Source organism: Moschus berezovskii, chromosome X, assembly GCF_049115385.1.
Source record: "Moschus berezovskii isolate FMDL1 chromosome X, NW_MosBer_1.0, whole genome shotgun sequence".
In the NCBI taxonomy this organism is placed as follows: domain Eukaryota; kingdom Metazoa; phylum Chordata; class Mammalia; order Artiodactyla; family Moschidae; genus Moschus; species Moschus berezovskii.
In genome coordinates this window covers 137,706,364-137,778,452 of record NC_142488.1, presented here as the reverse complement: position 1 = coordinate 137,778,452, position 72,089 = coordinate 137,706,364, and positions in this window count along the sequence as shown.

Below are 72,089 nucleotides of genomic sequence, written 5' to 3'. Positions count from 1 at the left end.
TGTGTGTGTATACACATACAAACTCATTCCATTTTGTACAATATTTTCAAGAAAGTATAAATAAACTAGTTCAGGAAATGATGTATGAGACATACACCATTCCTAGTATGGAAATTAATAAGAGGGGCTGTCAGCTAATAGCATTTACATGATAATCTTATTTCTAGTTCTCTTAAAGCAGAAATTCCACTCTTCCTAGTCAAAGGAGTGAGAAATAGTATTGATTTACTGTTATCAACTTGTATAAAGCAGAGGTGAGCCTCCAGGGATCAAATTGTGAGGTGACTGTAGAGTTGCTGGAAATCTGATTACCATGGTTAAGTTCCCTTCTTTTCACTGGCTTCAAAATTATGCAACATTTTATAGCTGAGACTTCTATGAAGTCTGTCCCCTCACAGACCCCCACAACAGGCTTGGCAGCAATTCTCATTTTCCTACTGGTCCCTTCAGTTCTGGATCTGCCACTGCTGGTGAAGCACTCTGAGGTGAAGGTCTCCCAAATATGCAGTGGCAAATTCAGAAATAAAGGCCAGGGCTTCTGACGACTGCAAGTATTTTTTTCCTCTATAAACCCTACCTCCTCATGTTGGCCAAGCTTACTTATTTCTGACAAAAAGGAAACCCAATGAAAGGAACTCAATAGAAAATACTTACATATATATGGATATCTATGTCTATATCATCTATGTTTCTATTCAGTCCCAAATTTAAGAGGGATAGAGAAGGCACAGAAACAAAAATGTATGCAAGACAGAAGCAAAGAATATTAAATGTTGGAAGATATATGTTCAAATATAGTTAATTAAACTTGATTATAACTGCAAATTATCAGAGAATGGAAGTGAGGGAAGCATGTGAACATAAGCCAAGCATAATCACAAGGGTGGGGGCTGGGCTTTTGGGTATAGTGCTGGGCAAATTGAACTTTGGGCTAAATTAAAGTGAGCACTATGAAGTTGAGGGTCATAGTTGTTCTTGTCCACATGGAAGTTGAACTGGTATCAATATTTGAGGCAGTATAGTATACTATATTGCTTAAAAGGCTCTGCTTTGGAATTAGATATTATTATTTTTTATTATTATCACCACACACAGTAGTAGTGTAGTGTTAGTTGCTCAGTCATGTCTGATTCTTTGCAAACCCACAGACTGTAGCCCACCAGGCTCCTCTTTCCATGGGAGTCTCCAGGCAAGAATACTGGAGTGGGTTGCTATTCCCTTCTCCAGAGGATCTTCCTGACCCAGGGATCAAACCCACATCTCCTGCATTGCAGGCAGATTCTTTACCATATGAGCTACAGGGAACACACTTGGAATTAGATAGACTGAGTTCAAACCAAACGGATTTCAAGAATAATTCTTTTTCAACCACTTGCCCGGTGTGTGACACTGAGCAGATTGTTTAACCTCTATGAGCCTCATTGGTATTACAAGAAAATGCAATGGTCCTCATAAGGTTGTTTGGAAGGTTCGATTAAATAACGATATATAGCTAATGTCTCATATAAATATCAGCTATGTTTATTATTAATAATGAATAACAATAATAGTATTAATATCCCACCCCCATATATAATACTGCCTGGCATATATTAGGTGTTAAATAATATTTGGGAGTTTAAATAAATATTTTCTTTCTGTCAATATCAAAAGATTAGGTGTGATTAGGATAGGTAGAGGATCTGCTTTTCTCAAAGTGCTATTTCTTCCAAATTCCCACCACTTAGTGCTTCTGAGAAAGGCATCTCTCATCTGCTAACGACTAAGCATATGCGCACTAACCACACAGGATTTTCCCTCAAAGAAGATTCAGACACCTCTTCTGAAACAGACACAGTGCATAGTGCCAGACAATCAACTTTCCTCCATTTCCATCATCTCACCATGCCTCCAAAGACCAACAACTGTGGGAATGTCGTGCTACCTTTTCAACATAATAGCTTCTTAAATATTTTACAAAGTATACAATATTCAAGACATAAAAAATAAAATGAAAAGTAAATAGCATGGAGAACTGACCTAGTTACTGCAACAAGTCAATAGCATGAAAACATAAATGGCGGGGAAGATCATCCTGGATTAAGACAGACGAGTGATCTTACAGTTAAGTATTATGGCTGGACCTTCAGTACATCTTGATTTGAATTAATACCTGTAAAAGCGATAGATTTTTGAGAAAATTAGGGGAAATATTTTTGTGCCCTTTTGATATACTTGATACTAAGCAGAGTCAGACACGACTGAGCGACTGAACTGAAGGAATTATCACTTTGGTTAAAAATTCCAATGACGTTGTTATATATTTTAAATTCTCCTATTTTGTAGATAGGATATTTTGGAATTTGCTTTAAAATCCAATATAGCAAAGAAGAACAAAGATAGGTAAAGAAAATATGGTGACATTTTGATAATTGCTCAATATACAAGTACACGGGAGTTCACTTTATTAGCACCTCTTTGTGTACATTTGAAAATAACACATATTATCAACATATTTGATGATATGAAGCCCTGAATACAATAAGCACCCATGTATCCAAACTCAGTTTAGGAAACAAAAGGCAATTCAGTTAAACTCCCTGCATCAATTACCTCCACCCCCTACAAAAATGACCACTAGATGGATTCAGTTCAGTTCAGTCGCTCAGTCGTGTCCGACTCTCCGCGACCCCATGAATCACAGCACGCCAGGCCTCCCTGTCCATCACCAACTCCCGGAGTACACTCAAACTCATGTCCACAGAGTCGGTGATGCCATCCAGCCATCTCATTCTCCGTCGTCCCCTTCTCCTCCCGCCCCCAACCTTTCCCAGCATCAGAGTCTTTTCCAGTGAGTCAACTCGTCGCATGAGGTGGCCAAAGTATTGCAGTTTCAGCAGGGTGTTTATTATTATCTTTTTTTTTTAACTGGAGACTAATTATTTTACAATATTATATTGGTTGGTTTTGCCATAATTGACATGAATCCGCCCCGGGTGTACATGTGTTCCCCCTCCCGAACCCCCCTCCCACCTCCCTCCTCCCTCCTCCCTCTGGGTCATCCCGGCATATCAGCCCCGAACATCCTGTAACATGCATCAACCCTGAACTGGCGACTCATTTCACACATGATAATATACATGTTTCAATGACATTCTCCCAAACCATCCTCCCAAACCATCCTACCCTGACCCTCTCCGACAGAGTCCGAAAGATTGTTTTATACATCTGTGTCTCTTTTGCTTTCTCGGATATAGGGTTATCATTTGCATCCTTCTAAATTCCATATATATGCGTTAGTATACTGTATTGGTGTTTTTCTTTTCATTTTTTTTTTTACTTTTTGTTGTGTTTAATTTTTAATTTATATTGGGGTGCAGTTGATTAACAATGTTGTGTTATTTCAGTGGTGTCATTATACATACATATATCTATTCTTTTTTGAAGTTCCTTTCTTGGGGAGTTTGTTTTATTTATTTATTTTTCTTCTTTTTCAAAAATTTCTTTTATTGGAGGCAAATTACCTTACATTAATATATTAGTTGGTTTTGCCATACATTTACACGAGTCTGCCCCGGGTGTACATGTGTTCCCTTTCTTGAACCCCCCTCCCACCTCCCTCTTCCCCATATCCTCCCTCCAGGTCATCCCCGTACACCAGCCCCAAGCATCCTGTATCATGCATCGAACCTGGACTGGTGATTCATTACACATATGATAATATACATGCTAAAATGCTGTTCTCCCCAATCATCCCACCTTCACCCTCTCCCACAGAGTCCCAAAGACTGTTCTATATACCTATGTCTCTTTTGCAGTCTCGTATACAGGGTTAAGGTTACCATCTTTCTAAAGTCCATATATATGCATTAGTATACTGTATTGATATTTTTCTTTCTGGCTTACTTCATTCTGTATAATAGGCTCCAACTTCATGCACCTCATTAGAACTGACTCAAAACCATTCTTTTTGATAGCTGAAAAATACTCCATTGTGTATATGTACCAAAGCTTTCTTATCCATTCATCTGCAGATGGACATCTAGGTTGCTTCCATGTCCTGGCTATTATAAACAGTGCTACAATGAACATTGGAGTACATGTGTCTCTTTTAATTCTGGTTTCTTCGGTGTGTATGCCCAGGAGTGCGATTGCTGGATCATATCGAAGTTCTATTTCCAGTTTTTAGAGGAATCTCCACACTGTTCTCCATAGTGGCTGTACTAGTTTGCATTCCCACCAACAGTGTAAGAGGCTTCCCTTCTCTCCACACCCTCTCCAGCATTTATTGGTTGTAGACCTTTGGATTGCAGCCATTCTGACTGGTGCGAAATGGTATTTCATTTTGGTTTTGATTTGCATTTCTCTGATTATGAGGGATGTTGAGCATTTTTTCATGTGTTTGTTAGACATCTTTATGTCTTCTTTGGAGAAATGTCTGTTTAGTTCTTTGGCCCATTTTTTGATTGGGTCATTTATTTTTCTGGAATTGAGCTTCAGGAGTTGCTTGTATATTTTGGAGATTAATCCTTTATCAGTTGTTTCATTTGCTATTATTTTCTCCCATTCTGAAGGCTGTCTTTTCACCTTACTTATAGTTTCCTTTGCTGTGGAGAAGCTTTTGATTTTAATTAGGTCCCATTTGTTTATTTTTGCTTTAATTTCCAATATTCTGGGAGGTGGGTCTTGGAGGATCCTGCTGTCATTTATTTCGGAGAGTGTTTTGCCTACGTTCTCCTCTAGGAGTTTTATAGAATCTGGTCTTACATTTAGCTCTCTAATCCATTTTGAGTTTATTTTGATGTATGGTGTTAGGAAGTGTTCTAGTTTCATTCTTTTAGAAGTGGCTGACCAGTTGTCCCAGCACCACTTGTTGGGACTCTGTGGGAGAGGGTGAAAGTGGAATGATTGGAGAGAATGGAATTGTAGCATGTATATTATCATAAGTGACCAGTCCAGGTTCGACGCATAAATTTTCCTCTGTTCATTTCTTTGCATTTGTGCTTTTTTAATAAAATTCTTTTTTAGAAATAAAAAAAAAAGAGAGACTGTCTTTTCTCCATTTTAAATTCTTGCCTCCTTTGTCTAGATAAGGTGTCCCTATGTGCGTGGATTTATCTCTGGGCTTTCTATTTTGTACCATTGATCTATATTTCTGTCTTTATGCCAGTACAATACTGTCTTGATGACTGTGGCTTTGTAGTAGAAGCTGAAGTCTGGCAGGTTAATTCCTCCAGTTCCATTCTTCTTCTTCAAGATTGCTTTGGCTATTCGAGGTTTTTTGTATTTCCATAGAAATTGTGAGATTATTTGTTGTAGTTCTGTGAAAAATATCGTTGGTAGCTTGATAGGGATTGCATTGTATGTATAAATTACTTTGGGTAGTATAAACATTTTCATAATATCTATTTTTCCAATCCATGAACACGATATATTTCTTCATCTATTATTGTCCTCTTTGATTACTTTCACTAGTGTTTTATAGTTTTCTATGTACAAGTCTTTTGTTTTCTTCAGTTCAGTTCAGTTCAGTCGCTCAGTCGTGTCCGACTCTCCGCGACCCCATGAATCACAGCACGCCAGGCCTCCCTGTCCATCACCAACTCCCGGAGTACACTCAAACTCATGTCCACAGAGTCGGTGATGCCATCCAGCCATCTCATTCTCCATCGTCCCCTTCTCCTCCCGCCCCCAACCTTTCCCAGCATCAGAGTCTTTTCCAGTGAGTCAACTCGTCACATGAGGTGGCCAAAGTATTGCAGTTTCAGCTTTAGCATCAGTCCCTCCAATGAACATCCAGGATTGATCTCCTTTAGAATGAACTGGTTGGATCTCCTTGCAGTCCATGGGACTCTCAAGAGTCTTCTCCAACACCACAGTTCAAAAGCATCGATTCTTCGGCGATCAGCCTTCTTCACAGTCCAACTCTCACATCCATACATGACCACGGGAAAAACCATTGCCTTGACTAGACGGACCTTGGTTGGCAAAGTAATGTCTCTGCTTTTTAATATACTATCAAGGTTGGTCATAACTTTCCTTCCAAGGAGCAAGCGTCTTTTAATTTCATGGCTGCAATCAGCATCTGCAGTGATTTTGGAGCCCAAAAAAACAAAGTCTGACACTGTTTCCACTGTTTTTCCATCTATTTCCCATGAAGTGATGGGACCAGATGCCATGATCTTCGTTTTCTGAATGTTGAGCTTCAAGCCAACCTTTTCACTCTCCTCATTCACTTTCATCAAGAGGCTTTTGAGTTCCTCTTCACTTTCTGCCATAAGGGTAGTGTCATCTGCATATCTGAGGTTATTGATATTTCTCCCGGCAATCCTGATTCCAGCTTGTGCTTCTTCCAGCCCAGCGTTCCTCATGATGTACTCTGCATATAAGTTAAATAAGCAAGGTGACAATATACAACCTTGACGTACACATTTTCCTATTTGGAACCAGTCTGTTGTTCCATGTCCAGTTCTGACTGTTGCTTCCTGACCTGCATACAGGTTTCTCAAGAGGCAGGTCAGGTGGTCTGGGATTCCCATCTCTTTCAGAATGTTCCACAGTTTATTGTGATCCACACAGTCAAAGGCTTTGGCATAGTCAATGAAGCAGAAATAGATGTTTTTCTGGAACTCTCTTGCTTTCTCCATGATCCAGCGGATGTTGGCATTTTGATCTCTGGTGCCTCTGCCTTTGCTAAAACCTGCTTGAACATCTGGGAGTTCACGGTTTACATACTGCTGAAGCCTGGCTTGGAGAATTTTGAGCATGACTTTACTAGCGTGTCAGATGAGTGCAATTGTCTGGTAGACGCGAGAGACGCCGGCCCCGGCGGCGGCGCAGACGCGACGCGAGATACGCCGTCCCCGGCGACACAGATGCGACGTGAGAGACGCCGGCCCGGGCGCAATGAGCGACGCAAAGAGGTGTGGCCGTGAGGAGCTACCCCACGCCTGAGGCCAGGGCCAGCGGCCGAGAGGAGCTACCCCACGTCCAACAGGCGGTGGCTGCGTGGGCGCAGGAGGGCCGAGAGGAGCTACTCCGCATTCAAGTTCAGGAGGGGCGGCCTTGAGGAGATACCCCTCACCCAAGGTAAGGTACAGCAGCTGCACTTTGCTGGAGCGGCTGTGAAGTGATTTTCCACGACCAAGGTAAGAGAAACCCAAATAAGACGGTAGGTATTGTTTTATTAGGTAGATATATTCCTAAGTATTTAATTCTTTTCATGGAAACAGTGAATGCAATCGTTTCCTTAATTTCTCTTTCTATTTTCACATTATTAGTGTATAGGAACGCAAGGGATTTCTGTGTATTGATTTTATATCCTGCAACTTTACTGTATTCATTGATTAGCTCTAGTAGTTTTCTGGTGGAGTCTTTAGGGTTTTCTGTGTAGAGGATCATGTCATCAGGGAACAGTGAAAGTTTTACTTCTTCTTTTCCAATTTGTATTCCTTTTATGTCTTTTTCTGCTCTGATTGCTGTAGCGAAATCTTCCAAAACTATGTTGAATAGTAATGGTGAGAGTGGGCACCCTTGTATTGTTCCTGACTTTAGGGGAAATGCTTTCAGTTTTTCACCATTGAGGATAATGTTTGCTGTGTGTTTGTCATAAATAGCTTTTATTATGTTGAGATATGTCCCTTCTATTCCCACTTTCTGGAGGGTTTTTATCATAAATGGAAGTTGTATTTTGTCAAAGGCTTTCTTTGCATCTATTGAGGTAATCATATGATTTTTATTTTTCAGTTTGTTAATGTGGTGTATTACGTTGATTGATTTGTCGATATTGAAGAATCCTTGCATTCCTGGGATAAAGCCCACTTGGTCATGATGAATGATCTTCTTAATGTGTTGTTGGATTCTGATTGCTAGAGTTTTGTTAAGGATTTTTGCATCTATGTTCATCAGTGATATTGGCCTGTAGTTTTCCTTTTTTGTGGGATCTTTAACAGGTTTTGGGATTAGGAAGATGGTGGTCTCATAGAATGAGTTTGGAAGTGTCCCTTCCTCAGCAATTTTCTGGAAGAGTTTGAGTAGAACAGGTGTTAGCTCTTCTCTAAATTTCTGATAGAATTCAGCCGTGAAGCCGTCTGGACCTGGGCTTTTGTTTGCTGGAAGATTTCTGATTACTTCCTCTAGTTCCGTGCTTGTGATGGGTCTGTTCAGATTTTCTATTTCTTCCTGGTTCAGTTTTGGCAAGGTGTACTTTTCTAGGAATTTGTCCATTTCTTCCAAGTTATTCATTTTATTGCCATATAATTGCTGATAGTATTCTCTAATAATCCTTTGTATTTCTGTGTTGTCGGTTGTGATCTCTCCATTTTCATTTCTAATTTTATTGATTTGGTTCTTCTCCCTTTGTTTCTTGATGAGTCTGGCTAGTGGTTTGTCGATTTTATTTACCTTCTCAAAGAACCAGCTTTTGGCTTTGTTGATTTTTGCTATGGTCTCTTTTGTTTCTTTTGCATTTATCTCTGCCCTAATTTTTACGATTTCTTTCCTTCTACCGACCCTGGGGTTCTTCATTTCTCCCTTTTCTAGTTTCTTTAGATGTAGAGTTATGTTATTTAGTTGACTTTTTTCTTGTATCTTGAGGTGTGCCTGTATTGCTATCAACTTCCCCCTTAGCACTGCTTTTACAGTGTCCCAGAGGTTTTGGGTTGTTGTGTTTTCATTTTCATTCATTTCTATGCATACTTTGATTTCTCTTTTGATTTCTTCTATGATTTGTTCATTATTCAGCAGCGTGTTGTTCAGCCTCCATATGCTGTCATTTTAAATGGTTTTTCTCCTGTAATTGAGATCTAATCTTACTGCATTGTGGTCAGAAAAGATGCTTGGAATGATTTCAATTTTTTTGAATTTACCAAGGCTAGATTTATGGCCCAGGATGTAATCTATCCTGGAAACGGTTCCGTGTGCGCTTGAGAAAAAGGTGAAATTCATTGTTTCGGGATGAAATGTCCTATAGAAATCTATTAGGTATGATCGGTCTATTGCATCATTTCAAGTTTGTGTTTCCTTGTTAATTTTCTGTTTAGTTTATCTATCCATAGGTGTGAGTGAGGTATTATAGTCTCCCACTATTATTGTGTTATTGTTAATTTCCCCGTTCATACTTGTTAGTAATTTCTTACATATTGCGGTGCTCCTATGTTGTGTGCATAAATATTTATAATTGTTATATCTTCTTCTTGGATTGATCCTTTGATCATTATGTAGTTTCTTTTTTTGTCTCTTTTCACAGCCTTTGTTTTAAAATCTATTTTATCTGATATGAGTATTGCTACTCCTGCTTTCTTTTGGTCTCTATTTGCGTGGAATATCTTTTTCCAGCCCTTCACTTTCAGTCTGTATGTGTCCCTTGATTTGATGTGGGTCTCTTTTAGACAACATATATGGGGGTCTTGTTTTTGTATCCATTCAGCCAGCCTTTGTCTTTTTGTTGGGGCATTCAAACCATTTACGTTTAAGGTGATTATTGATAAGTATGATCATGTTGCCATTTTCTTTATTGTTTTGGGTTCGAGTTTATATACCGTTGCTGTGTTTCCTGTCTAGAGAATATCCTTTAGTATTTGTTGGAGAGCTGGTTTGGTGATGCTGAATTCTCTCAGCTTCTGCTTGTCTGTAAAGCTTTTGATTTCTCCTTCATATTTGAATGAGATCCTTGCTGGGTATATTAATCTGGGCTGTAGGTTACCTTCTTTCATCACTTTAAGTATGTCTTGCCATTCCCTCCTGGCCTGAAGAGTTTCTGCTGAAAGATCAGCTGTTTTCCTTATGGGGATCCCTTTGTGTGTTAAATGTTATTTTTCCCTTGCTGCTTTTAATATTTGTTCTTTGTGTTTGATCTTTGTTAATTTGATTAATATATTCCTTGGAGTATTTCACCTTAGGTTTATCCTGTTAAGGACTCTCTGTGTTTCTTGGACTTGGGTAATTATTTCCTTCCCCATATTAGGGAAATTTTCATCTATTATCTCCTCAAGTATTCTCTCATGGTCTTTCTTTTTGTCTTCTTCTTCTGGGATGCGTATGATTCGAATGTTGGGGTGTTTAATATTGTCCCATATGTCTCTAATATTGTCCTCATTTCTTTTAATTCGTTTTTCTTTTTCCGTCTCTGTTTCATTTATTTCTACAATTCTATCTTCTAGCTCACTTATCCTGTCTTCTGCCTCCGTTATTCTACTGTTTCTTCTCTCCAGAGTGTTTCTGATCTCATCTATTGCATTATTCATTGTATTTTGACTACTTTTTATTTCCTCTAATTCCTTATTGAATATTTCTTGCATCTTCTCAATCCTTTTCTCCAGTTTATCTATCTGTAACTCCATTTTGCTTTCCAGATTTTGAATCATTTTCAAAATTAAAATTCGAAATTCTTTATCGGGTAGGTTCCCTATATCTTCCACTTTTCTTTGTGTTGGTGGGCATTTATCCTGTTCCTTTACTTGTTGGGTATTTTTCTGACTCTTCATCTTGCTTATATTGCTGTGTTCTGGGTGGCCTTTCCTTCTTCTGGCAGTTTGTGGAGTTCTCTTTATTATGTAGTTACCTCGTTGTGTGTGGGGTTGGTTGGGTGACCTGTCAAGTTTCCCTGGTTAGGGAAGCTTGTGTCGATGTTCTGGTGGGTGGAGCTGGATTTCTTCTCTCTGGAGTGCAGTGAAGTGTCCAGTAATGAGTTTGAGATGTCAGTGGGTTTGGAGTGGCTTTGGGCAGCCTGTATATTGAAGCTCAGTGCTATTCTCCTGTGTTGCTGGATAGTTTGCGTAGTATGTCTTTCACTGAAACTTGTTGACCCTTGGGTGGTGCCTGTTTTCAGTGTATGTATGGAGGCATTTGATGAGTACCTATCAATTAATGTTCTCTGGAACAGGAGATCTCTGGTGTTCTCAGGATTTGGCCTTAAGCCTCTGCCTCTGGTTTTCAGTCTTATTCTTACAGTAGGCTCAAGGCTTCTCCCTCTGTTACTTCCAAGGCAGTTCCTTCTGTTGAAAAAGCTCTTCTGTTTTCTGGTCTCCTCAGTGTCTAATTCCCATCCTGACACCAGGATGCTGTAGTGGACACTTTTTTTTCTTTCCCCGGCTCACCTGTTCAGTCCTGCTGTGGAGAGTGAGGAAGGCAGGTAACAAATATCCCTGGCTTCTGTGGGGAGTGCTCGCAGTGTCTCGGCTACACTGGGAATGCTCCTGCTTGAGGCGTGTGTGCTTTCCCTGTTTATGCTGCTTAGGCTCTAGTTTGCTCTGCTGGGAGCTATCCGTGGCTGTTGCTGGGTTGCATGCACTTCCCAGGTCTGAGCGGCTCAGGTTCAGGTCCTTGGGTATTCCACAAAGGAACAGACTTGGCTGGGCCTGCATTTTGTGTCTTTCTCGGTCCTAGCAGCTCAGGTGACCAGGCATTTGGTGAGAGCGGTCGCTGCTACTTATCGCCTTCCTGGTCCCTGTCCCTCGGTTTTCTGGGAGTACAACCGGCACAGTTTCTCAGGCAGATATCGACCAGCCCGAACCCAAGAAGTCCTGGCCAGCAAGGAAGCCTGCCTGCAGCTTGGCATGGAAAGCTTCTCCGGGGCCGTGGCTGCCCCCGCCCACATCAGCGGGGGCTGGGGGATGGGCCGCCCGCTGCTGGCTCCACCCTCAGCACCCTGTTGTGTGGGCGGGGCTGGCGAAGTCCTGGGTTGGGGCTTTTCACAGGCTTTTCCTAGCCTTTTCGCCTTTTAGCTGCAGCTTCTGCTTTGGTATCTTAAGTTCGTCCCCTCAGTTTGCCCTGGGGCATTCAAGCCAGGTTCTCCCTCTATGCGCCGCTGCCTGTGCCTCCCTGCCCAGACCCCCTGCTAGTGGGGGGCGCAGTCGTCTGTGCCACTTCTCCGCTGAGAGTTTCCTCTGGGCACTTAGTCTGTGAGTTTTAATTATTTATGTCTTTTGTTTCCCAGTTATGCGTCCCTCTGTGGTTCCACTCGCCAGTGTTTCCAGGCGTTTGGAAACTTCTCTCTTTTTTTTTAAGCCTTCCTTTCCAGGATGGAGCTCCTTCCCTCCATCTTTTGTCTCTTTTTTCTCTTTTATACTATTTCCTAGCTCCTTTCGACGACTATGGGCTTCTTTTCTGAGTGCCTGATGTCCTCTGCCGGTATTCAGAAGTTGTTTTGTGGGATTTATTCAGCGTTCAAATATTTTTTTGCTGATTTTGTGGGGGAGAAATTTGTCACCCCGTCCTATTCCTCTGCCATCTTCCCGTTCTCCTCCTGGTGTTTTTCTTTCTGCCTTACTTCACTCTGTATAATAGGCTCTAGTTTCATCCACCTCATTAGAACTGGTTCAAATGCATTCTTTTTAATGGCTGAGTAATACTCCATTGTGTATATGTACCAAAGCTTTCTTATCCATTCGTCTGCAGATGGACATCTAGGTTGCTTCCATGTCCTGGCTATTATAAACAGTGAAGCAATGGACATTGGAGTACACGTGTCTCTTTCACTTCTGGTTTCCTCGGTGTGTATGCCCAGGAGTGGGATTGCTGGATCATATGGCAGTTCTATTTCCAATGCTATAGTTTTACTACAGATTTACTTATTCCTAAGAAATACATCACCTTGTTTTGTATGTTTTTAAACTCCATATAAGCAGTATCCAATTGTATGTGATCTGCAATTTGCCCTTTTTTAGTAAATATGATGTGTGTGTGATTCATCTCTGTAGGTCCAAAATAGAGCCTTCCAAAAATATCTTCCATATTATTTTCCTAATCAGACTAACATTTCTGCCAGCACTGTAGGTCCCAAGTATGCCACTCCTGGAATTCCTGCTATGCTTTCTTTATTGGTAAGAAGTTGCAGAAGTTCGCTGAATTGCAATATTTTCTGACTGAGGAGCTCTGTGTCAAATAAATTTGTCCTTAATTAATGGTTAACAGAATTTCATTTCCTCCCAAATCTGTATTTCTAAAATTTTGTAGAATACATTAATTAAGTTTCAGCTGTTAGCAAATTCATGTTTAACTCCCTCAACAAGTAAGTAAAATAAGGCTTTGCTGTTGTTCAGCTGCCCAGTCATGTCTGACTCTTGTGTCCCCATGGACTGTAAAAAAAAAGGCATAATGACTATTCATTAATTTAGCTATTGTTATTGTAAGAGTTGACACCATTTGGCCAAATCTAAAGATCTTGTAATACCTGTATTGCCTGACTCTGAACATAAAGACAAAGATTCACAATCTATCCATGACTCGCTTCACTTGAATGTTGAGAAAGGCTCCAAAACATTCCCTGTTGTGAGCTGTCTCATTCAAGATTTCCATGCCCATTTCCTCTAAGGACAACAATCACCATGTGTAGAGCTTTAGTAAAGGTGGAAGATTATTATAGAATAATGTTTTATGTCTATCCCCAAATAGTCTCGGTCACATAGTAGGTGCTCCATAAATGCTTATAGTTTTTCCCGTGATTGGAGATGCAGTAAGGACAGAGTCTCTTGAACACATTCATTGGTCATCATTGGAAGCACATTCTCAAAAAGAAAAAATACACAAGTGAAAGGTATCTGAATGCCTCTTCATCTCTAGGTAGCTCGTGCAGAACTGACTTTAGGATGGTAAAGGGAATATAAAAGGGAAAGGCCCTTATCTTTGCTTGCACTCTGAGGCTCAGTAACAAATCTACACCAAAATGTTGTGACTCTTGGATATACAGAAAAAGGTGGCAGGAGCTTTTTCCACACCTGCCTAACAAATCCCCTTCTAAACTCCCACAGTGGCCTCAAAGAATCTCTTCCTGCTTTCTTCATCCAGAGCTTAGGCCTAACTGCATTCAGATTTTTTTTCTCTTTTATAAGCCAGAAACCCACCATTATTCTTTGCATTTGTTGCATTTTAGAATGATCAAACTGTCTTTACCTCACTGACAATCATTTAATTCTTGATGTTGTTGGCCTGTTATTAATCATCGTTTCTGTGGTCAGGAAAGACAAGCTTATTAAGTACTGCTACTTTTGTTCCATAATTTCTAATCAGAGATTTATTCTTATTGTGGTTGGCCAGCCATCTTAAAAAGACAGTTTTCAAAGTCCACACATTCTCCATTAGAAGTACTCCTGTTAGGCATAACTGAGAGAGGCTTTTTATTATTTTTTAAATTCATTTATTTTAATTGGAGGTTAATTACTTTAAATTATTATACTGGCTTTGCCATACATTGACATGAATCTGCCGTGGGTATACATGTGTTCCCCATCTTGAACCCCCCTCCCACCTCCCTCCCCATATCATCCCTCTGGGTCATCCCAGTACACCAGCTACGAGCATCCTGTATCATGCTTCCTGAATCCTGGACTGGCAATTCATTTCACATATGATAATACACAAGTTTCAATGCCATTCTCCCAAATCATCCCACCCTCACCCTCTTCCACAAAGTCCAAAAGACTGTTCTATACATCTGTGCCTCTTTTGCTGTCTTGTATACAGGGTTATCATTACCATCATTCTAAATTCAATATATATGTGTTAGTATACTGTATTGGTGTTTTTCTTTCTGGCTTACTTCATTCTGTATAATAAGCTCCAGTTTCATGCACCTCATGAGAACTGATTCAAATGTATTCTTTTTAATGGCTGAGTAATACTCCATTATGTATATGTACCACAGCTTTCTTATCCATTCGTCTGCAGATGGACATCTAGGTTGCTTCCATGTCCTGGCTATTATAAACAGTGCTGCAATGAACATTGGAGTGCATGTTTCTCTTTCAATTCTGGTTTCCTCGGTGTGTATGCCCAGGACTGAGAGAGACTTTTTAAAGTGCACTTAGTTTGCATTCCTACCAACAGTGTAAGAGGGTTCGCTTTCTCCACAACCTTTCAAACATTTATTGCTTGTAGACTTCAACCACTATGGAGAACAGTATGGAGATTCCTTAAAAAACTGGAAATAGAGCTGCCATACGACCCAGCAATTGCACTCTTGGGCATACACACCGAGGAAACCAGAATTGAAAGAGACACATGTACTCCAATGTTTATCGTAGCACTGTTTATAATAGCCAATACATGGAAGCAACCTAGATGTCCATCAGCAGACGAATGGATAAGAAAGCTGTGATACATATACACAATGGAGTATTACTCAGCCATTAAAAAGAATACATTTGAATCAGTTCTAATGAGGTGCATGAAACTGGAGCCTATTATACAGAATGAAGTAAGCCAGAAAGAAAAACATCTATACAGTATACTAATGCATATATATGGAATTTAGAAAGATGATAAAGATAACCCTGTATACGAGACAGCAAAAGAGACACAGATGTATAGAACAGTATTTTGGACTCTGTGGGAGAGGGCGAGGGTGGGATGATTTGGGAGAATGGCATTGAAACGTGTATATTATCATATGTGAAACGAATCACCAGTCCAGGTTCAATGCATAATACAGGATGTTTGGAGCTGGTGTACTGGGATGAACCAGATGCATGGGATGCGGAGGGAGGTGGGAGGGGGGTCCAAGATGGGGAACACGTGTACACCCGGGGCAGATTCATGTCAATGTATGGCAAAACCAATACAATAATGTAAAGTAATTGCCTCCAATTAAAATAAATAAATTTAAATAAACAAATAAAATCAGATAACAAATGGGAAAAAAAAAGTGCACTTAGATTTCACATAGCCAGTTTTCTCCATAACCAAGGTTCCATACATTCTCTGTGGTTAAAAACTTTCTTCAAAAATATGTTATTATGATCTAGTCTGTTTTGAAGTAAGAAGCCTTATGTTTATCCCACATTCCACCTCGGTGCATTTAAATGACTCATTTTGTCTGTGCCACACACAGGAGCATTCAGATATAAAACAGTTTGGCCTTTTGTTCCTGGAATCTGTTCAGGTTCGTTCTCTTTTTGGGCTTCCCTTGTGACGCTAGTAGTAAAGAATCTGCCTACCAATACAGGAGACATAAGAGACACAGGTTTGATCCCTCAGTCAGGAAGATCCCCTGGAGTAGGAAATGGCAACTCCCTCCAGTATTCTTGCTTTGGAAATCCCAAGGGCAGAGGAGCCTGGTGGGCTACAGTCCATGGGGCTGCAAAGAGTTGGATACGATTGAGCACATTCTCTTTTCCTTTGCTCTATTTTTGACTCTTCAATCTCACAAGACTGTATTTTCTTCTTAAATTGGATTTTATGTACTGTTTCTTCACAGTTCTCTTGTTCAGCATGGAATACCTGTACCAAGATTCATTTAGTAGGCTCTGAGAAAGCCCAAATTTTCACAGAAGTTTGTAAAATGGGCTTTGACTTTGTCAGTTGCCTTGCTTCATGACCTTGTTTGATTGACTTCCTGGTATATGTCAAAGAGAGAAGGTAGCTTAATCACAAGTCTCATCTTGCCCTTATAAGATAGGCTGGCTAGTCGCCCTTAGCAGGGATGGGTGGTTTAATATAGCAATGCTCTCTGCTGTTCACAATAGCCAAGATAGAAACAGCCTACATGTCCATTGACAGATGGGTAAAGAAGACATGATACATATATATGATGGAATATTACTCATCCATTAAAAGCATGAAATCATGCCCTGTAAAGCAACAGCTATGGACCTAGAGATGCTCATATAAAATAAGTCAGAAAGACAAATACCATATGATATCACTCATATTTGGAATCTAAATACGATACAAGTGAACTTATCTATAAAACAGAAAGAGATTCATAGACACAGAGAACAGATTTCTGATTGCTGAGGGGTGGGGTGGTGGGGAGGGAAGGATTGGGAGTTTGGGATCAGCAGATATAAACTATTATATATAGGACAGATAAACAACAAGGTCCTACTGTATAGCACAGGGAACTACATTCAATATCCTCTGATAAACCATAGTGGAAAATAATATGAAAAACTATGTGTGTGTGTGTATATATATATATATATATATATATATATATATATATGTATATGTATAACTGAATCATTTTGCTGTATAGCAGAAACTAACACATATTGAAAATCAACTGTACTTCCATAAAATTAATTTGTAAAAAATAAAGTAACTGCTCTCTTCCTTTTATCTTGTCAATGAGCTGTACACACTACAGAAACTTTGGGACACTCATTGGGCACTTTAAAATTTTGAGGCCTTAATGAGTTCAATTTTATAAAACATTGTTTCTATCTCTGTGTGTATCAATACATTTATTCACCAAGCATTCACTAATACCTCAGGATATTTCAGGTACTATACTGAGTGATGGGAATGCAGCTCTCTCAATAAACTTATTTTTCCCCTAAATTTTATTTGAAAGTGAAAGTGTTAGTCACTCAGTCATGTCCAACTCTTTGCGATCTCCCAGACTGTAGTTCGCCATGCTCCTCTATCTATGGAATTCTCCAGGCAAGACTACTGCAGTATTCTAGGAGATGTTAATAGGCATTATGTAAAAATAAACTAACAACATTTCTGTGATTAAATAAGTTCAGAAAAAGGTTTAACCGAGGTAATTAATTTTGTTGGCTATAGAATATCTCAGACTATGCTTTGGGAAATGATAGTCTGGAAGAAATCATATCATGGTTAGTTTATGCCATTATATTTTGTTGCTTCTTTTCTTCCTGGGAATACTTTTTTCCTTGAAACATGATACTAATATAGCCACTGAAGCCTTCACGGGTTTACTGTTTGCATGCATATCTTTCTATATCGATTTATTTTCAAGTTTCCTGTATCTTTCTATTTAAAATATGCCTTTTGTAGATAGCTCATAGTTGTGTTCTGCTGTTTTATTGATTTTGATGATCTCTGCCTTTTAATTTGAGGGTTTACTCCATTAAAATTTAATATAGTAATTGACGTAATTGTGCTGGGAATACCATGTTACTGTTTTCTATTTTTCCTTTGTTTTCAGTTCCTCTCTGAATCATCTTTGTATTACTACATCTCTCTGCTTTGTTCATATTAGGTATTCAATAAACATTTGTTGAATTGATTAATGAACAGTCCTGTCTTCTGTGAACACACCAGATTCCTCCACGCAGTGTGAAATTTTTCTCCCTTCTATACTCATACAAAATTGACAAAATGCCCAAACATTTCTCATAGACCCTGGGGTTTACTTCCAAGATATTTCTAAGCTTGGCAAGACTCCTGGGATGCCTGGGACATTTGGATATTGTATGACTATTTGAGCATACACAAAAGGAACACAGTCATCTTTTTTTCAGTGTTTCAATTGCTTATAAGGAGATAGGAGCTGACATTATATTTATTGTTAAAACTGGTTTAGAAGGAAAAGGTTATATGAAATATTGGAGTGGCTTAGCCTATCACTGTAAATTCTCAAATGGCACCACCCTTTTATTCATCCAATAGAACATTCCCTTTGTCTGTAAATCAGACTAGTATTTGCACTCAACACAATATTTTTATGATTCCCAAGGCTGTCAGGAGTTTTGAGGGGACAGCACAGTGTGTGTTAGTGGTCATCAATTCCTTCTCCAGGGGATCTTCCCAACCCAGGGATTGAACCCAGGTCTCCTGCAATGCAGGCAGATTTTTACCATCTGAGCCAACAGGAAAGCCACAGTGGTGATGTTTAAGTGTCACATTGTAGGGCAGCTGTTTGCTTCTGTGTCTTCCTTCTTCACTAGATTGTTTTCTCCATAAAGGAAGGGCCAGCATCTTATTAGTGTATTGCTACAAGATTCACAGTGCCTGGAAAGTAATAGATACTCAACTATTTGGATTTGTGAATAATTAACAGATAGAAATTCAACAAAATCTGCTGAAATATAAAACTTCCAGACATATTTGTTTCTAAAATAGGAGAAATATAGCAGGGATGTTCCCACTGAAAGACCTCAAGCCAGTACAGTTCACTCTATGGGGTATTTGAGAGCACACAAAAAGAACACTGAATCACTTTTCCACCTTAGTGAAATATAGACCATGCTTTTGTTCTGAAGCATAGAGATATAGATGACATTTTTCAGTAAAGGCCCCAGTGCACCCAAGTCAAACATCTGTGGGTAATTTTGAAAATGTCTGACAGCTAATCTTAACATCTGATTCTTCCAAGTGGCCATAAATATGTGTGTGTTTGGGTGTGAGAGAAAGAGAGGGAGGGATGGAGGAAAGGAAGGTTGGGGAAGGGAGAAGAAGCAAGCATAAAGGGCTTATTATGGAAAACTTTATAGATTTTCTTCCTGACATCAGTGGCATTACTTATGAAAGAGAAAGAAAAAATAATAACTGGCACCAAGAGGAGATCCAAAAATGAAAATATGAACGTCCTAGTTTTGTCAAAAACAGTGGTTGGGTCTTCCTTAAACAATGGCCTGAAAAAAGAGAACAATTCAAAGTCAAACTTGACACAGATACTCTGTCTTCTCAAAAGCTAGCAGGGGATTTTTGTATGCTTAAGAAAACAACATTTCCTTGCCCTTAGATGAAGTGATATGTGTCTTTATTTGCAAGAATGATAATTCCAGTTCTCATGCTTTACTTGTGGATATAAGAGGATAACATTTTAAAGTATAAAAGATTTATACAATTCAACTCTTTAAAGACATGGTTTTGTATTCATCTCTTACCATAATTTTTAAAAATTAAAGTCTTTGCGGTCCTACGATGGTGGAGGAATAAGATGGGGTGACCACTTTCTTCCCCACAAATTCATCGAAAGAACATTTGAATGCTGAGCAAATTCCACAAAACAACTTCTGAATGCTGGCAGAGGACATCAGGCACCCAGAAAGGCAGCCCATTATCCTCTAAAGGAGTTAGGAAAAAATATAAAAGATAAAAAGAGAGACAAAAGAGGGAAAGATGGAGATCCATCCCAGGAAGGGAGTCTTATAAAAGAGAGAAGTTTCCAAACACCAGAAATCACTCTTACAGGTGAATCTGTGGAGAACCTTGGCACCTCAGAGGGCAACATAACCAGGAGGAAAAATAAATAAATAATTAAAACCCACAGATTAGGTGCCTAAGGCAACTCCCAGAGGAGAAGCAGCACAGACGCTTGCATCTGCCTCTAGCAAGCGGGAACTACACAGGGAGGCACGGACTACATTGCTAAGAGTAAGGAACGGACCTGATTGCCCTGAGGGCAATCTGAGGGAACAAACTAGAGATAGCAAAGCAGACTGTGGGATAGCTACCCTGCAAAAAGGCGAAAAGCCCTAACCTAAGACACCGCCAGGCCCGCTCACAGAACAAAGACTGAGCAGAGCTAGCTAGCTGGCTGCGGACCGGCCGATCCCCCGCTGGAGACAGGCAGGTGAGGGCAGCCAGAGCTGGAAGGGGGAAATCTTGGCCCCAGGGAGGCATCATCTATCAAACTGCAAGTAGGCTTCTTTGCTAACCAAGACTCCTTGGGATTCTGGATGGTTGACATCTGCCAGGAGGGTCACAGACAGATCAGCTCCCCAGAGGAGACACACAGCACATCTGAGAAGGCAGGCCCATTGTACACCCAGAAAATCAAGTGGCTGGGACAGGGGAGGTAATAAATCGCAGCTCGCCAAGCACCTGGTCACCTGAACTGATCGGACTGGGGAAGGGCACAAGTCTGCACTTTTGTGGAGTACCAGAAAACCTGAACCTGAGCAGCTTAGATCTGGGAAGTGCACTCAACCAAGGGACAGCCTCAGACAGTTCCTGGAAAAATAACCTAGAACCTGAGCAGTGTAGACTGGAAAAGCACACACGCCGTGAGCACGGACAAACCCAGTGAGGCCGAGACGCTGGGAGCACTCCCCACAGATGCCAGTGATATTTGTTTGCACTGTTCCTCACTCCCCACAGCACTACTGAACAAGTGAGCCTAAAAAAAGTGACCACCACTGTCCCCTTGTGTCAGGGTGGAAACTAGATGCTGAAGAGTCCAACAAGTTTGGACTCTTCAGAGGGAACTGCTTTGGAAGTGACAGTTGCAATAGATTAAAATCCTGCAGTTAGCACCACTACATAGGAATAGGGGACAACAGAGAATGAGATGGCTGGATGGCATCACCGCCTCGATGGACATTAGTTTGAGTGAACTCCGACAGTTGGTGATGGACAGGGAGGCCTTGTGTGCTATGATTCATGGGGTCGCAAAGAGTCGGACACGACTGAGTGACTTAACTGAACTGAACAGAACATAGGAATGGGCCTACAGATCTTGAGAAGTGTAAGCCAGATCAAGGAAATAACTGAAAATGAACTGACCCCACACTGCCCACAATAATACCAGAGAAAGCCTTAGATATATTTTACTATTATCATTTTTTTTATTTTTTTTAAATTTTAAGTCTTCTCTTACTCCTTTATTTTTCATTTTGATAACCTACTATTACTTTGCAAAAAAAAAAAGACCCTATCTTTATTTTTTTTTTATTGGAGGCAAATTGGTTGATTTTGCCATACATTGACAAGAAACCGCCCTGGGTGTACATGTGTTCCCCTTCTTGAACCCCCATCCCACCTCCCTCTTCCCCATATCCTCCCTCCAGGTGATCCCCGTGCACCAGCCCCAAGCATCCTGTATCATGCATCGAACCTGGACTGGTGCTTCATTTCACATATGATAATATACATGCTACAATGCCATTCTCCCAAATCATCCCACCTTCACCCTCTCCCACAGAGTCCCAAAGACTGTTCTATACACCTATGTCTATTTTGCTGTCTCTTATACAGGGTTAAGGTTATCATCTTTCTAAATTCAATATATATGCATTAGTATACTGTACTGATGTTTTTCTTTCTGGCTTACTTCACTCTGTTTGCTACTAGTGCTGCTGCTAAGTCATTTCAGTCGTGTCCGACTCTGTGTGACGCCATAGACGGAAGCCCACCAGGCTCCCCTGTCCCTGGGATTCTCCAGGCAAGAACACTGGACTGGGTTGCCATTTCCTTCTCCAATGTGTGAAAGTGAAAAGTGAAAGTGAAGTTGCTCAGTCGTGTCTGACCCTTAGCGACCCCACGTACTGCAGCCTACCAGGCTCCCCCATCCATGGGATTTCCTAGGCAAGAGTACTGGAGTGGCTTGCTATTGCCTTCTCCATCACTCTGTATCAGTTCAGTTGAGTTCAGTCACGCAGTCGTGTCTGACTCTTTGCGACCCCATTAATCAGCACGCCAGGCCTCCCTGTCCACCAACACCTGGAGTTCACTCAAACTCACGTCCATCGAGTCAGTGATGCTATACAGCCATCTCATTCTCTGTCATCCCCTTCTCCTCCCGACCTAATCCTTTCCAGCATCAGAGTCTTTTCCAGTGAGTCAACTCGTCGCATGAGGTGGCCAAAGTATTGCAGTTTCAGCTTTAGCATCAGTCCTTCCAATGAACACACAGGATTGATCTCCTCTAGAATGGACTGGTTGGATTTCCTTGCAGTCCAAGGGACTCTCAAGAGTCTTCTCCAGCACCACGGTTCAAAAGCATCAATTCTTCGGCGATCAGCTTTCTTCATAGTCCAACTCTCACATCCATACATGACCATGGGAAAAACCATAGCCTTGACTAGACGGACCTTGGTTGGCAAAGTAATGTCTCTGCTTTTTAATATGCTATGTAGGTTGGTCATAACTTTCCTTCCAAAAAGTAAGCATGTTTTAATTTCATGGCTGGAATCAGCATCTGCAGTGATTTTGGAGCCCCAAAAAATAAAGTCTGACACTGTTTCCACTGTTTCCCCATCTATTTCACGTGAAGTGATGGGACCAGATGCCATGATCTTTGTTTTCTGAATATTGAGCTTCAAGCCAATATTTTCACTCTCCTCTTTCAATTTCATCAAGAGGCTTTTTAGTTACTCTTCACTTTCTGCCATAAGGGTGGTGTAATCTGTATATCTGAAGTTATTGATATTTCTCCTGGCAATCTTGAATCCAGCTTGTGCTTCTTCCAGCCCAGCATTCCTCATGATGTACTCTGCATAGAAGTTAAATAAGGAGAGTGACAATATATAATAGGCTCCAATTTCATCCACCTCATTAGAAGTGATTCAAATGCATTCTTTTTGATGTCTGAAAAATACTCCATTGTATATATGTACCAAAGCTTTCTTATCCATTAATCTGCAGATGGACATCTAGGTTGCTTCCATGTCCTGGCTACTATAAACAGTGCTGCAATGAATATTGGAGTACATGTGTCTCTTTCAATTCTGGTTTCCTCGGGGTGTACGCCCAGGAGTGCAATTGCTGGATCATATGGCACTTCTATTTCCAGTTTTTAGAGGAATCTCCACACTGTTCTCCATAGTGGCTGTACTAGTTTGCATTCCCACCAACAGTGTAAGAGGGTTCCCTTTTCTCCACACCCTCTCCAGCATTTATTTCATGTAGACTTTTGGATAGCAGCCATTCTGACTGGTGTGAAATGGTATCTCATTTGGTTTTGACTTGCATTTCTCTGATTATGAGGGATGTTGAGCATTTTTTCATGAGTTTGTTAGCCATCTTTATGTCTTCTTTGGAGAAATGTCTGTTTAGTTCTTTGGCCCATTTTTGATTGGGTCACTTATTTTTCTGGAATTGAGCTGCAGGACCTTCTTGTATATTTTGGAGATTAATTCTTTGTCAGTTGTTTCATTTGTTATTATTTTCTCGCATTCTGAAGGCTGTCTTTTCACCTTGCTTATAGTTTCCTTTGCTGTGCAGAAGCTTTTGATTTTAATTAGGTCCCATTTGTTTATTTTTGCTTTTATTTCCAATATTCTGGGAGGTGGGTCTTGGAGGATCCTGTTGTGATTTATGTCAGAGAGTGTTTTGCCTACATTCTCCTCTAGGAGTTTTATAGTTTCTGGTCTTACATTTAGCTCTCTTACAAATTTTGAATTTATTTTGGTGTATGGTGTTAGGAAGTGTTCTAGTTTCATTATTTTACAAGTGGCTGACCAGTTTACCCAGCACCACTTGTTAAAGAGACTGTCTTTACTCCATTTTATATTCTTGTCTCCTTTCTCAAAGATAAGGTGTCCATAGGTGCGTGGATTTATCTCTGGGCTTTCTATTTTGTTCCATTGATCTATATTTCTGTCTTTATGCCAGTACCATACTGTCTTGATGACTGTGGCTTTGTAGTAGAGCCTGAAGTCTGGCAGGTTAATTCACCCAGTTCCATTCTTCTTCTTCAAGATTGCTTTGGTTATTCGAGGTTTTTTGTATTTCCATACAAATTGTGAGATTATTTGTTCTAGTTCTGTGAAAAATATCGTTGGTAGCTTGATAGGGATTGCATTGAATGTATAAATTACTTTGAGTAGTATACTCATTTTTGCAATATTTCTTCTTCCAATCCACAAACCCGGTATATTTCTCCATCTATTACTGTCATCTTTGATTACTTTTACTAGTATTTTATAGTTTTCTATGTACAAGTCTTTTGTTTCCTTAAGTAGATATATTCCTAAGTATTTAAATCTTTTCATTGCAACAGTGAATGAAATCGTTTCTTTAATTTCTCTTTCTACTTTCTCATTGTTAGTGTATAGGAATGCAAGGGATTTCTGTGTATTGATTTTATATCCTGCAACTTTACTGTATTCATTGATTAGCTCTAGTAGTTTTCTGGTAGAGTCTTTAGGGTTTTCTGTGTAGAGGATCATGTCATCAGTGAATAGTGAAAGTTTTACTTCTTCTTTTCCAATTTGTATTCCTTTTATGTTTTATTCTGCTCTGATTGCTGTAGCAAAAACTTCCAGAACTATGTTGAATAGTAGTGGTGAGAGTGGGCACCCTTGTCTTGTTCCTGACTTTAGGGGAAATGCTTTCAGTTTTTCACCATTGAGGATAATTTTTGCTGTGGGTTTGTCATATATAGCTTTTATTGTGTTGAGATATGTCCCTTCTATTCCCACTTTCTGGAGGGTTTTTATCATAAATGGATGTTGAATTTTGTGTAAGGCTTTCTCTGCATGTATTGAGATAATCATATGATTTTTATTTTTCATTTTGTTAATGTGGTGTATTACGTTGATTGATTTGCGGATATTGAAGAATCCTTGCATTTCTGGGATAAAGCCCACTTGGTCATGATGAATGATCTTCTTAATGTGTTGTTGGATTCTGATTGCTAGAATTTTGTTAAGGATTTTTGCATCTATTTTCATCAGTTATATTGGCCTGTAGTTTTCTTTTTTTGTGGGGTCTTTACCAGGTTTTGGGATTAGGGTGATTGTGGCCTCATAGAATGAATTTGGAATTTCCCCTTCCTCACCAAGTTTCTGGAAGATTTTGAGTAGAATAGGTGTTAGCTCTTCTCGAAATTTTTGGTAGAATTCAGCTGTGAAGCCCTCTTGACCTGAGCTTTTTTTTGCTGGAAGATTTCTAATTACAGCCTCTAATTCCGTGCTTGTGATGGGTCTGTTCAGATTTTCTATTTCTTCTGGGTTCAGTTTTGGAAAGTTGTACTTTTCTAAGAATTTGTCCATTTCTTCCAAGTTATTCATTTTATTGCCACATAATTGCTGATAGTATTCTCTAATAATCCTTTATATTTCTGTGTTGTCGGTTGTGATCTCTCCATTTTCATTTCTAGTTTTACTGATTTGGTTCTTCTCCCTTTGTTTCTTGATGAGTCTGGCTAGTGGTTTGTCAATTTTATTTACCTTCTCAAAGAACCGGCTTTTGGTTTTGTTGATTTTTGCTATGGTCTCTTTTGTTTCTTTTGCATTTATCTCTGCCCTAATTTTTACGGTTTCTTTCCTTCTACTAACCCTGGGGTTCTTCATTTCTTCCATTTCTAGTTGCTTTAGATGTAGAGTTATGTTATTTAGTTGACTTTTTCCTTGTTTCTTGAGGTGTGCCTGTATTCCTATGAATTTTCCCCTTAGAAATGCTTTTACAGTGTCCCAGGTATTTTGGGTTGTTGTGTTTTTATTTTCATTAATTTCTCTGCATATTTTGATTTCTCTTTTCATTTCTTCTATGATTTGTTCATTTTTCAGCAGTGTGTTGTTCAGCCTCCATATGTTGGCATTTTTAATAGTTTTTCTCCTGTAATTGAGATCTAATCTTACTACATTGTGGTCAGAAAAGATGTTTGGAATGATTTCAATTTTTTTTTTAATTTACCAAGGCTAGATTTATGGCCCAGGGTGTGATCTATCCTGGAAAAGCTTCCGTGTGCGCTTGAGTAAAAGGTGAAATTCATTGTTTTGGGGTGAAATGTCCTATAGAGATCTATTAGGTCTAACTGGTCTATTGTTTCATTTAAAGTTTGTGTTTCCTTGTTAATTTTCTGTTTAGTTGATCTATCCATAGGTGTGAGTGGGATATTAAAGATTCCCACTATTATTGTGTTATTCTTAATTTCCCGTTTCATACTTGTTAGTAATTGTCATACATATTTCAGTGCTGCTATGTTGGGTGCATAAATATTTATAATTTTTATATCTTCATCATGGATTGAGCCTTTGATCATTATGTAGTTTCCTTCTTTGTCTCTTTTCACAGCCTTTGTTTTAAAGTCTATTTTATCTCATATCAGTATTGCAACCCCTGCTGTCTTTTGGTCCCTATTTGCATGGAATGTCTTTTTCCAGCCCTTCACTTTCAGTCTGTATGTGTCCCTCATTTTGAGGTGGGTGTCTTGTAGACTACATTTATGGGGGTCATGTTTTTGTATCCATTCAGCCAGCCTTTGTCTTTTTGTTGTGGCATTCAACCCATTTACCTTTAAGGTGATTATTGATAAGTATGATCCTGTTGCCATTTTCTTTATTGTTTTGGGTTCGGGTTTATATACCCTGTCTGTGTTTCCTGTCTAGAGAAGATCCTTTAGCATTTGTTGGAGAGCTGGTTTGGTGATGATGAATTCTCTCAGCTTTTGCTTGTCTGTAAAGCTTTTGATTTCTCCTTCATATTTGAATGAGATCCTTGCTGGGTACAGTAATCTGGGCTGTAGGTTACTTTCTTTCATCCCTTTTAGTATGTCTTGCCATTCCCTCCTTGCCTGAAGAGTTTCTGTTGAAAGATCAACTGTTATCCTTTGGGAATCCCCTTGTGCATTATTTGCTGTTTTTCCCTTGCTGCTTTTAATATTTGTTCTTTTTCTTTCATCTTTGTTAATTTGATTAGTATGTGTCTTAGAGTATTTCTCCTTGGGTTTATCCTGTAATGGACTCTCTGGGTTTCTTGGACTTGAGTGATTATTTCCTCCCCCATTATGGAAATTTTCAACTATTATCTCCTCAAGTATTCTCTCATGGTCTTTCTCTTAGTCTTCTTCTTCTGGGACTCCTATGATTCGAATGTTGGGACATTTAATATTGTCCCAGGGTCTCTAATATTGTCCTCATTTCTTTTAATTCATTTTTCTTTTTCCGTCTGTGTTTCATTTATTTCTTCAATTCTATCTTCTAGCTTGCTCATCCTGTCTTCTTCCTCCTTTATTCTACTGTTTGTTCCCTCGAGAGTGTTTATGATCTCATCTATTGCATTATTCATTGTATATTGACTCTTTTTTATTTCCTCTAATTCCTTATTATACATTTCTTGCATCTTCTCAATCCTTTTCTCCACTTTATTTATCTGTAACTCCATTTTGCCTTCCAGATTTTGCATCATTTTCACAATTAAAATTCGAAATTCTTTATCAGGTAGGTTCCCTACATCTTCCTCTTTTGTTTGTGTTGGTGGGCATTTATCCTGTTCCTTTACTTGATGGGTATTTCTCTGCCTCTTCATCTTGCTTATATTGTTGTGCTTGGGGTGGTCTCTCTGTCCTCTGGCAGTTTGTGGAGTTCTCTTTATTATGTAGTTACCTCGTTGTGTGTGGGATTGGACGGGTGTCTTGTCAAGGTTCCCTGGTTAGGGAAGCTTGTGTCGGTGTTCTGGTGGGTGGAGCTGGATTTCTTCTCTCTGAAATGCAATGAAGTGTCCAGTAATGAGTTTGAGATGTCAGTGGGTTTGGAGTGGCTTTGGGCAGCCTGTATATTGAAGCTCAGTGCTATTCTTCTGTGTTGCTGGAGAATTTGTGTGGTATGTCTTTCACTGAAACTTGTTGACCCTTGGTGGTGCCTGGTTAAAATATATTTATGGAGGCATTTGATGAGTACCTATCAATTAATGTTCTCTGGAACAGGAGATCTCTGGTGTTCTCAGGATTTGGCCTTAAGCCTCTGCCTCTGGTTTTCAGTCTTATTCTTGCAGTAGGCTCAAGACGTCTCCCTCTGTTACTTCCAAGGCAGTTCCTTCTGTTGTAAAAGCTCTTCTGTTTGCTGGTCTCTTCAGTGTCTATTTCCCATCCTGACACAAGGGGGCGGTGGTGGACACTTTTATCCCAGCTCACCTCTTCAGTTGTGCTGTGGGAGGGAGGAACGCTGCCAACAAATACCACTGGCGTCTGTGGGGAGTGCTCGCAGTGTCTCAACTACTCGGGGAATGCTTCCACTCGCGGCGTGTGTGCTTTCTCTGTTTATGCTGCTCAGGTTCTAGGTTGCTCTGCTGGGAGCTGTCCATGGCCAGGCGCTGGGTTGCATGCACTCCTTAGGTCTGAGCGGCTCAGGTTCAGGTCCTCTGGTACTCCACAAAGGCGCAGACTTGGCTGGGCCTGCGTTTTGTGCCTTCGCTGGTCCGAGCAGCTCAGGTGACCAGGCATTTGGCGAGCACGGTCGCTGTGACTTATCGCCTCCCTGGTCCCTGCCACTAGGTTTTCAGGGTGTATAACCGGCGCACTTTCTTAGGCCGATATCAACCAGCCTGTACCCAAGAAGTCTTGGTTAGCAAGGAAACCTGCCTGCAGCTTGGTATGGGAAGCGCCTCTGGGGCTGCAGTTGCCCCTTCTGGCGCTGGCCGCCCACCCTGCCTGGCCCTGTGGGGGCTGGGGGCTGGGCCGCCCGCAGCCAGCTTGCTCTGCTCAGTCTTTTTTTCTGTGAGCGGGGCTGGTGGAGTCTTAGGTTGGGGCTTTTCATTGCACAGTCTGCTTAGCTGCCTCCCATTTGCGCCCTCAGCTTGCCCTCTGGGTGTTCATGCCGGGTCCTCTCTCTAAGCACTGCCGCGGCACCTCCCTGTGCAGCCCCCGCTTGCTAGTGGGGGGTGCGGGTGTCTGTGCCGTTTCTCTGCTGAGAGTTTCCTCTGGGCACTTAGTCTGTGGATTTTAATTATTTATGCCTTTTTTCTCCCAGTTATGTGGCCCTCTGAGGTTCCCAGGCTATCCACAGACTCAGCCGTGTTTCCAGGTGTTTGGAAACTTCTCTCTCTCTCTCTTTTTTTTTATGCCTCCCTTCCCGGGACTGAGCTCCGTCCCTCCCTCTTTTATCTCTCTTTTTATCTTTTATAGTATTTCCTACCTCCTTTCGAAGATTATGGGCTGCTTTTCTGGGTGCCTGATGTCCTCTGCCAGTATTCAGAAGTCGTTTTGTGGGATTTACTCAGCGTTCAAATGTTCTTTTGCTGATTTTGTGGGGAAGAAAGTGGTCGCCCCGTCCTATTCCTCCGCCATCTTCCTGTGCTCCCCCAAGACCCTATCTTTAAAGCAAACTTCATATATGTGTGTATATATATATATATATATGTAATTTTTGTGACTTTGTTTTTTCTTTAATATTGTGTATATCTATATCTATATATCTATATATATATATATATATTGAGAATCTAACCTCTACTTTAGATTTTTAATCTTTGCTTTTTGACATTTGTTATCAATTTTGTACCTTTAAGAACCCAATCTTCAGTACTCACTTTTACTTGGGAGCGAGATTACTGGCTGGATTGCTCTATCTCCTTTTGGACTCTCCTTTTTCTCCACCAGGTCGCCTCTGTCTCATTCCTCCCCTTTCGCTTCTCTACCCAAAACTGTGAATATCTTTCTGTGTTCTGGGCCGTGGAGAGCACTTAGGGAACTGATTACTGGTTGGAACTGTACCTCTCCTTTTGAATTCTCCTTTTATCCTCCTGGCCACCTCTCTCTCCTTCCTCCCTCTTCACCTCTCTTTGTAACTCTGTGAACTGCTCTGAGGGGTCCAGACTGTGGAGAGCACATAGGGAAGTGATTACAGGCTAGCTTGCTCTCTCCTCTTTTGATTTCACCTCTTCTCCTCCTGGTCACCTCTATATCCCTCCTCCCTCTTCTCTTCTCCATGTAACTCTGTGTACCACTCCAGGTGTCCCTGACTGTGGAGAAACGTTACATCATTAACCTAGATGTTTTAACATTGGTGATATATAGATGGAGAAGTCTTGAGGCTACTGTAAGAATAAGACTGAAAACCAGAGGAAGGAGGCTTAAGTCGAAATTCTGAAAACACCAGAGAAATTCTGACTCCAGGCAACATTAATCGGTAGGAGCTCATCAAACGCCTCCATACCTACACTGAAGCCGAACAGCACCCAAGGGCAAACAAGTTCCAGAGAAAGACATACCATGCAAATTCTCCAACAACACAGAAACATAGCCATGATCTTCAATATATAGGCTGCCCAAGTCACTTTAAACATACTGACATCTCAAAATTCATTACTGGACACTTCATTGCACTCCAGAGGGAAGAAATCCAGCTCCACCCACCAGAACACCGACACAAGCTTTCCTAAACAGGAAACTTTGACAAGCCACAAGGCCAAAACCACCCACAACGAGAAACTTCCACAATAAAGAGGAACCAAAAACTGTCAGAATACGGAAAGGCGACTCTAAACACAGCAATATAAACAATATGAAGGCAGAAGAAATACCCATCAGGGAAAGGAACAGGATAAATGCCCACAAAACCTAACAAAAGAGGAAGAGATAGGGAATTTACCTGATAAACAATTCTGAATAATAATAGTGAAAATGATCCAAAATCTTGAAAACAAAATGGAAATATAGATAAATAGACTGGACACAAAGATCGAGAAGATGCAAGAAATGTTTAACAAGGAACTCAGTGCAGTTCAGTTCAGTTCAGTCGCTCAGTCATGTCCGAATCTCTGAGACCCCATGAATCACAGCATGCCAGGCCTACCTGTCCATCACCAACTCCCAGAGTTCACTCAAACCCATCTCCAATGCCATCCAGCCATATCATCCTCTGTTGTCTCCTTCTCCTCCTGCTCCCAATCCCTCCCAGCATCAGAGTATTTACCAGTGAATCAACTCTTACCACTAGGTGGCCAAAGTACTGGAGTTTCAGCTTTAGCATCAGTCCTTCCGAGGAACACCCAGGAATGATCTCCTTTAGAATGGACTGGTTGGATCTCCTTGCAGTCCAAGGGACTCTCAAGAGTCTTCTCCAACAGAACAGTTCAAAAGTATCAATTCTACAGTGATCAGCATTCTTCACAGTTCAACTCTCACATCCATACATGACCACTGGAAAAACCATAGCCTTGACTAGATGGACATTGGTTGGCAAAGTAATGTCTCTGCTTTTTAATATGCTTTCTAGGTTGGTCATTAATTTCCTTCCAAGGAGTGAGCGTCTTTTAATTTCATGCCTGCAATCAGCATCTGCAGTGATTTTGGAGCCCCCCAAAATAAAGTCTGACACTGTTTCCACTGCTTCCCCATCTATTTCCCATGAAGTGATGGGACGAGATACCATGATCTTAGTTTTCTGAATGTTGAGCTTCAAGCCAACCTTTTCACTCTCCTCTTTCACTTTCATCAAGAGGCTTTTGAGTTCCTCTTCACTTTCTGCCATAACAGTGGTGTCATCTGCATATCTGAAGTTATTGATATTTCTCCCAGCAATCTTGATTCCAGCTTGTGCTTCTTCCAGCCCAGCGTTCCTCATGATATACTCTGCATATACGTTAAATAAGCAGGGTGACAATATACATCCTTGAAGTACTCCTTTTCCTATTTGGAGCCAGTCTGTTGTTCCATGTACAGTTCTAACTGTTGCTTCCTGACCTGCATACAGGTTTCTCAAGAGGCAGGTCAGGTGGTCTGGTATTCCCATCTCTTTCAGAATTTTCCAGTTTGTTGTGAACCACACAGTCAAAGGCTTTGCCATAGTCAATGAAGCAGAAATAGATGTTTTTCTGGAAATCTCTTGCTCCTTCCTTGATCCAGCACATGTTGGCAATTTGATCTCTCATTCCTCTGCCTTTCCTAATCCCAGCTTGAACATCTGGAAGTTCGAGGTTCACGTATTGCTTAAGCCTGGCTTGGAGAATTTTCAGCATGACTTTATTAGCGTGTGAGATGAGTGCAATTGTGCGGGAGTTTGAGCATTCTTTGCCATTCCCTTTCTTTGGGATTGGAATGAAGACTGACAATTTCCAGTCATGTGGTCACTGCTGAGTTTTCCAAATTTGCTGGCATATTGAATGTAGCACTTTCACAGCATAATCTTTCAGTATTTGAAACAGCTCAACGGGAATCCCATCACCTCCACTAGCTTTGTTCATAGTGATGCTTTCTAAGGACCACTTGACTTCACATTCCAAGATGTCTGGCTCAAGGTCAGTGATCACACCATCGTGATTATCTTGTTCGTGAGGATCTTTTTTGTAAAATTATTCTGTGTATTCTTTCCACATCTTCTTAATATTTTCTGCTTCTGTTAGGTCCCTACCATTTCTGTCCTTTATCGAGGCCATCTTTGCATGAAATTTTCCCTTGGAATCTCTAATTTTCTTGAAGAGATCTCTTGTCTTTCCCATTTTGTTGTTTTCCTCTATTTCTTTGCATTGATCGCTGAGAGAGGCTTTCTTTCTCTCCTTGCTATTCTTTGGAACTCTGCATTCAGATGCTTATATCTTTCCTTTTCTCCTTTACTTTTTGCATCTCTTCTTTTCACAGCTATTTGTAAGGCCCCCCCAGAGAGCCATTTTGATTTTTTGCATTTCTTTTCCATGGGGATGTCTTGGTCACTGTCTCCTGTACAATGTCACGAACCTCCGTCCGTAGTTCATCAGGCACTCTATCTGTCAGATCTAGTCCCTTAATTCTATTTCTCACTTCCACTGTATAATCATTAGGGGTTTAATTTAGGTCATATCTAAATGGTCTTGCGGTTTTCCCTACATTCTTCAATTTACATTTGAATTTGGCAATAAGGAGTTCATGATCTGAGCCACAGTCAGCTCCTGGTCTTGTTTTTGTTAACTGTATAGAGCTTCTCCATTTTGGCTGCAAAGAATATAATCAATCTGATTTCGGTGTTGATCATCTGGTGATGTCCATGTGTAGAGTCTTCTCTTGTGTTGTTGGAAGAAGGTGTTTCCTATGACCAGGTCGTTCTCTTGGCAAAACTGAATTAGTGGGGAGCACGGGAAGAGGGCGGAGGAATAGGATGGGGCGACCACTTTCTCCCCCACACAATCAACAAAAGAACATTTGAACGCTGAGTAAATCTCACAAAATAACTTCTGAATACTGGCAGAGGACATCAAGCACTCAGAAAAGCAACCCATAGTCGTCAAAAGGATGTAGGAAATAGATAAAAAGAGAGAGAAAAGAGGGAGGGACGGAGCTCTGTCCCAGGAAGGGAGGCTTAAAAAAAAAAAAAAAAGGAGAAGTTTCCAAACATCTGGAAACACTGGCGAGTGGAATCTCAGAGGGCCGCATAACTGGGAGATGAAAGACATAAATAATTAAAACCCACAGACTAAGTGCCCAGAGGAAACTCTCAGTGGAGAAGCAACGCAGACGCCCACGCCCCTCACTAGCAGGCGGGGGTTGGGCAGGGAAGTGCCAGCAGCGGCACTTAGAGGGATAACTGGCAGCGGCGCTTAGAGGGAGAACTGGTGGCGGCGCTTAGAGGGAGAACCAGGCTTGAACGCCCCAGGGCAAGCTGAGGGCTCAAACTTAAGATACCAAAAGGCTAAAAGGCGAGGAAAAGCCTGCGAAAAGCCCCAACCCAGGACTCTGCCAGCCCCGCCCACAGAACCGGGTGCTGAGTGGAGTGAGCAGGCAGCTGGCGGCCCTTCCCTCAGCTCCCACCGACGCCAGCGGGGAGTGCAGCCAGCGCTGGGGTGGGGGCAGCCGTGGCCCCAGAGAGGCTTCCCGTGCCAAGCTGCAGGCAGGCTTCCTTGCTATCCAGGACTTCTTGGGTTCGGGTCGGTCGATATCTGCCTGAGAAACTGCACCAGTTGTACTCCCAGAAAACCAAGTGGCAGGGACCAGGAAGGCGATAAGTCGCAGCGACCATGCTTGCCAAACGCCTGGTCACCTGAGCTGCTAGGACCAGGGAAGGCACAAAATGCAGGCCCAGCCAAATCTGTACCTTTGCCGAGTACCCGAGGACCTGAACCTGAGCCGCTCAGACCTGGGAAGTGCATGCAACCCAGTGCCAGCCACGGACAACTCCCAGCAGAGCAAACTAAAGCCTAAGAAGCATAAACAGGGAAAGCACACACGCTTCGAGTGGGAGCATTTCCAGTGTTGCCGAGACACTGTGAGCACTCCCCACAGAAGCCAGGGATATTTGTTACCTGCGTTCCTCCCTCCCCACATCAGGATTGAACAGGTGAGCTGGGGGAAAAAAAAAGTGTCCACCACCGCATCCTGGTGTCAGGATGGGAATTAGACACTGAGGAGACCAGAAAACAGAAGAGCTTTTTCAACAGAAGGAACTGCCTTGGAAGTAACAGAGGGAGAAGCCTTGAGCCTACTGTAAGAATAAGACTGAAAACCAGAGGCAGAGGCTTAAGGCCAAATCCTGAGAACACCAGAGATCTCCTGTTCCAGAGAACATTAATTGATAGGTACTCATCAAATGCCTCCATACATACACTGAAAACAGGCACCACCCAAGGGTCAACAAGTTTCAGTGAAAGACATACTACGCAAACTATCCAGCAACACAGGAGAATAGCACTGAGCTTCAATATACAGGCTGCCCAAAGCCACTCCAAACCCACTGACATCTCAAACTCATTACTGGACACTTCACTGCACTCCAGAGAGAAGAAATCCAGCTCCACCCACCAGAACATCGACACAAGCTTCCCTAACCAGGGAACCATGACAAGACACCCGTCCAACCCCACACACAACGAGGTAACTACATAATAAAGAGAACTCCACAAACTGCCAGAAGACAGAAAGGCCACCCCGAACACAGCAATATAAGCGAGATGAAGAGTCAGAGAAATAGCCAACAAGTAAAGGAACAGGATAAATGCCCACCAGCACAAACAAAAGAGGAAGACATACGGAACCTACTCAATAAAGAATTTCGAATTTTAATTGTGAAAATGATTCAAAAGCTGGAAACCAAAATGGAGTTACAGATAAATAAAGTGGAGAAAAGGATTGAGAAGATGCAAGAAATGTTTAATAAGGAATTAGAGGAAATAAAAAAGAGTCAATATGCAAAAAATAATGCAATAGATGAGATCAGAAACAATCTGGAGAGAACAAACAGTAGAATAACAGAGGCAGAAGACACGATAAGAGAGCTAGAAGATAGAATTGTAGAAATAAATGAAACAGAGACGGAAAAAGAAAAAAGAATTAAAAGAAATGAGGACAATATTAGAGACATATGGGACAATATTAAATGCCCCAACATTCGAATCATAGGAGTCCCAGAAGAAGACGACAAAAAGAAAGACCACGAGAGAATACTAGAGGAGATAACAGTTGAAAATTTCCCTAAAATGGGGAAGGAATTCATCACCCAAGTCCAAGAAACACAGAGAGTCCCTAACAGGATAAACCCAAGGCGAAATACTCCAAGGCACATATTAATCAAATTAACAAAGATCAAACACAAAGAACAAATATTAAAAGCTGCAAGGGAAAAACAACAAATAACACACAAGGGGATTCCCATAAGGATAACAGCTGATCTTTTAACAGAAACTCTTCAGGCCAGGAGGGAATGGCAAGACATACTTAAAGTGATGAAAGAAAATAACCTACAGCCCAGATTACTGTACCCAGGAATGATCTCATTCAGATATGAAGGAGAAATCAAAAGCTTTACAGACAAGCAAATCTGAGAGAATTCAACATCACCAAACCAGTTCTCCACAAATACTAAAGGATCTTCTCTAGACAGGAAACACAGAAAGGGTATATAAACTCAAACCCAAAACAATAAAGAAAATGGCAACAGGATCATACTTATCAATAATCACCTTAAAGGTAAATGGTTTGAATGCCCCAACAAAAAGACAAAGGCTGGCTAAATGGATACAAAAACAAGACCCCCATATATATTGTCTACAAGAGACCCACCTCAAATCGACGGACACATACAGACTGAAAGTGAAGGGCTGGAAAAAGATATTCCACGCAAATAGAGACCAAAAGAAAGCAGGAGTAGCAATACTCATGTCAGATAAAATTGATTTCAAACAAAGGCTGTGAAAAGAGACAAAGAAGGAAACTACATGATGATCAAAGGATTAATCCAAGAAGAAGATATAAAAATTATAAATATTTATGCACCCAACATAGGAGCACCGATATATGTAAGACAGTTACTAACAATTATGAAAGGGGAAATTAACAATAACACAATAATAGTGGGAGACTTTAATACCCCACTTACATCTATGGATAGATCAACTAAACATAAAATTAACAAGAAAACACAAACCTTAAATGATACAATAGTCCAGTTAGAGCTAATAGATCTCTATAGGACATTTCACCCCCCAAAAATGAATTTCACCTTTTTCTCAAGCGCACACGGAACCTTTTCCAGGATAGATCACATCCTGGGCCATAAATATAGCCTAGGTAAATTCAAAAAAAATTGAAATCACTCCAAACGTCTTTTCTGGCCACAATGAAGTAAGATTAGATCTCAAATACAGGAGAAAAACTATTAAAAATGCCACCATATGGAGCCAGAACAACACGCTGCTGAATAATGAACAAATCATAGAAGAAATCAAAATATGCATAGAAATGAATGAAAATGAAAACACAACAACTCAAAACCTCTGGGACACTGTAAAAGCAGTGCTAAGGGGGAAGTTCATAGCAATACAGGCACACCTCAAGATACAAGAAAAAAGTCAACTAAATAACCCAACTCTACATCTAAAGAAACTAGAAAATGAAGAAATGAAGAACCCCAGGATTAGTAGAAGGAAAGAAATTGTAAAAATTAGGGCAGAGATAAATGCAAAAGAAACAAAAGAGACCATAGCAAAAACCAACAAAGCCAAAAGCTGGTTCTTTGAGAAGATAAATAAAATTGACAAACCACTAGCCAGACTCATCAAGAAACAAAGGGAGAAGAACCAAATCAATAAAATTAGAATGAAAATGGAGAGATCACAACTGTCAACACAGAAATACAAAGGATTTTTAGAGAATACTATCAGCAATTATATGGCAATAAAATGAATAACTTGGAAGAAATGGACAAATTCCTAGAAAAGCACACCTTGCCAAAACTGAACCAGGAAGAAATAGAAAATCTGAACAGACCCATCACAAGCACGGAACTAGAGGAAGTAATCGGAAATCTTCCAGCAAACCAATTCCCAGGTCCAGACGGCTTCACAGCTGAATTCTATTAAAAATTTAGAGAAGAGCTAACACCTATTCTACTCAAACTCTTCCAGAAGGTTTCTGAGGAAGGGAAACTTCCAAACTCATTCTATGAGGCCACCATCACCCTAATCAGAAAACCTGGTATAGACCCCACAAAAAAAGAAAACTACAGGCCAATATCACTGATGAACATAGATGCAAAACTCCTTAACAAAATTCTAGCAATCAGAATCCAACAACACATTAAGAAGATCATATATCATGACCAAGTGGGCTTTATCCCAGGAATGCAAGGATTCTTCAATATCTGCAAAAGAGTCAACGTAATACACCACATTAACAAACTGAAAAATAAAAATCATATGATTACCTCAATAGATGCAAAGAAAGCCTTTGACAAAATACAACTTCCATTTATGATAAAAACCCTCCAGAAAGTGGGAATAGAAGGGACATATCTCAACATAATAAAAGCTATATATGACAAACCCACAGCAAACATTATCCTCAGTGGTGAAAAACTGAACGCATTTCCCCTAAAGTCAGGGAGAAGACAAGGGTGCCTACTCTCACCACTACTATTCACATAGTGCTGGAAGTTTTGGCTACAGCAATCAGAGCAGAAAAAGACATAAAAGAATACAAATTGGAAAAGAAGAAATAAAACTTTCGCTGTTCGCTGATGACATGATCCTCTACACAGAAAACCCTAAAGAATGTATCAGAAAACTACTAGAGCTAATCAATGAATACAGTAAAGTTGCAAGATATAAAATCAACACACAGAAATCCCTTGCATTCCTATACACTAATAATGAGAAAATAGAAAGAGAAATTAAGGAAACGATTCCATTCACTGTTACAACGAAAATAATTAAATACTTAGGAATATATCTACCTAAGGAAACAAAAGACTTGTACATAGAAAACTATAAAACACTGGTGAAAGTAATCAAAGAGGACACTAATAGATGGAGAAATATATCGTGTTCGTGCATTGGAAGAATAAATATTGTGAAAATGAGTATACTACCCAAAGTAATTTATACATTCAATGCAATCCCTATCAAGCTACTAACGATATTTTTCACAGAACTAGAACAAATAATCTCACAATTTGTATGGAAATACAAAAAAACTCTAATAGCCAAAGCAATCTTGAAGAAGAAGAATGGAACTGGCTGAATAAACCTGCCAGACTTCAGGCTCTACTACAAAGCCACAGTCATCAAGACAGTATGGTACTGGCATAAACACAGAAATATAGATCAATGGAACAAAATAGAAAGCCCAGAGATAAATCCACGCACCTGTGGACACCTTATCTTCGACAAAGGAGGCAAGAATATAAAATGGACAAAAGACAGTCTCTTTAACAAGTGGTGCTGGGACAACTTGTCAGTCACTTGTAAAAGAATGAAACTAGAACACTTCCTAACACCACACACCAAAATAAACTCAAAATGGATTAGAGAGCTAAATGTAAGACCAGATTCTATAAAACCCCTAGAGGAGAATGTAGGCAAAACACTCTCTGACATAAATCACAGCAGGATCCTCCAAGACCCACCTCCCAGAATATTGGAAATTAAAGCAAAAATAAACAAATGGGACCTAATTAAAATCAAAAGCTTCTGCACAGCAAAGGAAACTATAAGTAAGGTGAAAAGACAGCCTTCAGAATGGGAGAATATAATAGCAAATGAAGCAACTGATAAAGGATTAATCTCCAAAATATACAAGCAGGTTCTGAAGCTCAATTCCAGAAAAATAAGTGACCCAGTCAAAAATGGGCCAAAGAACTAAACAGACATTTCTCCAAAGAAGACATAAAGATGGCTAACAAACACATGAAAAAATGCTCAACATCACTCATAATCAGAGAAATGCAAATCAAAACCAAAATGAGATACCATTTCGCACCAGAGTGGCTGCAATCCAAAGGTCTACAAGCAATAAATGCTGGAGAGGGTGTGGAGAGAAGGGAAGCCTCTTACACTGTTGGTGGGAATGCAAACTAGTACAGCCACTATGGAGAACAGTGTGGAGATTCCTCTAAAAACTGGAAATAGAACTGCCATGTGATCCAGCAATCACACTCCTGGGCATACACACCGAGGAAACCAGAATTAAAAGAGACATATGTACTCCAATGTTCATTGCAGCACTGTTTATAATAGCCAGGACATGGAAGCAACCTAGATGTCCATCTGCAGATGAATGGATAAGAAACCTTTGGTAGATATACACAAGGGAGTGTTTTTCAGCCATCAAAAAGAATGCATTTGAATCAGTTTTAATGAGGTGGATGAAATTGGAGCCAATTATACAGTGATCTAAGCCAGAAAGAAAAACATCTATACAATATACTAAGGCATATATGTGGAATTTAGAAAGATAGTAACATTAACCCTGTATACGAGACTGCAAAAGAGACATAGGTATATAGAACAGTCTTTGGGACTCTGTGGGAGAGGGTGAAGGTGGGATGATTGGGGAGAACGGCATTGTAGCATGTATATTATCATAAGTGACCAGTCCATGTTCGACGCATGATACACGATGCTTGGGACTGGTGCACGGGGATGACCTGGAGGGAGGATATGGGGAAGAGGGAGGTGGGAGGGGGGTTCAAGAAAGGGAACACATGTACACCCGGGGCAGATTCATGTCAATTTATGGCAAAACCAACCAATATATTAATGTAAGGTAATTTGCCTCCAATAAAATAAATTACAAAAAATAAAATGAAAAAAAAAATTGAATTAGCTTTTCCCTGCTTCATTTCTTGCTCCAAGGCCAAATTTTCCTGTTACTCCAGGTATTTCTTCATTTTCTACTTTTGCATTCCATTCCCCTATAATGAAAACGACATCTTTCTTGGGTGTTAGTTCTAAAAGGTCTTGTAGGTCTTCATAGAATGGTTCAACATCGGCTTCTTCAGTGTTACTTGTTGGGGCATAGGCTTGGATTACTGTAATATTGAATGGTTTGCCTTGGAAATGAACTGAGATCATTCTGTCATTTTTGAGATTGCATCCAAGTACTTCATTTCAGACTCTTTTCTTGACCATGATGGCTACTGCATTTCTTCTAAGTGATTCCTGCCCACAGTAGTAGATAGAATGGTCATCTGAGTTAAATTCACCCATTCCAGTCCATTTTAGTTCGCTGATTCCTAGAATGTCTACGTTCACTCTTGCCATCTCCTATTTGACCACTTCCAATTTGCCTTGATTCATGGACCTAACATTCCAGATTCCTATGCAATATTGCTCTTTACAGCACTGGACCTTGCTTCTATCACCAATCACGTGCACAACTGGGTATTGTTTTTGCTTTGGCTCCATCCCTTCATTCTTTCTGGAGTTATTTCTCCACTGATCTCCAGTAGCATAGTGGGCACCTACCGACCTGGGGAATTCCTCATTCAGTATCCTATCATTTTGCCTTTTGATACTGTTCATGGGGTTCTCAAGGCAAGTATACTGAAGTGGCTTGCCATTCCCTTCTCCAGTGGACCACATTCTGTCAGACCTCTCTACCATGACCCGCCTGTCTTGGATGGCCCCACACGGCATGGCTTAGTTTCATTGAGTTAGACAGGGCTGTGGTCCATGTGATCGGATTGACTAGTTTTCTGTGATTACAATTTCAGTGTATCTGCCCTCTGACACCCTCTCTCAATACCTACCATCTTATTGGGGTTTCTCTTACCTTGGCCGTGTGGTATCACTTTACAACTGCTCCAGGAAAGTGCAGCCACTGCACCTTACCTTGGAGGAGGGGTATCTCCTCACAGCCACCCCTCCTGATCTTGAACATGGCGTATCTCCTCTCGGCCCTCCTGCCCCTGTGCAGCCACTGCCACTTAGACATGGGGTAGCTCCTCTCGGCCGCTGACCCTGTCCTCGGGCATGGGGTAGCTCCTCTCAGCCGCCGCCCCTGCCCTCGGACATCAGGTAGCTCCTCTCAGTCACGTAAGAGGATGTTTGCTATGACCAATGCGTTCTCTTGGCACAATTCTATTAGTCTTTGCACTGCTTCATTTCATGCTCAAAGGCCAAATTTGCCTGTTATTCCAAGTGTTTCTTGATTTCTTACTTTTGAATTCCTCTATAATGAAAAGGAAATCTTTTTTGGGTGTTAGTTCTAAAAGGTCCTGTAGGTCTTCATAGAACTGTTCAACTTCAGCTTCTTCAGCATTACTGGTTGGGGCATAGGCTTGGATTACTGTAATATTGAATGGATTGCCTTGGAAACGAACAGAGATCATTCTGTCATTTATGCGATTACATCCAAATACTGCATTTCGGAGTCTTTTGTTGACCATCATGGCTGCTCCATTTCTTCGAAGGGATTCCTGCCCACAATAGTAGATATAATGGTCTTCTGAGTTAAATTCACCCATTTCAGTCCATTTTAATTCACTGATTCCTAGAATATCTAGGTTCACTCTTGCCATCTCCTGTTTGACCACTTCCAATTTTCCTTGATTCATGGACCTAACATTCCAGGTTCCTATGCAATATTGTTGTTTACAGCACCGGACCTTGTTTCCATCACTGGTCACATCCACAACTGGGTATTGGTTTTGCGTTTGTTCCATCCCTTTAGTCCTCTAGAGTTATTTCTCCACTGATCTCCAGTAGCATACTGGGCACCTACTGACCTGGGGAATTCCTCATTCAGTATCCTATAATTTTGCCTTTTGATACTGTTCATGGTGTTCTCAAGGCAAGTATAGTGAAGTGGTTTGCCATTCCCTTCTCTAGTGGACCACATTCGGCTGTGGTCCATGTGATCAGATCGACTAGTTTCCTGTGATTATGATTCCAGTGTGTCTGCCCTCTGATGCTTCCTTGCAATTACTACTGTCTTATTTGGGTTTCACTTACTTGGGCGTGGGATATCTCTTCACTCATCTCACACACTAGGAAAGTCATGCTCAAAATTCTCCAAGCCAGGCTTCAGCAATATGTGAACCGTGAACTCCCAGATGTTCAAGCAGGTTTTAGAAAAGGCAGAAGCACCAGAGATCAAATTGTCAACATCCGCTGGATCGTGGAGAAAGCAAGAGAGTTCTAGGAAAACATCTATTTCTGCTTCATTGACTATGCCAAAGCCTTTGACTGTGTGGATCACAAGAAATTGTGGAAAATTCTGAAAGAGATGGGAATACCAGACCACCTGACCTGTCTCTTGAGAAACCTGTATGCAGGTCAGGAAGCAACAGTCAGAACTGTACATGGAACAACAGACTGGTTCCAAATAGGAAAAGTTGTACGTCAAGGCTGTATATTGTAACCTTGCTTATTTAACTTATATGCAGAGTACATCATGAGGAATGCTGGGCTGGAAGAAGCACAAGCTGGAATCAAGACTGCTGGGAGAAATATCAATAACCTCAGATATGCAGATGACACTACCCTTATGGCAGAAAGTGAAGAGGAACTCAAAAGCCTCTTGATGAAAGTGAAAGAGGAGAGTGAAAAGGTTGTCTTGAAGCTCAACATTCAGAAAACAAAGATCATGGCATTTGGTCCCATCACTTCATGGGAAACAGATGGAAAAACAGTGGAAACAGTGTCAGACTTTATTTTTTTGGGCTCCAAAATCACTGCAGATGCTGATTGCAGCCAGGAAATTAAAAGACGCTTACTCCTTTGAAGGAAAGTTATGACCAAACTTGATGGTATATTAAAAAGAAGAAACATTACTTTGCCAACCAAGGTCCGTCTAGTCAAGGCCATGTATTTTCCCGTGGTCATGTATGGATGTGAGAGTCGGACTATGAAGAAAGCTGATCGCTGAAGAATTGAAGCTTATGAACTGTGGTGTTGGAGAAGACTCTTGAGAGTCCCTTGTTCTGCAAGGAGATCCAACCAGTCCATTCTAAAGGAGATCAGTCCTGGGTGTTCATTGGAGGGACTGATACTAAAGCTGAAACTGCAATACTTTGGCCACCTCATGCGAAGAGTTGACTCACTGGAAAAGAGTCTGATGCTGGGAAAGGTTGGGGGCGGGACGAGAAGGGGACGACAGAGAATGAGATGGCTGGATGGCATCTCCGACTCTATGGACATGAGTTTGTGTGAACTCCGGGAGTTGGTGATGGACAGGGAGGCCTGGCGTGCTGTGATTCATGGGGTCGTGGAGAGTCGGACACAACTGAGCGACTAAACTGAACTGAGCTGAACTGAGTTAAATTCACCTATTCCAGTCCATTTCAGTTCATTGATTCCTAGAATGTTGACGTTCACTCTTGCTCTCTCCTGTTTGACCACATACATGTGCCATGATTCATGGACCTAACATTCCAGATTCCTATGCAATATTGCTCTTTACAGCACTAGACATTTCTTCTTTCACCAGTCACATCCACAACTCGGTATTGTTTTTACTTTGTCACCATCCCTTCATTCTTTCTGGATTTATTTCTCCACTGATCTCCAGTAGCATAGAAATACATTTAAGGGACTAGATCTGATAGATAGAATGCCTGATGAACTATGGACAGAGGTTTGTGACATTGTACAGGAGACACGGACCAAGACCATCCCCATGGAAAAGAAATGCAAAAAAGCAAAATGGTTGTCTAGGGAGACAACATTCAAATAGCTCTGAAAACAAGGAACTGAAAAGCAAAGGAGAAAAAGAAAGATATAAGCATCTGAATGCAGAAATCCAAAGAATAGCAAGGAGAGATAAGAAAGACTTCCTCAGAAATCAATGCAACGAAATACAGGAAAACAATAGAATGGGAAAGACTAGAGATTTCTTCAAGAAAATTTGAGATACCAAAGGAATATTCATTCAAAGATAGCCACAATAAAGGACAGAAATGGTATGGACCTAACAGAAGCAGAAGTTACAAAGAAGATGTGGCAAGAATACACAGAAGAACTGTATAAAAAAAGATCTTCATGAACAAATAATCACGTTTGATTATTGTGATCACTGACCTAGAACCACATATCTTGAAATGTGAAGTCAAGTGGGCCTTAGAAAGCATCACTATGAACAAAGCTAGTGGAGGAGATGTTGAATCTGGTTTTAGAAAAGGCAGAGGAACCAGAGATCAAATTGCCAACATCCCCTGGATGATGGAAAAAGCAAGAGAGTTCAATTATAACATCTACTTCTGCTTTATTGACTATGCCCAAGCCTTTGACTGTGTGGATCAGAATAAACTTTGGAAAATACTGAAAGAGATGGGAATACCAGACCACCTGACCTGCCTCTTGAGAAACCTGTATGCATGTCAGGAAGCAACAGTTAGAACTGTACATGGAACAACAGACTGGTTCCAAATAAGAAAAGGTGTATATTAAGGCTGCAAATTGTCACCCTGCTTATTTAACTTATATGCAAAGTACATCATGAGGAATGCTGGGTTGTAAGAAGTACCAGCTGCATTCAAGTTACCGGGAGAAATATCAATAATCTCAGACATGCAGATGATATCACCCTTATGGCAGAAAGTGAACAGGACTAAAAATCCTCTTGATGAACATGAAAGAGGAGAGTTAAAAAATTAGCTTAAAGTTCAACATTCAGAAAACTAAGATCATGGCATCTGGTCCCATCACTTCATGGGAAATCCATAGAGAAACAGTGGAAACAGTGTCAGACTTTATTTTTGGGGGCTAAAATCACTCTGGATGCTGATTGCAGCCATGAAATTAAAAGCCGCTTATTCTTTGGAAGGAAAGTTATGACCAACCTTTATAGCATATTAAAAAGCAGAGGCATTACTTTGCCAACCAAGGTCTGTCTAGTCAAGGCTATGGTATTTCTAGTGGCCATGTATGGATGTGAGTGTTGGACTGTGAAAAAAGCTGATCACCAAAAGATTGATGCTTTTCAACTGTAGAGTTGTATAAGATGCTTTAGAGTCCCTTAGACTGCAAGGAGATCCAAACAATCTATTCTAAAGGAGATCTGTCCTGGGCGTTTATTGGAAGGACTGATGATAAAGCTGAAACTCCAATACTTTGGCCACCTCGTGGGAAGAGTTGACTCACTGGAAAAGACTCTGATGCTGGGAGGGATTGGGGGTAGGAGGAGAAATGGACGACAGAGAATGAGATGGCTGGATGGCATCACCAACTCTATGCACATGAGTTTGTGTGAATTCCTTGTGCTTTTGATGGACAGAGAGTCCTGGAGTACTGTGATTCATCGTGTTGAAGAGTTGAACATGACTGAGGGACTGGACTGAACTAAACTGAACTGAGAAGAAATATAAAAAGGATCAATATATAACAGGTAAAGCAATAAATGAGATCAAATACCCTCTGAAGAAACCCAGTAGTAGAATAATGGAGGCAGAAGATAGGATTAGTGATGTAAAAGATAGAATTGTGGAAATAAATGAAACAGAGAGGAAAAAAAAAGAATTAAAGGAAATGAGGATAACATCAGAGACCTCTGGGAAAATGTTAAACACCCCATCATTTGAATCATAGGTGTCCCAGGAGAAGAACACAAAAAGAAAGGCCATGAGAATAACTTGAGGACATAATGGTTGAAAAATTCCCTAAAATGGGGAAGGAAATAGTCAACCAAGTCCATGAAACCCAGAGAGACCCAAACAGGATAAACCGAAGGCAAAACCCCACAAGCCACATATTCATCAAATAAACAAAGATCAAACACAAAGAACAAATATTAAAAGCAACAAGGGAAAAACAACAAATGACACACAAGGGGATTTGCATAAGGATAACAGCTTATCTTTCAATAAAAACTCTTCAGGCCAGAAGGGAATGGCAAGGCATACTTAAGGTGATTAAAGAAAATAACCTATAACCAAGATTACTGTACCCAGCAAGGATCTCATTCAAATATGAAGGAGGATTCAAAAGCTTTACAGACAAGCAAAATCTGAGAGAATTCGGCACCACCAAATCAGCTTTCCAAGAAATGCTAAAGGATCTTCTTTAGACAGGAAACACAGAAAGGGTGTATAAACTCGAAACCAAAACAATAAAGAAAATGGCAGCAGGATCATACTTATCAATAATTACCTTAAATATAAATGGGTTCAATGATCAAACCAAAATACAAATGCTGGCTGAATGGATACAAAACAAGACCCCTATATATGTTGTCTACAAGAGACCAACCTCGAAATAAGGGACACATACAGACTGAAAGTGAAGGGCTCGAAAAAGTTATTCCATGCAAATAGAAACCAAAAGAAAGCAGGAGTAACAATACTTATATCAGATAAAATGGACTTTAAAAGAAAGGCTGTGAAAGAATCAAAGAAGGACACTACATAATGATCAAAGGATCAATCCAAGAGGAAAATATAACAATTATAAATATATATCCACCCAAAATAGGAGCACCACAATATGTAAGACAAGTGCTAGCAAGTATGAAAGGGGAAATTAACAATAACACAATAACAGTGGGAAAATTTAATACCCTACTCACAGCTCTGGGTAGATAAAATAAACAGAAAATTAACAAGGAAACACAAACTTTAAATGATACAATAGGCCAGTTCAACCTAATTAATATCTATAGGACATTTCATCCCAAAACAATGAATTTCACCTTTTTCTCAAATGCACTTGGAACCTTCTCTAGGATAGATCACATCCTGAACCATAAATCTAGCGTTGGTAAATTCAAGAAAATTGAAGTCATTCCAAGCGTCTTTTCTGACCACAATGCAGTAAGATTAGATGTCAGTTACAGGAGAAAAAGTATTACAAACTCCAACATAGGGAGGCTGAACAACACGCTACTGAATAACCAACAAATCACAGAAAAAAATTAAAAAGAAATAAAAATATTCATAGAAACGAATAAAAATGAAAACACAATAACTCAAAATCTATGAGACACTGTAAAAGCAGTGCTAAGGGCAATACAGGCTTACCTTAAGAAACAAGAAAAAAAGTCAAATAAATAACCTTATGCTACACTAAGGAGATCCAACCAGTCCATCCTAGATGTGATCAGTCCTGGGTGTTCATTGGAAGGACTGCTGTTGAAGCTGAAGCTCCAATACTTTGGTCACCTTATGTGAAGAACTGACTCATTTGAAAAGACCCTGATTCTGGGAAAGATTGAGGGCAGGAGGAGTACGGCACAATGGAAGATGAGACGGTTGGATGGCCTCACGGACTCAATGGACACGGGTTTGGATGGAATCCGTGAGTTGGTAATGGACAGGGAGGCCAGGCGTGCTGTGGTTCTTGGGGTCGCAAAGACTCGGACACGATTGAGCGACTGAACTAAACTGAACTGAACACCTAAAGCAATGAGAGAAGGAAGAAATGAAGAACCCCAGGGTTAGTTGAAGGAAAGAAATCTGTAAAAATAGGGCAAAAATAAATGGAAAAGAAACAATAGAGACCACAGCAAAAATCAAAAAAGCCAAAAGCTGGTTATTTGAAAAGTTAAATAAAATTGACAAACCGTCAGCCAGACTCATCAAGAAACAAAGGGAGAAAAATCAAATCTATAAAATTAGAAATGAAATAGGAGAGATCACAACAGACAACACAGAAATACAAACGATCATAAGAGACTACTATCAGCAAATCTATGCCAATAAAATGAACAACTTGGAAGAAATGGATACATTCTTAGAAAAATACAACTTTCCAAAACTGAACCAGGAAGAAACAGAAAATCATATCATACCCATTACAAGCACAGACATTGACACTGTAACCAGAATTCTTCCAGGAAACAAAAGCCCAGGTCCAGATGGCTTCACACCTGAATTCTACCAATAATTTAGAGAGGAGCAAACACCTATCCAACTCAAACTCTACCAGAAAATTGCAGAGGAAGGTAAACTTCCAAATTCTTTCTATGAGGACACCATCACCCTAATACCAAAACCTAACAAAGATGCCAAAAAAAAAGAAAAGAAAACTACAGGCCAACCAGTAATGCTGAAGAAGCCAAAGTTGAACGGTTCTATGAAGACCTACAAGACCTTTTAGAACTAACACCCAAAAAAGATGTCCTTTTCATTATAGGGGACTGGAATGCAAAAGTAGGAAGTCAAGAAACACCTGGAGTAACAGGCAAATTTGGCCTTGGAGCACGGAATGAAACAGGGCAAAGGCTAATGGAGTTTTGCCAAGAGAACGCACTGGTCATAGCAAACACCCTCTTCCAACAACACAAGAGAAGACTCTACACATGGACATCACCGGATGGTCAACACCGAAATCAGATTGATTATATTCTTTGCAGCCAAAGAAGGAGAAGCTGTATACAGTTAGCAAAAACAAGACCAGGAGCTGACTGTGGCTCAGACCATGAACTCCTTATTGACATTCAGACTTAAATTGAAGAAAGTAGGGAAAACCACTAGACCATTCAGATATAACCTAAATCAAATCCCTTATGATTATGCAGTGGAAGTGAGAAATACATTTAAGGGACTAGATCTGATGGATAGAGTGCCTGATGAACTCCGGACGGAGGTTGGTGAAATTGTACAGGAGACAGGGACCAAGATCATCCCCCTGGAAAAGAAATGCAAAAAGTGAAATGGCTGTCTGAGGAGGCCTTACAAATAGCTGTGAAAAGAAGAGAAGTGAAAAGCAAAGGAGAAAAGGAAAGATATGAGCATCTGAATGCAGAGTTCCAAAGAATAGCAAGGAGAGATAAGAAAGGCTTCCTCAGTGATCAATGCAAAGAAATAGAGGAAAACAACAGAATAGGAAAAACAAGAGATCTCTTCAAGAAAATTAGAGATTCCAAGGGAACATTTCATGCAAAGATGGGCTCGATAAAGGACAGAAATGGTATGGACCTAACAGAAGCAGAAGATATTAAGAAGAGATGTCAAGAATACACAGAAGAACTGTACAAAAAGATCTTCATGACCAAGATAGTCACGATAACGAGATCACTGACCTAGAGCCAGACATCTTGGAATGTGAAGTCAAGTGGGCATTAGAAAGCATCACTACGAACAAAGCTAGTGGAGGTGATGGAATTCCAGTTGAGCTATTTCAAATCCTAAAACATGATGCTGTGAAAGTGCTGCACTCAATATGCCAGCAAATTTGGAAAACTCAGCAGTGGCCACAGGACTGGAAAAGGACAGTCTTCATTCCAATCCCCCAAAAAAGGAATGCCAAAGAATGCTGAAACTACCGCACAATTGCACTCATCTCACACGCTAGTAAAGTCATGCTCAAAATTCTCCAAGCCAGGCTTCAGCAATATGTGAACCGTGAACTCCCAGATGTTCAAGCAGGTTTTAGAAAAGGCAGAGGCATCAGAGATCAAATTGCCAACATCCGCTGGATCATGGAAAAAGCAAGAGAGTTCCAGAAGAACATCTATTTCTGCTTCATTGACTATGCCAAAGCCTTTGACTGTGTGGATCACAATAAACTGTGGAACATTCTGAAAGAGATGGGAATACCAGACCACCTGACCTGTCTCTTGAGAAACCTGTATGCAGTTCAGGAAGCAACAGTCAGAACTGTACATGGAACAACAGACTGGTTCCAAATAGGAAAAGGAGTATGTCAAGGCTGTATATTGTCACCTTGCTTATTTAACTTATATGCAGAGTACATCATGAGGAACGCTGGGCTGGAAGAAGCACAAGCTGGAATCAAGATTGCCGGGAGAAATATCAATAACCTCAGATATGCAGATGACACTACCCTTATGGCAGAAAGTGAAGAGGAAGTAAAAAGCCTCTTGATGAAAGTGAAAGAGGAGAGTGAAAAGGTTGTCTTGAAGCTCAACATTTAGAAAACAAAGATCATGGCATCTGGTCCCATCACTTCATGGGAAACAGATGGTAAAACAGTGGAAACAGTGTCAGACTTTATTTTTTTGGGCTCCAAAATCACTGCAGATGCTGATTGCAGCCAGGAAATTAAAAGACGCTTACTCCTTGGAAGGAAAGTTATGACCAACCTTGATAATATTTTAAAAAGCAGAGACATTACTTTGCCAACCAAGGTCCGTCTAGTCAAGGCTATGGTTTTTCCCGTGGTCATGTGTGGATGTGAGAGTTGGACTGTGAAGAAAGCTGATCGCTGAAGAATTGATGCTGTTGAACTGTGGTGTTGGAGAAGACTCTTGAGAGTCCATTGTACTGCAAGGAGATCCAACCAGTCCATTCTAAAGGAGATCAATTCTGGGTGTTCATGGAAGGACTGATGCTAAAGCTGAAACTCCAATACTTTGGCCACCTCATGCGACGAGTTGACTCACTGGAAAAGACTCTGATGCTAGGAAAGTTTGGGGGCAGGAGGAGAAGGGGACGACCGAGAAGGAGATGGCTGGATCGCATTACCGAATCTGTGGACATGAGTTTAAGTGAACTCCAGGAGTTGGTGGTGGACAGGGAGGCCTGGCGTGCTGTGATTCATGGGGTCGTGGATAGTCGGACATGACTGAGTGACTGAACTGAACTGAACAGGCTAATATCACTGATGAACATAGATGCAAAGATCCTTAACAAAATTATAGTAATCAGAATGCAACAACACGTTAAAAAGATCATACATAATGACTAAGCGGGCTTTATTCCAGGGATGCAAGGATTCTTCAATATCCACTAGTCAATCAATGTAATACACCACATTAACAAATTGAAAAATAAAAGCCATATGATTATCTCAATAGATTCAGGGAAAGTCTTTGACAAAATTCAACATACATTTGTGATAAAAACCCTCCAAAAAGCAGGAATAGAAGGAACATACCTCAATATAATAAAAGTTATATATGACAAACCCACAGCAAACATTATTCTCAATGGTGAAAAACTGAAAGCATTTCCCCTAAAGTCAGGAACAAGATAAGGGTGCCCACTCTCACCACTACTATTCAACATGGTTTGGAAATTTTGGCCACAGCAATCAGAGCAGAAAAAGACATAAAAGGAATCCAGATTGGAAAAGAAGAAGTAAAACTCTCATTTTTTACAGATGACATGATCCTCTACATAGAAAACCCTATAGACTCCACCAGAAAATTACTAGAGCTAATCAATGAATATAGTAACATTGCAGGATATAAAATCAACACACAGAAGTCCCTTGCATTCCTATACATTAACAACAAGAAAACAGAAAGTGAAATTAAGGAAAGAATTCCATTCACCATTGCAACAAACAGAATAAAATACTTAGGAATATATCTACTTAAAGGAACAAAAGACCTATATATAGAAAACTATATATAGGTGAAAGAAATCAAAGAGGACCAAATAGATGGAGAAATATACCATGCTTATGGATCAGAAGAATCAATATAGTGAAAATGAGTATACTACCTAAAGCAATATATAGATTCAATGCAATCCCTAACATGCTACCAATGGTATTTTTCACAGAATTAGATCAAATAATTTCACAATTTGTATGGAAATACAAAAAACCTCAAATAGCCAAAGCAATCTTGAAAAATAAGAATGGAACTGGAGGAATCAACCTGCCGGACTTCAGGCTCTATTACAAAGCCACAGTCATCAAGGCAGTATGGCACTGGCACAAAGACAGTAATATAGATCAATGGAACAAAATAGAAAGCCCAGAGATAAATCCACATACCTATGGTCACCTTACCCTCGACAAATGAGGAACAATATACAAAGGAGAAAAGACAATCTCTTTAACAAGACGTGCTGGGAAAACTGGTCAATGGCTTGTAAAAAAAGAAACTAGAACACTCCCTAACACCATACACAGAAATCAACTCAAAATGGATGAAAGATCTAAACGTAAGACCAGAAACTATAAAACTCCTAGAGGAAGACATAAGCAAAACATTCTCCGACATAAATCACAGCAGGATCCTCTATGACCCACCTCCAAGAATATTGGAAATAAAAGCAAAATTAAACAAATGGGACCTAATTAAAATTAAAGGCTTTTGCACAACAAGAAAACTATAAGTAAGGTGAAAAGACAGCCTTCAGAATGAGAGAAAATAATAGCAAACGAAACAACTGACAAAGAATTAATCTCAAAAATATGCAAGCAACACCTGCAGCTCAATTCCAGAAAAATTAACGACCCAATCAAAAAATGGGCCAAAGAACTCAACAGAGATTTCTCCAAAGAAGACATACACATGACTAACAAACACTTGAAAAGATGTTCAACATCGCTCATTACTAGAAAAATGCAAATCAAAACCACAGTGAGGAACCATTTCATGCCAATCAGAATGGCTGCTATCCAAAAGTCTACATGCAATAAATGCTGAAGAGTGTGTGGAGAAAAGGGACCCCTCTTACACTCTCAGTGGGAATACAAACTAGTACAGCCACTATGGAGAACAGTGTGGAGATTTCTTAAAAACTAGAAATAGAACTGCCATATGACACAGTTCCTCTCGGCCGCCGGCCCTGGCCTCAGGCGTGGGGTAGCTCCTCACGGCCGCACCTCTTTGCGTGGTTCGTTGCGCCCGGGCCGGCGTCTCTCGCGTCGCGTCTGCGCCGCCGGGGCCGGCGTCTCTCGCGTGGCGTCTGCGCCGCCGGGGCCGGCGTCTCTCGCGTGGCGTCTGCGCCGCCGGGGCCGGCGTCTCTCGCGTCGCGTCTGCGCCGCCGGGGCTGGCGTCTCTCGCGTCGCGTCTGCGCCGCCGGGGCCAGGGCCGGCGGCCGAGAGGAGCTACCCCACGTCCAACAGGCGGTGGCTGCGCGGGCGCAGGAGAGCCGAGAGGAGCTACTCCGCGTTCAAGGTCAGGAGGGGTGGCCTTGAGGAGATACCCCTCGTCCAAGGTAAGGTACAGCGGCTGCACTTTGCTGGAGCGGCTGTGAAGAGATTTTCCACGACCAAGGTAAGAGAAACCCAAATAAGACGGTAGGTATTGCTAGGGGGCACCAGAGGGCAGACAAACTGAAATCATAATCACAGGAAACTAGCTGATCTAATCACATGGACCACAGCCGAATGTGGTCCCCTGGAGAAGGGAATGGCAAACCACTTCAGTATACTTGCCTTGAGAACCCCATGAACAGTAACAAAGGGCAAAATGATAGGATACTGAATGAGGAATTCCCCAGGTCGGTAGGTGCCCAGTATGCTACTGGAGCTCAGTGGAGAAATAACTATAGAAGGAATAAAGGGATGGAGCAAAAGCAAAACCAATACCCAGTTGTGGTTGTGACCAATGATAGAAACAAGGTCCGGTGCTGTAAAGAGCAATATTGCATAGGAACCTGGAATGTTAGGTCCATGAATCAAGGCAAATTGGAAGTGGTCAAACAGGAGATGGCAAGAGTGAACGTCGACATTCTAGGAATCAGTGAATTAAAATGGACTGGAATGGGTGAATTTAACTCGGATGACCGTTATATCTACTACTGTGGGCAGGAATCCCTTAGAAGAAATGGAGTAGCCATTATGGTCAACAAAAGAGTCCTAAATGCAGTACTTGGATGCAATCTTAAAAATGACAGGATGATTTCTGTTCGTTTCCAAGGCAAACCATTCAATATTACAGTAATCCAGGCCTATGCCCCAACCAGTACTGCTGAAGAAGCCGAAGTTAATCGGTTCTATGAAGACCTACAAGACCTTTTAGAACTAACACCCAAAAAAGATGTCCTTTTCATTATAGGGGACTGGAATGCAAAAGTAGGAAGTCAAGAAACACCTGGAGTAACAGGCAAATTTGGCCTTGGAACACGGAATGAAGCAGGGCAAAGGCTAATAGAGTTTTGTCAAGAGAATGCACTGGTCATAGCAAACACCCTCTTCCAACAACACAAGAGAAGACTCTACACATGGACATCACCAGATGGTCAACACCGAAATCAGATTGATTATATTCTTTGCAACCAAAGATGGAGAAGCTGTATACAGTTAGCGAAAACAAGACCAGGAGCTGACTGTGGCTCAGATCATGAACTCCTTATTGCGAAGTTCAGACTTAAATTGAAGAAAGTAGGGAAAACCACTATACCATTCAGATATGACCTCAATCAAATCCCTTATGATTATGCAGTGGAAGTGAGAAATAGATTTAAGGGACTAGATCTGATTGATAGAGTGCCTGATGAACTCTGGACGGAGGTTCGTGACATTGTACAGGAGACAGGGACCAAGACCATCCCCATGGAAAAGAAATGCAAAAGAGCGAAATGGCTGTCTGAGGAGGCCTTACAAATAGCTGTAAAAAGAAGAGAGGCGAAAAGCAAAGGAGAAAAGGAAAGATATGAGCATCTGAATGCAGAGTTCCAAAGAATAGCAAGGAGAGATAAGAAAGCCTTCCTCAGTGATCAATGCAAAGAAATAGAGGAAAACAACAGAATAGGAAAAACAAGAGACCTCTTCAAGAAAATTAGAGATTCCAAGGGAACTTTTCATGCAAAGATGGGCTCGATAAAGGACAGAAATGGTATGGACCTAACAGAAGCAGAAGATATTAAGAAGAGGTGGCAGGAATACACAGAAGAACTGTACAAAAAAGATCTTCACGACCAAGATAGTCACGATAATGTGATCACTGACCTAGAGCCAGACATCTTGGAATGTGAAGTCAAGTGGGCCTTAGAAAGCATCACTACGAACAAAGCTAGTGGAGGTGATGGAATTCCAGTTGAGCTATTTCAAGTCTTGAAAGATGATGCTGTGAAAGTACTGCACTCAATATGCCAGCAGATTTGGAAAACTCAGCAGTGGCCACAGGACTGGAAGAGGTCAGTCTTCATTCCAATCCCAAAGAAAGGCAATGCCAAAGAATGCTCAAACTACCGCACAATTGCACTCATCTCACACGCTAGTAAAGTCATGCTCAAAATTCTCCAAGCCAGGCTTCAGCAGTATGTAAACCGTGAACTCCCAGATGTTCAAGCAGGTTTTAGAAAAGGCAGAGGCACCAGAGATCAAATTGCCAACATCCGCTGGATCATGGAGAAAGCAAGAGAGTTTCAGAAAAACATCTATTTCTGCTTTATTGACTATGCCAAAGCCTTTGACTGTGTGGATCACAATAAACTGTGGAACATTCTGAAAGAGATGGGAATCCCAAACCACCTGACCTGCCTCTTGAGAAACCTGTATGCAGGTCAGGAAGCAACAGTTAGAACCGGTCATGGAACAACAGACTGGTTCCAAATAGGAAAAGGTGTACGTCAAGGTTGTATATTGTCACCTTGCTTATTTAACTTATATGCAGAGTACATCATGAGGAACGCTGGGCTGGAAGAAGCACAAGCTGGAATCAAGATTGCTGGGAGAAATATCAATAACCTCAGATATGCAGATGACACTACCCTTATGGCAGAAAGTGAAGAGGAACTCAAAAGCCTCTTGATGAAAGTGAAAGAGGAGAGTGAAAAGGTTGGCTTGAAGCTCAACATTCAGAAAACAAAAATCATGGCATCTGGTCCCATCACTTCATGGGAAATAGATGGAAAAACAGTGGAAACAGTGTCAGACTTTATTTTTTTGGGCTCCAAAATCACTGCAGATGCTGATTGCAGCCATGAAATTAAAAGATGCTTGCTCCTTGGAAGGAAAGTTATGACCAACCTTGATAGTATATTAAAAAGCAGAGACATTACTTTGCCGACCAAGGTCCGTCTAGTCAAGGCAATGGTTTTTCCCGTGGTCATGTATGGATGTGAGAGTTGGACTGTGAAGAAAGCTGATCGCCGAAGAATCGATGCTTTTGAACTGTGGTGTTGGAGAAGACTCTTGAGAGTCCCTTATACTGCAAGGAGATCCAACCAGTCCATTCTAAAGGAGATCAATCCTGGATGTTCATTGGAGGGACTGATGCTAAAGCTGAAACTCCAATACTTTGGCCACCTCATGAGACGAGCTGACTCACTGGAAAAGACTCTGATGCTGGGAAAGGTTGGGGGCGGGAGGAGAAGGGGACGACGGAGAATGAGATGGCTGGATGGCATCACCGACTCTGTGGACATGAGTTTGAGTGTACTCCGGGAGTTGGTGATGGACCGGGAGGCCTGGCGTGCTGTGATTCATGGGGTCGCGGAGAGTCGGACACGACTGAGCGACTGAACTGAACTGAACTGATGACACAGTTATCCCACTGCTGGGCATACACACCGAGGAAACCAGAAGTGAAAGAGAGACATGTACCGCAGTGTGCATCGCAGCACTGTTTATAATAGCCAGGACATGGAAGCAACCTAGATGTCCATCAGCAGAAAAATGGATAAGAAAGCAGTGGTATATATACAAATGGGACTATTACTCAGTCATTAAAAAGAATACATTTTAATCAGTTCTAAATAGCTGGATGAAACTGGAGCCTTTTATACAGAATGAAGTAAGCCAGAAAGAAAAACACCAATACAGTATACTAACGCATATATATGGAACTCAGAAAGATGGTAATGACAACCCTGTATGTGAGACAGCAAAAGAGACATAGATGTATAGAACAGTCTTTTGGACTCTGTGGGAGAGGGCGCTGGTGGGATGGTTTGGGAGAATGGCACTGAAACATGTATATTATCATATGTGAAACAGATCGCCAGTCCAGGTTCAGTGCACGACACAGGGTGCTCGGGGCAGGTGCACAGGGATGAATCAGAGGGATGGGATGGGGAGGGAGGTGGAAGGTAGTTCAGAATGGGGAACACATGTACACCCATGGTGGATTTATGTCAATGTATGGCAAAACCAATACAATATTATAAAGCAATTAGCCTCCAAAAAATAAATAAATAAATTTAAAAAATTTAAAGTCTTAACAAATGATATAAATGAATGTATATACAAAACGGAAATAGACACATAAAAACTTTTACAGTTACCAAAGGTGAAAGGCTGGGAGGGATAAATTAGGTGTCTAGGATTAAGATACCCACACAGTGCCATGTATAAGATAGATAACCAGCAAGGACCTATTGTATAGCACTATATTCAATATTTTGTAATAACCTACAAGAGAAAAGAATCTGAAAAAATAGTATGTATATGTGTACAGCTGAATCACTTTGCTGTACACCTGAAACTAACACAGCATTATAAATCAACTCTAGTACATTTGTATAGAGGAGATAATAAAATTAAAAACTTAAACCAAAAGGATATACTGCACATTGTCATTGTACATCTATTGTCCCTCTTGGCATAAAAAAAAAATTGTATTGAGTACACAATAGTTGTTTGAACGGGTAAAATTGAATAGTTTACATTGAACTTCCTGTATATCTGGCCAAATTGAAAACATTATCAAGCTGTTGTCCTATTTAGCAGTGCTTGTAGGTGGGTTACAAAGATGATTATCTAGGTCATTTCATTTCTTTACTCCAAATTTGTAGTTCACAGCACATGTAAGAGTGCAGTTATTCAATTAATGATGATTCAACCGTTGGAGGATTTCTAATAGTGACTGCAAAATATCTTTCCATTGGAAAGAATGAAATACAACTAATTTTCATCAGAAGCTGCTAGTAAATTGCTCTTTCTGCTTCATGTTTTATATAAATCAAAGATATTCACTTTTATCAGAGATGCAAAATACACTCCTGTGAATTGAGCTATGCTTAATAAAACAAAGTTTGGTGATATGAATTTAATAGCAAAGTGAACTGTCTTGAAATTCTACTTAGGCCTATTCCTATGAATGTTTAACCTGGGAAAAACAGAGACTACAACAAGACCACCTGCTCAAGAAATTCACAATTCAAATAAGTCTAAGCAATCCTCTCAAAACCTGATTATGAACACAATATTTATTTTAGAATTATGCTATGTGTTAATTACTGCAGTGATCCCTCAAACAATAAATGCTACTGTGCTAAGGCAGAAATATCTAAAAGGGACCTTAAATGGAGTCTGTGTAGAATTCCGCAAAACATATTTCTGTGGGTTGTTAGTCATAGAGACTGAGAAAATTAAATTTGTTTTATATGTGTCTAGTGATTAACTGAAATTCTCTCTCTCATTTTTGTGTGCCTTCAATATACTCTTAAAATATTCTATATTTAAAACTTATGTTTACACCCTTTTAATGTATTGAAATACAAGATTGCTGGGAGAAATATCAATAACCTCAGATATGCAGATGACACCATTCTTATGGCAGAAAGTGTTCTGTTCTGTTCTGTCACTCAGTCGTGTCCGACTCTTTGCCACCCTGTGGACTGTAGCCTACCAGGCTTCTCCATCCATGGGATTCTCCAGGCAAGAATACTGGAGTGGGTTACCATTTCCTTCTCCAGGGGATCTTCCCGACCCAGGGATCGAACCCGGGTCTCTCGCATTGGAGGCAGACGCATTAACCTCTGAGCCACCAGGGAAGCCAGAAAGTGAAGAGGAACTAAAAAAGCCTCTTGATGAAAGTGAAAGAGGAGAGTGAAAAGGTTGGCTTCAAGCTCAACATTCAGAAAACAAAGATCATGGCAACTGGTCCCATCACTTCATGGGAAATAAATGGGGAAACAGTGGAAACAGTGGCTGACTTTAATTTTTGGGAACTAAAATCACTGCAGATGCTGATTGCAGCCATGAAATTAAAAGACGCTTACTCCTTGGAAGGAAAGTTATGACCAACCTAGATATCATATTAAAAAGCAGAGACATTACTTTGCCAACCAAGGTCTGTCTAGTCAAGGCTATGGTTTATCCCATGGTCATGTATGGATGTGAGAGTTGGACTGTGATGAAAGCTGATCGCCAAAGAATTGATGCTTTTGAACTGTGGTGCTTGAGAAGACTCTTGAGAGTCCCTTGGACTGCAAGGAGATCCAACCAGTCCATTCTAAAGGAGACCAATCTTGGGTGTTCATTGGAAGGACTGATGCTAAAGCTGAAACTCCAATACTTTGGCTACATCATGCGAAGAGTTGACTCATTGGAAAAGAGTCTGATGTTGGGAGGGATTGGGGGCGGGAGGAGACGGGGACGACAGAGAATGAGATGGCTGGATGGCCTCACCGACTTGATGGACATGAGTTTGAGTGAACTCCGGGAGTTGGTGATGGACAGGGAGGCCTGGCGTGCTGTGATTCATGCGGTCGCAGAGAGTCGGACACGACTGACCGACTGAACTGAACTGATGTTTACACCCTTTTAATCAGTCCTGGGTGTTCATTGGAGGGACTGATGCTAAAGCTGAAACTCCAATACTTTGACCACCTCATGCGACGAGTTGACTCACCGGAAAAGACTCTGATGCTGGGAAGTATTGGGGTCGAGAGAAGACGGGGACGACAGAGAATGAGATGGCTGGATGGCATCACGAACTCGATAGACATGAGTTTGAGTGAACTCCCGGAGTTGGTGTTGGACAGGGAGGCCTGGCGTGCTGTGATTCATGGGGTCACAAAGAGTCGGACACGGCTGAGAGACTAAACTGAACTGAACTGAACTGAATGTATTGAAATACAGGAAAAAGTGCAAACATGTTATAACTGCTTTGCATCAACAAATTCAGTTGACTTCAAACACTTGATCTCATTTGATCTTGAAATGATAATATACTAGTGGTAGGTTTAAGAGTGGAATGAAGATGAATAGGGGAAACACAAAGTTTTTTTTTTTGGGGGGGGTGGAGAAACTATTATGTCTGATGTAGCAATGGTGGATACATGACATTATGCATTTGTCAAAACACACAGGATGTACAACAGGAAAAGCCAACCCCAATAGAAACCATGGACTTCTGTTACTAAAAGTGTATCAATCATTATGATTTCCTTAATTGTTAATAAATGTACCATACTAATGCAACACATTAATTATAGAGGAAACAGGAGGGGAAGAGGGATATATGGGAAATTCCTGGACTATCTGCTTTAAAAAAAAATAAATATCACACTTAAAAAAAATTAATCTGTTCAATTTAAAAAAGGAGTTAAATAGGCATCAGATTTTTAAAAGCAGCCTCAGTTATCCTTTGTGAATGAATTCTGTTCAAATCATATTACATATCACCTTGAGATAAATCAGCTTTTAGCGTTATTTTCCAGTTCTGATTTATGTTACCATGTAAGATTATATATATATATAAAGTTCAGTTCAGTTCAGTCACTCAGTCGTGTCCGACTCTTTGCAACCCCATGAATCACAGCATCCTAGGCTTCCCTGTCCATCACCAACTCCCGGAGTTCACTCAAGCTCATGTCCATCGAGTCGGTGATGCCATCCAGCCATCTAATTCTCTGTCATCCCTGTCTCCTCCCACCCCCAATCCCTCCCAGCATCAGACTCTTTTCCAGTGAGTCAACTCGCCCACACATATATGTGTATAGATATATATACACACATTTATGTGTGTGTGTGCACTCTGTATCCTAGACTATAAATGCCAGTGGAGACCAAACTTCTGTGCCACTTGCCTTGTGACTCATTCAGCATAATGTACACGATTACAATTAATGCGATCTTTTCCCAGTGGATGTTCTCTGTAGTATTCAGAAGCCACTCTTCCAGAATTCAGGAGAGCTCTTGTATACCTTTGTGCTTGACTAGCCATAAACAAGGTCTGTGCTAGTGATACTGGTGACAAGAGTCAGCACAGATGATGGACTCACTGAAGTGGGGCTGAGAAAGTGACTTGCAGCCTTTGTGCACATAGTGGAGCCCAAGGGATACTCAGAATATGAACACAGCTGAACAGGGGCAATCAGTAGAAGACGAAAGTCTCAGGAAGTGGCTGCACAATCACACTCCAATAAGGAAGCAAATGCTAATGATGCTAAATAAGTAAAATGGGTTGCTCAAAGATCACTAGTTTACTTCTTGGTGTCTATATACAGGGTGCTTCCCTGGTGGCTCAGACAGCGAAGAATCTGCCTCTAATGCAGGAGACCTGGGTTCATTTCCTTGGTTGGGAAGATCCCCTGGAGAAGGAAATGGCAACCCAATCCAGTATTCTTGCCTGGAGAATTCTATGGACAGAGGAGCCTGGCAGGCTCCATGGGGTCACAAAGAGTTGGCCGATCTGAAGTTTAAACCTGTGTGATGTTGAGCTTTCTGTTTAAAGTATTAATATACCTTTCTGATTAAAGCATTTTCCTCATTAATTTCCTAAAAGTACTTCAAAATGGGAATATATTTCCAGATAAGTATTATGAAATTACTTTGGAGAATTTCTCCAGATTGTGTGTCTAGTAGAGCTACAATGATGGAGGTTCCATGATATTGATATAATGTCCAGGAATTGGGAAAAGGGTGGAAACTTCCAGACATTTTTTGTGGACAAAAACAAGCCACAGCAGTCATCATCTCATCCAATAAATAGAAAAACGTTAAGTGTTTTACAGTACTATGTCTTCTACCATGGGATTATGAAATAAGAGTTGGCATACAGTGAGATTGTGAGCTCTATGCCAGCTCTTCCATTGTTTGAGGGAAAGATGAACAGATCTTAGTCTATAGTGGATTTATAGCACCAGAGACTATTTACAAATATGATTATGGACAAACTAGTGTTATAATTTTTCAAGACTGTATTTCTATGTGAATGTATGTATCTGAGCACTGAAGAATTGATGCTTTTGGAATGTGGTGTTGGATAAGACTCTTGAGAGTCCCTTTGATCAAACCAGTCAATCCTAAAAGAAATCAACTCTGAATATTGATTGGAAAGACTGATGCTGAAGCTTCAATACTTTGGCCACCTAATGCAAAGTGCCGACTCATAGGAAAAGACACTGATGTTGGGAAAGATTTATGGCAAAAGGAGAAGGAGACAATAGAGGATGAGATGGTTGGATAGCATCACTAACTCAATGAATGAACTTGAGCAACTCTGCCGGATAGTAAAGGACAGGGAGACGTGGTGTGCTGCAGTCCAAGGCGTTGAAAAGAGTTGGACAAAACTTAGCAACAGAACAACAAATGTGTGTATCACAAAGTAAATTCCTGAGGAAAATACAATTATTTACAACTCCACCACATTATGTACATCTGTGTATCTGATGATAATAGAAGCTCTGGGTATGGGGCTGTTGGTGACAATGTGTGTTTGACAGCATGTTTCTTTAGGAATTTTCCTTAGAGTTGCCTGCTGGAGCTCATTTGAAATCACTGAAAAATCAGGGCATTTACCCTAAAGCCAAAGATAACACTCATTGAGAGGTTGGCGGAAAATTTACTTTCAGAGAGCCTACCTCTGTATAATATTTTAAGAACAGATTTAGAAGGCACGTTTCAACCGGTGTAAACTCAACGTGCCATCAGAAGACATGGCCTTCTGCCTCAGCTCTGTAACTTCTAAACTGTGTGACCTCTGAATAAAAACTCAAGGCATTTAAAAATCCATCAAGTCTAGCTCACTTATTTTATAGTGGCTGAAAATAAAAATAATGGTGGCAATCTAACAACAGATAATTAAGAGAAGGAAAAAGGTTTAAATCAGTAAATATCCAAATGATACTGGGATCACTTTAATTAAGGCTATTTTAATTGCCAATTCTCTACCACTGCTTACAGCCAAGCTCCCAGATGAAGTGTCTATAAATTACGTCTCCCTAACTCACTGTACTTTATCTTTTGTCTCCACCACTCCACCAATACTGTTTTATCATATCTTTACCAGTGACTTCCTTGTTGCACAATACAGTAGCTACTTTTTGAGATCTCTTGTTAGTTGACCTCTCAAGAGCAGTGGCCAGTTCTAAAAGCCTTCCTGTGGGAGCTCTTATTTCTACAAGCTTCTGATACTCTGGTTCTCCTAAAAGCTCTCTGGCTTCTCTTTGTTGGGTATCCTTTGTTGGTTTCACCTGATAAAGTTTATTATTAATGTCAGATTTATAATCTTACTGAAAATGTTAGATTATAATGATTTCCTTGACTCTTAGCCTTGAGCCCTTTCTTGAACCAAAACAATCACTCGCCTATGTGTTACAGAATGACTAACATTTTCAGCCTAGGCTTCGTCTTTCACCTCCATGAATGTGAAAATTTAATGAAAATCTCCATGTTGTTCCCTTACCAGCACTTTAGAGTGCCGTCTTTACATTGTCTTTATAGCAGGTATCACAATGTTAGTATATATCTGTGTTATAGTTGGGCCAGCATAAGTCTGATTCATTACACCAACAACCCATGAAAGCAAGAAATATCTGTTTTGTTCAGCACTTTGCACATAGTAAACATTGGGTAACTGTCTAAATATCGACTCACTGCACTTTCCCCACCTTCATGGAGTTTTACATGCTGTTGCCTCTATCTGAACTGCTTTGATTTCTACTTTCACATGGCCATCATTTGCTCCTCATTCAGGACTCAACTCAGATGTTATTTCCTGACAAGGGCTTTTCCCCATGATCTGATCAAAAGTTGGCCAAAAAGCACATGAAAAGTTGTGCAGAATCACTAATTATTAGAGAAATGCAAATCAAAACCACAATGAGATATCACTTCAGACTAGGCAGAATGACCATCATCAAAAATTCTACAAGCAATAAATGCTGGAGAGGGTATACAGAAAAGGAAACCCTCCTGCACTGTTGTAATACATTTACATTTACTGAAAATATAAATTGGTATAGCCACTATGAAGAACAGTATGGGGGTTCCTTAAAGAACTAAAAATACAGCTACCATGTGATATTTCAATCCCACTCTTGATAATACAACCAGCGAAAACCATAATTCAAAAAAATTCATGTACCCCAGTGTTCACTGTAGCACTATTCATAATAGCCAAGGCATGGAAGCAACCTAAATGTTCATTGGCAGGTGAATGGATAAAGAGGACATGATATGTGTGTATACACTTATGCATACCCATATCCACATGATGGAATATTACTCAGCCATGAAAAATAATAAACAATGCCATTTGCAGCAGAATGGATGGGCCTAGAAATTATCATACTAAGTAAATCAGAAAAAGAAAGACAAATATCATGATATCATATATATGGCATCTAAAATATGACACAAATGAACTTATGTGTGAAACAGAAACAGATTTACAGACATAGAAAACTAACTTACGGTTACCAAAGGGGAAAGGAGTGTGAGAAGGATAAATTTTGAATTTGGGATTAACAGATACATACTACTATATATAAAATAGGTAACCAACAAGGCCCTACTGTATAGAACAGGGAAATATATTCAATATCATGTGATAAGCCATAATGTATAATAATATGAAAACGTATATATGGAAACCTGAATCACTTTACTGTATAGCAGAAACTAATGCAACATTGTAAATCAACTATCAGCTCAGTTCAGTTCAGTTTCTCTGCTGCTGCTGCTAAGTCACTTCAGGCGTGTCCGACTCTGTGTGACCCCATAGACGGAAGCCCACCAGGCTCCCCAGTCCCTGGGATTCTCCAGGCAAGAACACTGGAGTGGGTTGCCATTTCCATCTCCAATGTGTGAAAGTGAAAAGTGAAAGTGAAGTCGCTCAGTCATGTCCGACCCTTAGTGACCCCATGCACTACAGCCTACCAGGCTCCTCCATCCATGGGATTTTCTAGGCAAGAGTACTGGAGTGGCTTGCCATTGCCTTTTCCGTCAGTTGCTCAGTCATGTCCAAATCAATAAACAGCAGCACACCAGGCTTCCCTGTCCATCACCAACTCCCAGAGCTTACACAAACTCATGTCCATCAAGTTGGTGATGCCATCCAACCATCTCATCCTCTGTCGTCCCCTTCCCTTCCCACCTTCAATCTTTCTCAGCATCAGGGTCTTTTCAAATGAGTCAGTTCTTCACATCAGGTGGCCAAAGTATTATAGTTTCAGCTTCAGCATCAGTCCTTCAAATGAATATTCAGGACTGATTTCCTTTAGGATGGACTGGTTGGATCTCCTTGCAGCGCAAGGGACTCTCAAGAGTCTTCTCCAACACCACAGTTCAAAACCATCTATTCTTCGGTGCTCAGCTTTCTTTATTGTCCAACTCTCACATCCACATATGACTACCGGAAAAACCATATTCCAAATAAAAATAAAGAAAGTTTCCCCCTACTCTTACCCCAGTCAGTGCCTTACAACATTGTAGGATCTTCTGAACTGGGTTCCTTGATTATTTATCTCACCAGTAAAATGCCAGACTCTGAAGGAGTAAGAAGCTACTCTGCATTATTTACCAGGCAACCCTTGTGATTCACACATAATACTAACTCAGGAAATATATTCACGTTTTAAGAGAATAAAAAGTTTAACTAAATTTAAAAGCATTACCTGAAAGAAAGTAAGAGATCATGTGTTTTGGGGGGCTATGAGAAGACTTCATGAAGGAACTAACAGTTGAGTTATGACTAGTAAGACAGATAGGGCTACAACTGTCACAGCCTAGGTGTGGAAATGTCCAATTCCAGTCTGTGGGAAGAAGCGGAGCTAAGGCCCAAAGGAAACTTGGGACTGCCCCTTCCCCAGTGCATGGCAAATAGGTCACTATAACTAGGAGGAAAATAAAGTTGAAATTTAACAGTGAGGTTATATTGTATGAAGTTTTGCATTAGAACATGTAGAGTAAGGAGCAGAAAGAAAGAAGGAACAGAATGGCAGCTTGATGAAACCTGTGTTTTATGAAGATAAATGAAAAAACAGTGTAAAAAATGATGGTTTAGAAAGTAAAATTAGGAAGTTAGGAGGCTACTGCAATACTGCAACCTTGCAGGAAAGGAGAAGAGTCTGATTTTGACATGTGACTTTGAAAAAAAAAAAAAAGAGGTAGAGATGAAGCGAATCCAGAAGGGTTTCTTTGCTAACTGCATGTATATGTGGAGTGGAGGATGAGAAGTTTACAATCTGCTTTGATAATATTTATGGTGCTAAGGAGCTTAGTAGTTGGGAAAAAAGTGGTTGGGGAATGAATTAAGGTTTGGAGACAAGTTTTCTGTTTTTTTTTTTTTTCATTGGAGTTTAGTTGCTTTACAATGTTGTTGGGTTTCTTCTGTACAGCAATGTACATCAGTGTAAGTACTTATTGGAGACCAGTTTTGATGATTGCTCAGTTCAGTTCAGTTGCTCAGTCGTGTCCGACTCTTTGCGACTCCATGAACTGCACCAAGCCAGGCCTCCCTGTCCATCACCAACTCCTGGAATTTACCCACTCATGTCCATTGAGTCAGTGATGCCATCCAACCATCTCATCCTCTGTTATACCCTTCTCCTCCCGCCCTCTATCTTTCCAATCATCAGGGTCTCTTCAAATGAGTCAGCTCTTCCCAATCAGGTGATTGCTAGATACATGAATTAATAAGTGCAGCTGTAGGTTCAGTGTTTGGGTCTGGGATTCAGGGAAATGAGCAGGGCTAGAAAGACATTCGGAGAAGGCAATTGTAAGCCACTCCAGTACTCTTGCCTGGAAAATCCCATGGATGGAGGAGCCTGGTAGGCTGCAGTCCGTGGGGTCGCTAAGGGTCGGACACTACTGAGCGACTTCACTTTCACTTTCACACATTGGAGAAGGAAATGGCAACCCACTCCAGTGTTCTTGCCTGTAGAAGTCCAGGGAAGGGGGAGCCTGGTGGGCTTCCGTCTGTGGGGTCACACACAGTCGGACACGACTGAAGTGACTTAGCAGCAGCAGCAGCAGAAAAACATTATTTAGGAATCAACTCCACGTATAGGGTCCTTAAAACACAACAATGGATAAAATTTCCCAGGGACAAGAAGAGAAGAAAGGATATAGCTAATAACTGAATATTAGTGGAAGCTGATGTAAAAAAGAAACTAGAAAACTTAAAAAAAAGTACTTGATAGAATATACAGAAGAGAAGAGCCAAATTCAGCAGACATATGACTTGTGTTTCAATGAAAGCCTCTTACGATCCTAGAAAAATGACTACAAAAGAGTGTCATATGGTGCAGAGAGGTATAAATGATCAAATTGTTCCTATTTACCTATGAAAGCCGGTGAATTTTTAATGTCAGGGGTAAAGGTTGCTAATTCTTCCCAAAATGCAGTGGAATGTTGGACTTTTCCATTGGAACTTCAATGATTTATTATTGTTCATGTTGGTGTGCTAATCCCTATTTAATGCAGCCTTTCAAGTGACAACTGGATATCTTGGCAATAGAATTTTAGAACACTTGCTAATAATGTGCAATATATAAATTAAAATGGTTCCTGAAACTTTAAGAAATCTTTGCCTATATGCACTTTGCATCTGTCCTCAGATTCTAAAAGCATATGTGTGTTCCCCTGAATTTTAACTTAAGAAAAATCAAGGATACTCAATACAATTTATTTTAAAGGCTGACACTGCAGATAAATTGCCTATTTGGGTTGTAGTGGTATTTAGCCCTAGAAGAGCAGAGAACACAGCTTCAGAATGCATTCTGTTGTGATGATATCTTTAGTTGTGAATTCTTCCATTTTGAATTCATAATTACAATGTCCCCATCCTTGAGGTTATTCTCAGCATTCAACCCTCTGATAAATTTGTCTACACAAAACGGCAGCTGGTCCACTGGCAATTGAACTGCTTTTGGTGACATAATTTCATGATGTTTTTTAGAGGCTCTGAAAGAGAGCAGCTGCCCAGAGCTTTAGAAGCATCATGCATGGGGCACTTAGCTTACATTTTCTCTGGGGACAAGGAGGCTGTGTGGGGTGAGAATTGGTCAGAATTGGCAGGTAAAGAACCATCTCATGGCAAATGTTCCCTTGCTGGTTTTTGTTCCTATGCTTAGTAGAATGACAGGACTTGCTATTGAGGAAAAAAGAAAAAATGGTAATGAGGTGATCAGCGTAGATCAAGAAAGAAAAGTCAGGTTTTTCTAAAGTCTTTTTAAAATTCAGTCCCCAAATGAGACTATTATAGAAAAAGAAAAAAAAATAATAAAGCAGATGGAAAAATCCAGGTGGTCTGAAGACAGAAGCTATTCTAAATGGAATTAATTCTCTTAGCACACTTTCAGGTTAGGTTTTATGAAATCTATTTGTTTCACACAAAGAAGAAACAATTTGCATCTGACCTTGTAGTGGAGAAAGACTGCTGACTGTAGGGCAGTAAGAATTGAATGTGAACCTTAGAATTATTACTCTAACCCATGTTATTTTGTACATCTTCTAAATGATTCAGGCCACAGTTTTTCTGACCCAAGGGAATAACTTGCTTTAAAAATCCCATGGCAAATTCCACCTTATTGGAAGTAGCTAAACAAGGGATGAATGGATACATTTTCTTCCCAGTCCTTTATGGGACAGATACATTTTTGTACTGACCTTAACACTACTGCTACTACCTAAATCATCAAAGTACACAACAGTAAGAAATCCAAGGGACTTTAAACAAAAATAAAGGGAGATACTTGTGATGATGAAATAATTCTGTGTTCTGATTGTGGTAGTGCTTACATGAATGTACACATAAAATAACATTGTATAGGGCTGTATGTCAACGTTATGTCATTGTTGACTTCGCTGGTGGCTCAGATGGTAAAGCGTCTGCCTACAATGCAGGAGACCCGGGTTCGCTCCCTGGGTTGGGAAGATCCTCTGAAGAAGGAAATGGCAACACATTCCAGTACTCTTGCCTGGAAAATCCCATGGACAGAGGAGCATGGTAGGCTCTTACAGTCAATGGGGTTGCAAAGAGTCGGACACAACTGAGTGATTTCACCCACTCACTCACAGTGTCAATATTGTGTCATTGTTATTTTACTAGTTAGGTATAGTTTCCCCGTGTGATCATTAGGTCAAACTGTATGAGGGGTACACAGGACATCTCTGTATTACCTTGGCAACTTCGTGTGAAGCTGTAGCTGTAACTATTTAAAGCCAAAAATTTAAAAATATAGAACAAGGTAAATAGAAAAATATAAAAAACTCCTCCCATCACATTTTATATATCTCACCCTTCTCTTTCACTACATTTGAACTTATTATGTCATATCCATAGAGAACACTTGAGTTAACTCCTCTACCTAAAGTGGATTCCTTCTATCTTGCCTCCTACCACTATTTTTCTTTACTCAACCCCCTACATTTCTCCTTCATAACACTTCTCAGCACATAAGTAATGATATATTCATTGGTTTCATGATTTGATAAATATATATTCATTCTGCATTTAACAAATATATGTGGAGAACCTACTATGTACCAAGCTCTATTTTAGATATTGAGGATACAGATATAGCAGAAATGTCAGAAGGAATCCCTGGAAGACTGATAAGAGTCCTTCTCCGAGCTCATGGTCAAAGATATGTAAGGATAACAACAAACAAGTAAATACATACGTAACAAAGGAAAATATCAAGTAGCATACATTTTGCAGAGAAATAAAGGATGATAATAAAATAGAGAATTATTAGATGTCTACTTAACATTGTAGCTGTAGAAGAAGAGGGAGACAGAGGATGAGATAGTTGGATGGTATCACTGATTCGATTGACACGAACTTGGGAGATGGTGAGGGACAGGGAAGCCTGGCATGCTTCTGTCGATGGGGTCATAAAGAGTCAGACACAACTTAGTGACTGAGCAGCAATAACTTAACAGTGAGTTATTAAATAGCACCAGTTAGGTACAGGGAGATAACATCTGAAGAGAGACTGAGTTTGGAGAAGGAATCAGCCATGCAAAAATCTGAGTGGTGTAGGGTAGAATTAAAGAGAGGACTTCCGAGGCAGAGCAAGAAGCAAGTTCAACTTCCTTAGTTTAGGAAAGAGCTTGGTGTTTTCAGTGGTTTAAGAAGAAGCCACTGCAAGGATATCCAACCAGTCCATCCTAAAGGAAATCAGTCCTGAATATTCATTGGAAGAACTGATGCTGAAGCTGAAACTCCACTTTGGCCACCTGTTACAAAGAACTGACTAGTTGGAAAAGACCCTGATGCTGGGAAAGTTTGAAGGCAGGAGGAAAAGGGGATGACAGAGGATAAGATGGTTGGATGACACCACTGACTTGATGAACATGAACTTGAGCAAGCTCTGGGAGTTGGTAATGGACAGGGAATCCTGGTGTGCTGCAGTCCATGGGGTTGCAGAGTCAGACACAACTGAGCAACTGGACTGAACTGAACTTAAGAAGAAGCCAGTCTATATGGAGCGGGTTGAGTGAGAAGGGCTCATAGAGATCAGGTCAGAGAGGCATGAAGGAACTAGATCATATAGGGCTTTGAATGCCAGGGTAAGAGGTGTACTGGAGACCCACTGGCGAGCTTTGAGCTTTATGTGTTTACTAATCATTGATGTAAACTAAGATACTTCTGCTCATAAAATATTGTGAGTTATGGTAAACACTATTTTGGATGAAATATTCATTTAATTATGGACCATATCTCTTGAGAACTATAGAATCTTCACTCCTTGGTTAACAGTCACACTTAAACCTTCTGGAAGCCTCCATTTGTGTTCTAAAACTGAGGGTACAAGTTCTAGAACTACTTCAAATAGCTGTGGTGGCCACAGAAAAGTTTCTTTACTTAGTGGCCATGGGTAGACTTTAGATGGGTCTGCAAAATTAAATCCAGATGGCTGTAGAGGATACACTTCTGATAGTTTAGCTTAGATCAAGTCCGTTCTGGAATGAAGGCCTTGAGAACTGTCCAACCGGGAAATGCCACACCAAGATCCTCTGTGCTCTACCTTACAGCACACACTGTACCTTCTGCAGGCTCCAATTCATCAGTATATTTTTATTGAGCTCCCACTGTATTCTAGGCAACTCCTTGGGAACTAGGTAGACAGTGAAGAATATAAATATTGTTCTGGTAGAGCTAGTGTTTCATTAGGGAGAGCCAAGTGATATAAAGGAAAATGAAAATGAACAGAAACAGCCCCCAATTTTCTGCTACCAATTATTCTTTCAGGAAAATTAACCCAGTTCATGTGATAATTCCTAGAGGAGGAGAGGACTATTTTAAATGAGGAGGGTTTTCACTTCATGTATAGCCTCTCTGAGGGACTGAAGCTGGGAATACGTGAAATGAGGTATCTAATCCTGCCCCCTACCCCAGAATCAGCTGTTCTGATTAAAATGAAAGAATAAGTCCAATCAGAGCACCCACCAGGGAACACTCATATTTGTGTTTTAAGTTCTCTTCTAAGTCTCTTTTATAATGTTTGAAACAACTATTGGAATGCCACTAGATTAACAAGATTACAAGACAATTTTTGCCATTGGTGTGCTGATATCAGAAGCCTGGTAGGGTCCCCTTGGTCAGACTCCTTCAGCAGTTTGCTGCAGGGCACCTTTAGTTATCTGTACTATCCTTTCAACTTGACCGTTTGCTTGAGGGGACTGAGATGCAATGATGACAACCTGCATAAAGAACCTGTTCAAAAAATCCTTAAATACTACTGAAGAGACTGCTTAACAAATCTTAAAAGATAATGCTGTTGAATAATGTATTTGCAAGCACAAAAGGCAAAAATAAAATTCTGGCATAAACATATATAATTTTTGGATATTCTGAATACACTTGTCATTTTTTTTTTTGTTTTTACATCAGAGTTTGATTTCACTGGGGCTTCCCTGATACCTCAGTTGGTAAAGAATCCACTTACAATGTAGGAGACCCCGGTTCCATTCCTGGGTCGGGAAGATCTGCTGGAGAAGGGATAGGCTTCAGTATTCTTGAGCTTCCCTTGTGGCTCAGCTGGTAAAGAATCTGCCTGCAATGAGGGAGACCTGGGTTCAATCCCTGGATTTGGATAGATCCTCTGAAGAAGTAAAAGGTTACCCACTCCAGTATTCTGGCCTGGAGAATTCCATGAATTGTATAGCCCATGGGGTCACAGAAAGTTGAACATGTCTGAGAAACTTTCACTTTTTTTCTTTTGATTGTATTGGGTGGAACAGTTTCAGTGACTGTAAGATAAGGCCTACTTGGTCCCCAAACAAGAACCAATGTGAACTGTTAAAAAGAG